Here is a 72,089-nt window from a genome sequence, read left to right as displayed (position 1 = left end):
TGTGGCAACCCTGGATAGAGCAAGCCTATTGGCACCATTTTTCTCTCTTTTTTTTTTTGAGAGAGAGTCTCACTCTGTCACCCAGGCTAGAGTGCAGTGGCACGATCTTAGGTTCAAATGATTCTCGTGCCTCAACCTGCTGAGTAGCTGGGATTACAGGCGTATGCCACCACGCCAGGCTAATTTTTGTATTTTTTGTAGAGACAGGGTTTTGCCATGTTGGCCAGGCTGGCGTCGAACTCCTGGCCTCAAGTGATTCACCCGTCTTGGCCTCCCAAAGTGTTGGGATTACAGGCGTAAGCCACCACGCCTGGCCTATTAGCAGCATTTTCCTAATAGCAGGTACTCACTTCACATCTCTGTGTCACATTTTGTTAATCTTCATAATATTTCAAATTTTTAAAAATTACTGTTATGGTAATCTGTGATCAGCAATCTTTGATATTACTATTATAATTATATTAGGGCATAGTCAACTGCAACCATATTAGACAATGAACTTAATTGATAAATATGTGTGTTCTGACTGTTACACCGACTGGTCATTCCTCCAGCTCTCTCTCTCTCCATGGGCCTCCCTATTCCCTGAGACAACAATATTGAAATTAGGCCAGTTAACAACCTTGAACAATATTGAAATTAGGCCAGTTACAATGGCCTCCACACGTTCAACTGAAAGGAAGGGTCGCACATCTCTCACTTTAAGTCAAAAAGTAGAAATTATTAAACTTAGTATGAAAGATAAGTCAAAAGCCAAGACTGACTGAAAGCTAGGCCTCTTGTGCCAAATAACCAAGTTGTGAATGCAAAGGAAAAGTTCTTGAAGAAAATTAAAAATGCTATTCTAGTGTACACACAAGTGATAAGAAAGAAAAACAGCCTTATTGCTGCTATGGAGAAAGTTTCAATGGTCTAGGTGGAAGATACGGAGAAAGTTTCAATGGTCTAGGTGGAAGATACGGAGAAAGTTTCAATGGTCTAGGTGGAAGATATGGAGAAAGTTTCAATAGTCTAGGTGGAAGATCAAACCAATCAGAACATTCCCTCAAACAAAGCCTAATCCAAAGCAAGGCACTAACTCTCTTCAATTCTATCACGTTTGAGAGAAGTGAAGAAGCTGCAGAAGAAAATGTTATAGGTGGCAGAAGTTGGTTCATAAGGTTAAAGAAATGAAGCCATTTCCATAACATACGATGTAAAATGAAGCAGCAAGTGCTGATGCAGAAGTTGCAGCAAGTTATCCAGAAGATCTAGCTTAGATTATTGATGAAAGTGCCTACATTACATATACACCACAGAATACAATGCAGCCATAAAAAGAACGAGACCATGTCCTTTGCAGGGACGCGGATGGAGATGGGAGGCCGTTATCCTTAGCAAACTAACACAGGGACAGAAAAGCCTCATCTTCTCACTTATAGGTGGGAGCTGAATGATGAGAACACATGGACACATAGAGGGGAACACACACTGGGGCCTATCAGAGGGTGGAAGGTGGGAAGAGGAAGAGAATCAGGAAAAATAACTAATGGGTAACAGCCTTATACCTGGGTGATGAAATAATCTGTACGACAAATCCCCTTGACACAAGTTTACCTATGTAACAAACCTGTACTTGTACCCCTGAACTTAAATAAAAGTTGTGGCTACATTAAACAAGAGATTTTTAATGTGGATGAAACAGCTTTCTGCTGGGAGAAGATGCCATCTAGTACTTTCATAGTTAGAGAGAAGTCAATGCCTAGTTTCAAAGCTTCAAATGACAGGCCCACTCTCTCATTAGGGGCTAATGCAATTAGGGACTTTAAGTTGAAGCTATGCTCATTGATCATTCTGCAAATCCTAGGGTCCTTGAGAATTATGATAAATCTACTCTGCTTGTGTTCTACAAATGGAATAACAAATCCTGGATGACAGCACATCTGTTTATAGAACAGTTAACTGAATATTTTAAGCCCACTGTTGAGACCTCATGCTCAGAAAAAAAGATTCCCTTTCACTGTTCACCCAAGAACCTGTTCACCCAGGAACTCTGACAGAGATGCACAAGGAGATTAATGTTGTTTTGTGCCAGCTAACATAACATCCATTCTGCAATCCGTGGATCAAGAAGTATTTTCAATTTACAAGTCTTATTTAAGAAACAAATTTCATAAGGCTATAGCTGTCATAGACAGTGATTCCTCTTGTAGATCTGGACAAAGTAAATTGAAAACCTTCTGGAAAGGATTCACTATTCTAGATGACATTAGCACATTTGTGATTCATGGAAGGAGGTCAAATATTAATATTAACAGGAGTTTAGAATAAGTTGACTCCAACCTTCATGAAAGACTTTGAGAAGTTCAAGACTTTAGCCGAGAAAGAAATTGCAGGCCGGGCGTGGTGGCTCACGCCTGTAATCCCAGCACTTTGGGAGGCTGAGGCGGGCGGATCACGAGGTAAGGAGATCGAGAGCATCCTGGCTAACACGGTGAAACTCTGTTTCTACTAAAAATAAAAAAAATAAAAATAAAATAAAAATAATTAGCCAGGTGTGGTGGCGGGCACCTGTAGTCCCAGTTACTCCCAGAGGCTGAGGCAGGAGAATGGCATAAACCCGGGAGGCAGAGCTTGCAGTGAGCCAAGATCGCGCCACTGCACTCTAGCCTGGGTGACAGAGAGAGACTCAGTCTCAAAAAACAAAAACAAAAACAAAAAAACAAAAAAGAAATTGCAGATATGGTGAAAATAACAAAAGAACTAGAATTAGAAGTGAAGCCTAAAGATATGACTGAACTGCTGCAATCTCGTGATTAAACTTGAATGCATATGGAGTTACTTTTTTTTTTTTTGAGGTGGAGTCTTGCTCTGTTGCCAGGCTGGAGTGCAGTGTGCCATCTTGGCTCACTGCAACCTCCATCTCCCGGGTTCAAGTGATTCCCCTGCCTCAGCCTCCCGAGTAGCTGGGACTGCAGGCATGTGCCACCACGAGTGGCTAATTTTTTCTATTTTACTAGAAACGGGGTTTCACCACATTGGCCAGGATGGTCTCGATATCTTGCCCTCGTGATTTGCCTGCCTCGGCCTCCCAAAGTGCTGGGATTACAGGCATGAGCCACTGCGCCCGACCCATATGGAGTTACTTTTAAAGGATAAACAAAGAACGTGGTTTCTTAAGAAGGAGACTACTCCATTTGTTTGTTTGTTTTTTGAGATGGAGTCTCAGTTTGTTGCCCATGCTGGAGTGCAGTGGTACGATCTTGGCTCACTGCAACCTCTGCTGCCCAGCTTCAAGCAATTCTCCTTCCTCAGTCTCCTGAGTAGCTGGGATTACAGGCACCTGCCACCGCACCTGGCTAATTTTTGTATTTTTAGTAGAGATGGGGTTTCACCATCTTGGCCAGGGTGGTCTTGAACTTCTGACCTCGTGATCCACCCACCTCGGTCTCCCAAAGTGCTGGGATTACAGGTGTGAGCCACTGCATCTGGCCGAGATGGAGACTACTCTTGATACAGACGTGAATATTGTTGAGTTGACAACAAAGGATTTAGAATATTCCATAAACGTATTTGATAAAGCAGTCACAGGGTTTGAGGAGTACTGACCAATTTTGAAAAAAGTTCTACTGTGGGTAAAATGCTATCAAACAGTATTGCATGCTACAGAGAAATCTCCCATGAAAGGAAAAATCAATCGGTGTGGCAGACTTCATTGTAGTCTTATTTTATGAAATTACCAGAGCCACCCTAACCTTCCACAACCACTACCCTTGATAAGTCAGCAGTCACCAACATCAAGGCAAGACCCTCCACTAACAAAGTGATTACAACTTGCTGAAGGCTCAGATGACTGTTAGCATTGTTTAGCAATGAAGTATTTTTAAATTAAGGCATGTACATTGTTTTTTAGACATAATGTAACTGCACACTTAATAGGCTACAGCAGAGTGTAAACGTAATTTTTACATGCACTGGAAAAGCAAAAAAATTGTGTGACTTGCTTTATCATGATAATTTGCTTTACTGGGGTCTGGAACTGAACCTGCAATATCTCTGAGATATGCCTGTACTTAGTTGTAGGACTCAACATTTAATATTTGCTTTATGCTTTCCAAAAACGTTTCAGGGATATAATATTGTTTGATCTTCACAAAAGTTATGTGAAGTAAGAGGAACAGGGACTAATACTCAAATTTTATAAATACTTTATAGTTCGGAGAAGTTGAACCCAAGTGAATCCAACTGAGTTAAGGCAGACCTAGACCCTGAGCTAGGATGATTCAACTGTTAGTTGAATATTTCCTTTCAAAATATTTACCCATCTAGGCCAGATGACTTAACCCAATCTTCAATTACCTCAATTCTGAAAAATGAGAACCACATTTTCTCCATCAGGCACAAGAATGTTGTGAAGCTAAAGTGTCTGTGCATGAAGCTCTGAGGATGTCTCTAGGATGAAAGGTGGTAAGTGAATTTAACTTATGATACGACAGCACACTGCTTTATGGCCTCATAGAAAGGATTTGGTGAGTTGGGAGTGAAGGCTGCATACAGTGGCCACGTGAACAGCGGGGTCAGCTAAATGAACATCTAGACTTAACTGGAACCAAGACGTGCTTATTTGTGCAAATTGTGACTCCTTGATTTTGGGGTGATTCCATTTATATTCTTATTTCATGGATAAGGAGCCAGACATAGAAGGGTTTTTTCCTTTTTATTTTATTTATTTATTTATTTTTTTGAGACAGAGTCTCACTCTGTCGCCCAGGCTGGAGTGCAGTGGTACAATCTCGGCTCACTGCAACCTCTGTCTCCTGGGTTCAAGTGATTCTCCTGCCTCAGCCTCCCGAGTTGCTGGGATTACAGGCACATGCCACCATGCCTGGCTAATTTTTTTGTATTTTCAGTACAGATGGGGTTTCACCATGTTGGTCAGACTGGTCTCGAACTTCTGACCTCAAATGATATGCCTGCCTTGGCCTCCCAAAGTGTTGGGATTACAGGCATGAGCCACCACGCCCAGACAACTGTTTAGTTGAATAGTGTCCAGCTGGAGAACTTTTTTTTTTTTTTTTTTTTTAAGATGGAGTCTCAGCCTGTCACACAGGCTAGAGTGCAGTGGTGTGATCTCTGCTCAATCCAACCTCTGCCTCCTGGGTTCAAGATATTCTCCTGCCTCAGCCTCCCAAATAGCTGGGATTACAGGTGTGTGCCACTATGATCAGCTGATTTTGTATTTTTAGTGGAGACCTGGTTTCACCATGTTGGCCAGGCTGGTCTTGAACTCCTGACTTCAGGTGATCCACCCACCTCGGCCTCCCAAAGTGCTGGGATTACAGGCGCCACCCACCGCACCTGGCCTGAAGACTTATTATTATCACATCAGCCTTTCTCTCATGGAATTTGGCCTCAAAAATTAACCAGACATTAAGTCAAAAGGAGAGTGAGAATATCGCCTTCTAGGCTTTCCTGTAAGATTTGCTGGTATTTAATGAGGCCTGATTCTGCCTGGCACTGTGCCAACACCCTTATTGCATGTGTTGCATGGTTAATCTATCATTCACCACATTTACTGGTGAGAAAACTGATGTTCAGAGATGTAAAGTAATATGGTCTAGCTCACATAGCTTCTATGTGGTGAAGCTGGGGTTCCAACTCAGGTCTAGTTCCATTAGAATCTTGCGTCTTTCCTATGTACTCATGTGTACCAAGACTCAGCTAGTACAGGAGTCGGGCAAGGTACTGAGACTACAAGGGGGAATGGGTGGTGAGTCTACTTTCTGGGTATAGTCAAATTCATTTTCATACCTAATCGTTCGTTCATCCAGTATGTATTAAGCAACTACTGTGTGCAGGCCCTTTTCTAGGTGCTGGAGAGACAACTAGGAACTACATAGAAATGGTCATTTAAGAAACCTAAGGGTTGCTAGGAAAAGCAGACAAGTGAATGATCAAAAACACAACGTGTCATACATGCTACTCTTGAGGTACTAAAAAAAATCCAACTGGATCACAGAAAAGGGAAGGACAATGTTTATGAGTGGGGAATGTTTAACTCATATCTGAAGTGGTTGACAAATGAAGGTAGAATGTTTAAATTCTAAAGACTTACCTCTCAGACATTTTACTATTTTTTTCTCTAAAATTTATCTGTTTCTTTCTTTATTGCACACATACACATGCACACACACATATGTACACATATATATGATATATCCTAATATAGCCAGAGACCGTGGGAACAGAAGCTTCATCATCAGTTGAGTTAATGTGTGAATGGGTCGCAAGAGCTCCAGCACCACCAACAGCGGGTGACCAGGTCATCTATACTGAGTAAGAAGGTTTCCTCTTCCATGGCCTACTCTTCATCAAGAAAAGACTCTAGCCAACCAAGCTGTGCTTAGGTTTCAGACAATAAAGCTCCTACAGCCCCAAGGAAAAAATAAAATGCAACCTTCATAGCATCTTGCTATAAAGTTTCTGATCATTTCTTCTTGGATTTCTTTCACAGATTCAGCTTTCCCTCCCCTTTATAGTTACTTATTTTTCTTCGGTGTCAGTCTTGGACGGCACACTCAACATGTGGGTCCCCTTTAGATGTGCACTCATTTTTAAGAAATCATATTTCAGAAACCAGTAGAAGCTTTAACATTATCCAGGCAGCTCATTTCCATACACTGAATTACATGTTAAGCAAATTAAAGGAAAATTCTTCTCTCAGACACATAATTCTCAAGTTTGGCCTTTGACAAAGTAAGATTATAATGTGTTTTCTCCAATAAAAGGTAAACATTGTTTTCATTTTTGGCAATAGCAGAAAAAATGATATTGAAGGTTACAACTGAATGTATAATTTTTCTTCCCAACGGATGTATTCTACAAATGAGCTAAATATTTTAAATGTCTCATAGGATTGATAAATGATGGCTAAGTTTATTTTGTGAATAATTTTATGGTCTACATTATGTTTTAGGAAAAACATAAATATCACTCTGGCATAACACTGTGGTATAAACACTATTTGTTTCTCAGAAACTAGATGAAATTTCATGTTTATGCTTTTCTCATTATTCATTCATAAGGTTTATATATTTTGAGGATCACTATATTTTGAAGAAAAGTTAAAAATTATTCACCCACTTACCTAAGAAATTACCTACCAGAGAGGATGAGTGCAAATATCTTTTTTTAAAGTAAATAAAGTTGACAATGTACTAAGCCACTCTGCAGTTTCAGATTCAGTTGTTCTTCTAAAGAGAATGTGATTCTGGCTATGCTGAGAGAGCCTGCAGCAAGTTATTGAAATCTAACTTTGACAGGTTAGCTCTGACATCTCTGGACTTTGTGGCTCTCCAACATATACTACCACACCTTGTTAAAATGTCAATGTAATTTACAGTGAACTTACAGAGACAACCAGTAGTAGCCTCAAGGCATATATAATTAAGCATTGCTGCAACAGAGAAAAATTATTTCTCTAATGCCAAATATCTGGAACAAAACTATCATGCCCATTGGGCAGATGCCTAAGCAAGTTATGTTATTGTTCATCCAAAGCCATATCCTTGTGCTGTAGAAAGTGATGATTTGGGCTTTATCTCCTATTGGATTAATCATTTGGCCATTTTCCTTTCCTAGACAGAAGCTTTTTATTTATTCCAAGATAGCCCCTATTTTGTAAAAAGGAAAATAACCCAGGTTAAACATGTAATAGTCTATTTCTCTGCTTACCTCAATATTTCTAACTATAAAGTAGGTATAGGGCACCCACTTTAAAATCATGCGATACATGGGAGGAAGAGGGGAGGACTCATGCTGGAAACAGCAGAAGGACGAGAATTCCCTGTTGGTTTTTAATATTTGCCTGTCCCAGGTGCTTATTGAAACCTTGTAAATCTTCATCTTCCAAACGACTGGATTCAGTTTTTGGCAAAATAATACATTTTGGGCATCTTAACAAGGAGAGCAGGGACATAGGGAGATGAGAAATACATCTCTCGGTTTGCTATGCTAAACTTCAAAGTTTTGTATCTTTTGGAGAAAATCAATCCTCTTGATCCTTTTACCTAGACCAGAGTTTCCCTAGGTAAGGTAGAAGTTTACTTGGCAGCTGAAAAATACAATTACCACTTATCCCATTTTTTAAGCTACACAAATGTTAAAATTATCTCTACTTGAAAACTTTGGTGAATTGTTTTGAGATCTTTGAAGCAAAGCTATTGTGTGATTAATGGCCTCATTTCTAACCAGTTTGGAATGGTGGAGTCCATGGTCTGTCAGGATGAGAGAAACCAAGATGCCGGTCACACTTCTTTTTCTAATGCCACTCTCCATCCTTTAGCTGAGAAAAAGATGATTACAGGGGCATTCAGGGGGTTAGCTACAGTGTTTTCCTGACACAAAAATGGTGTCTGCTTTTCCAAAGGCCTGGGTTACAAGTTATATTCTTTTCCTTAAAAAAATTAGCTGTGGAGCTTGGGGCTAACACATGCCCCTTTTCACTTGAGTTGGCAGGGAACCTTTAAAAGTTTTCTGGTGTGGCCAAGATCTGAGAATTACTTATTTATATTTACCATTTGTATATAATTATATTTAGAGTAGATTTGGCTACAGGATTCCTGTGTACCCATTAGAAAATGGCACTATTCTCACCAACTCTAGATATTTTACTGTGAGTATATTTTATTTCATCAAGTCATTTATTTTATGTCTTCAAATTGTAATTTTCCTCTCTTAAAAGATAACATTTTAATTTTATCTTCAAAATCAAAACTTTGTCTGCTCCCTGAATTTGGTTCTTTACAAGTTGAATAGCATCACAAACCAGCAGTTTTTCTGTTTTTTTTCTTCCACTTAAATGATTTACATGTTACAGAAAATATAGGATGGAGGTTTGTCTTCTGCCCTACTCTCCCAACCCCATGTGATAAAGGCACCAACACAAATGGAAATAAAACCTACTTGGACATTAAGAGTCTTAGCTTAATAGACTTCTCTGGGAATCATAAGAGAAGTTTCCTTCTAAAATAATGCTGTTTATTTACCAGTGGGACTAATGGTAAGCTGATATTCATTACATATTCATGAAACTTGACTTACAGTAAAAGCAAACCTTAAGGGGAAAAATCTTAGAACTGAGACTTCCAATATTATAGCTGGCATATAATTTTTTAAACAACTAATTAATTTCAAAAATTTTATTTTGACCTCTGAATTTGTTATACCCTTACTTTGCCTACTCTTAGAAAGTGAAAATTTCCAGATTGCTGAAGATTCTATAATATAATAATCTAATATCCATAATCTAACGGATGTGACAGAAGGATGGAAAAACTGCTATCAATGTCATTCCCTCTGGAGGCAAATGGCTGAAAGGTCTTTAGAAACAAATCATAAGTTTCCTTAGCTGGAGAAAGCAAAAAATATAAAATATAAACATGAAACATTTCCAGCTGGTTGATGTAAACTTAACATTGATGGGGAAGAGACAGCTGCAAACTAGAAACCAGTGAGGGGGAAAAAAATCAAAACAACCGGAGACAGGACAATAAATGAGGAAACTGACAGTTTCATCAGGGGTCAAAGGAAATAGGTAGAAGTGTCAAAGTGTGGTCTGGGATGCTCACATCTAATAGAGGGCCTGGCTGCTCTTGTCATTTCCTTGGGGCTGTAGTGATTGAATGGAGGCTGCTTCCAGTAGCAAGCTAATTCCTCACCAGGGCAAGCAGAAGGATGGTGCAGAAAGACAGAGACTGTCAGGGACTGTTTCAGTATTAGGGAGCTACTGCCATCTAATTGTTCACATTCCAGATCCAGCCTCCAGACTAAAAGTTGACCAAATTCTTTATGGAAATATATCAGTGTTCAGTTTCCTAAAGGACCTAACATGTTGGCTTTGCTAAACAACTTATGACCAAAATAATAGAGGGGAGGAAAGGAGAGCAGTCCAAAGCACAGTGCCTCATGAGCTTCACTCAGTAAACAGAGCAATTAACCCCAAATTAAGACTCTGTTTTTTGCAAATAAATTTTTATTTTTTTCTTATTAAGCCTCTGTTCACATTTCCATCTTTTTTTCTTTTTTTAAACTACGGTGTGAACTGACAGGAATGATGGGCAAGGGAACCAGAACAAAGAGGAGTCACCAATAGATAGGGCCCTCTATCTCTCTCCCCATATCTCTCGAAGATTTACTGCGATCCAGTTACTATGTTTCACTGACAGTCTGTCATTTGATTCTTACAACACACTAGGAAGTAAAACTGGGACTCAAAGAGCTTAAGAAACTTGGAACTTGCTGAAGGTTACAACACTGTTTAGTCATGGAGTGTGCTAGGTAAGTGGAAACACCAACTTTCTGGAAGTCTCCTTCCCAGGAAGATGACAGCAGGGGCTCATGTCCTCTCTGCTGGGACATAGGCAGGGGTCACTGCAGGTGTATCCACATCATTGTCACGTGTAACTTGTCTGTTATCAGTAGAAAGGCAATCTTTCTAGGCCTTTTCTAGACCTATAAGTAAGTAGGGCTATCCCTTTTCTGCTGTCATCTCACATCCTAGAAAATGTTATCCAATCACCAGTGCCTACTCTTTGTAGTGATGAAAAAGACACAAGTATAGAAAGTCATTTTATAGGTTATGCTTAGTTTCCTGTAAAAGGGTTTATTTGCATTCTCCTTTTGCCTCTCAGATGCTAAAGTTGGGGTCTTTAACTCTTAGAATAAGTTTGTGATCCTTAGAACACATCCTTTTCTTCTTGCCTCTTAGTTACAGATTATAAGGAGAAATAAGTGAGCACCTTTCTTTTATAGCTGGAGAGAAGGAAGCAGGGAAATGAAACAAGGACAAACATGTATTCTTTTCAGAAACCCCAGATATTTCCAACTTTCAAGTATGTTCAGGTCATGTGCATTCAGTTTGATACCACAATTGCTAACTATGAAAAGTAATTTTGAAGCTAATATGTTATAAATAAAGGAGGAGGCAAATGATTTCTTTTCCATAAGTTAAAAATCACACAGTATGCTAAGGCTGTATTATAGAATTATATTTAACATGGGAGGCAGAAGCAAATTGATAGATACATTTTTAGATGAAAGGGGGTAAAAATAATTTGAGTTTAACTAGAAAAAGTAAACTATCTTATCCTTAAATGACTAAGTCTATAGTCATTTTGCATATTAATGTAGTGATGGATTTTAAGATATGAAACTATAAGATGTTATGAAAATTTTTAAATAAATTAAAGAGCTTTTATATAAATACATCCCAATACAGATTAGCTTTGTTTTTTTTTTTTTGAGATGGAGTCTTGCTCTGTTGCCCAGGCTGGAGTGCACTGGTACAATCTCGGCTCACTGCAAGCTCCGCCTCCCAGGTTCCCACTATTCTTCTGCCTCAGCCTCCTGAGTACCTGGGACTACAGGCGTACCCCACCACGCACGGCTAATTTTTTGTATTTTTAGTAGAGATGGGGTTTCACTGTGTTAGCCAGGATGGTCTCGATCTCCTGACCTCGTGATCCGCCTGCTTCAGCCTCCCAAAGTGCTGGGATTACAGGCATGAGCCACCAGGCCTGGCACATATTAATATTCTTAAGTGCAAAGTTTTAAGTAACTTGGAAATGAACATGGTATGAGTTGATGGCAATGTTTTAAATAGAAATCCTCACTCAACCTAGGGCCGGGTGCAGTGGCTCACACCTGTAATCCCAGCACTTTGGGAGGCCCAGGCAGGTGGATCACCTGAGGTCAGGAGTTCAAGAACAGCCAGGCCCACATGGTGAAACTCCATCTCTACTAAAAGTGAAAAACAATAACAACAAAAAATCAGCCAGGTGTGGTGACGCACGCTTGTATTCCCAGCTACTTGGGAGGCTGAGACAGGAGAATTGCTTGAACCCAGGAGAGGGAGATTGCAACGAGCCGAGATTGCACCACTGCACTCCACTTTGGGCAACAGAGTAAGACCCCATCTCAAAACAAAACACAAAAGAAATGCTCAACCCAGAACTTCTAACTTGTGCAGTATATACCAGCCAAAAAGCAAAGCTAAGCTGTGTTATGTGCAGAAGCTTATACTTACGTGAGGAGGTATAATGTGATTCTTCTCTTTTTTTTTTTTTTTTTTTGAGATGGAGTCTCGCTTTGTCTCTCAGCCTGGAGTGCAGTAGGTGATCTGGGTTCACTGCAACCTCCGACTCCTGGATTCAAGCAATTCTCCTGCTTCAGCCTCCTGAGTAGCTGAGATTACAGGCACATGCCACTACGCCTGGCACATTTTTTGTATTTTTAGTAGAGACAGGGTTTCACCATGTTGGTCAGGCTGGTCTCAAACTCCTGACCTCAGGTGATCCGCCCACTTTGGCCTCCCAAAATGCTGGGATTACAGGCATGAGCCATGCCATCGCCCCAGGCCAATGTGATTCTTAATGAGCCAAGGTGTGGTATATGGCATAAGGACTTCCTGCCAGTCCTTTTCTGTGCCCTCCAGTTTATTTATGGACTTGTACCCAAAAGAATGCCCAAGCTTACTTGCAAATGAACTTTGTCTATATGAATAACAGAAGGAACACCTTCCAAGGCAACATTTCATATTTCTCAGTGGGAGGACAGTAGCATTTCTTCTGGGTACCACTGGGACATAGCAATTGGTTCCCTTCAGTTTATCTAGTGAGAGAGCCAGGCTGCACTATGGAGTTTATTCCAAAAAAGAGGAATTTCTTCTTCCTCAGTAAGCCACAAAGGACCCCAAAGGTATCTCTTCCCAGTTCTGACAATTTCCTCACTAATCCAGGCTCAGATTAAAGAATTTAGCAAGATGTAGAACAGTGGTTCTCAATAAAGAATAATTTCATTCCCCAAAGGCCATTTGACAATATGGAGACCATGTTGTCACAGCCGAGGAAGAGGTGCTACTAGTGTCTAGTGGATAGAGGCAAGAGATGCTGCCAACCCTCTTAAAATGCACAGGGCAGTGCCCCACCACAAAGAATTCTCAGACCCACAATATCAATAGCGTGGAGGTTGAGAAACCTTGATGCAGATCAAATGGAAGAAGAAATGAAAAGGCAACAGAACACTACATTACCTCCAATAACTCAGGGACCATCAGTTTAAGGTAAATTTCAATAGTCCAGAGATACACAATGGGCTCCTCCCAGGCATATTGGGCGACCCCCTGGAAGGTTGCTGTGATAATTCCTTTTAATGGCCTCATATTTTTTAGGAAAACGCCCCAACTAGGATGCAGTTTTTAAAACCCATTAGTATCATCATTGTAAATGTCTTCAGTACCACACCACAGAGGAATCATGGTGTGAGCATGTTTTAAAAAGCAGTCGCTGCTTTGTTTTATGAGTAACCACAACAACAAAATGATGTTTCATTTTTCTACCACATTTTTACAACTGTTTTTCTCTACTCTGAGGCTGAATATCTTCTTTAAAATGTTCAAAGCACAGAGTATAATTTATAGCTATAAAATATCTCTGCTGACTTTAAAGTTCAGCTTTTGAAGTTGCTTTGTTTTAAATGTTTTTTTATTTTTGCATTTCACACCAAATTAGACTTGAGTTGCCCACTGATTATCTTTAAGCTAATATAGCCTTGGTTTCATCACGCAAATAGGAAAAAAACAAAGTATTAATTATGTTTATACCCATATGGACATATGTCCAAATGATTTTTTGAGCTTTAATTTCTAAATGGTAAACATAGCATATGAACACATTTATTATTAAAAATTCAAAAGCACAGCTGGGCACGGTGGCTCACTCCTGTAATCCCAGCACTTTGGGAGGCCAAGGCGGGCAGATCATGAAGTCAAGAGATCGAGACCATTGTGGCCAACATGGTGAAATACTAAAAAAATACAAAAAATTAGCTGGGCGTGGTGGCATGTGCCTGTAGTCTCAGCTACTCGGGAGGCTGAGGCAGGAGAATCGCTTGAACCCGGGAGGCAGAGGTTGCAGTGAGTCTAGATCGCGCCACTGCACTCCAGCCTGGCAACAGAGTGAGACTCCATCCCCCAAAAAAAAAGAAAGAGAAAAAAAAATTCAAAAGCACACATACCTATAAGGCAGAGTATGGGTTTATACTTTTTCATTTTTCATTTTTAAAATAATTTTTGCATGGGAAACATACATGGTTCAAAATTCAAAATTTACCAAAGGGCTTATAGATAAAATGAAGTCTCTTCTCCATTCTCAGCAATTCAGTTCCCCCCCTCTGGAGGCAAATCCTCTTATCAGTTTGTGTATTTGTGGTATTTATTCTTCCCATAATAGTCCATGCAGTTATTGACATACACATGTTAATAATGCTAAACTACCATTGTTTATGTCCAAAATGCCAAGGACTTTATATATATTATTTCATTTAATCCTCACATCAGATTTGAAGATCAGAAAATATCTGAATTAAATATTTAAGAAAGACTCAAATTATTTAAGAATTATATGCAATTATAAAACATGAAATATATGAAATTTTATAGGTCAAAAGTAGTCAAATATTAGCAAGTCATAAGGTGGAACCTCGTATTAGGTTAGTGGGAGATTTTCTTTTTCTGCAGCAAGAGGGAATATATAGCTTGAGAACTTCCCTGCTATAAAACACCTTGAACTGCACAGCCGAGTTTGCAAGAAAGAAAGGGAAATTCCCAGGAGGCAAGCACAAATTGGGAAATGAAATCTGCCAGAAATCCTTGAAGAAGGTTAAAGTTAAACGTCCTTAACAGATCAAGAAATAAGGCCCTGGGCTCAAAGGGCCTGGGCAAGAAGTAGAATTGAAATCCTCATACAAAGTAGTGCCTTTGGATAACTATACCCTCAGTAAAGGGGAAGTCTAGAGTAAAAATCTCCCCTTCAGCATTAATAGGCAACACAGAAATTTGTCCTTCTTGGCCTCAGCTCCAGGCGTAGAGAGCAAAACGGGTTCCCTGAGAGTTCTTTACCCCAGGGGTAGTTTTTCCTAGAGTTTGAGATTCATATCTCTGCTTCCCACATAGAACGGGAAATTACAGCTATAAAAGTTGCACAAAAGACCAGTCAGAATGGCTATTACTTATTAAAAAGTCAAAAAATAACAGATGCTGGTGAGGATGCAGAGAAAAAGGACTGCTTATACACTGTTACAAATGAGCTCAGCCCCTGTGGAAAGCAGTTTGGAGATTTCTCAAAGAATTAGAAATAGAACTACCATTCAACCCAGAAATCCCATTACTAGGTGTATAACCAAAGGAATATAAATTATTCTACCAAAAAGACACATGGACTCCTATGCTCATTGCAGCGCTATTCCAATAGCAGACATGGAACCAACCTAGGTGCCCAGCAATGGTGGATTGGATAAAGAAAATGTGATACATATACACCATGGAATGCCATACAGCCATGAAAAAGAATGAGAACATATTCTTGGCAACAATGTGGATGCAGCTGGAGGCTGTTATCCTAAGTAAACTAACACAGAAACAGAAAACCAAATATTGCATGCTCTTACTTATAAATGGGAGCTAAATCTTGGGTTCACCAGACCTAAAGACAAGAACAGTAGACACTGGAGACTCCAAAAGGAGGGAGGGAGAGGGGCAAGGACTGAAAAAGTATCTATTTGGTACTATGTTCACTATCTGGGTGATAGGATCAATAGAAGCCCAAACCTCAGCACCATGCAATACACCCTTGTAAAAAACCCGCACATGTGCCCCCTGAATCTCAAACAAAAATCGAAAAATTTTAAAACACAGTTGTGTAAAAGGGGCTTGGGGATAAGAAAAAACTTGATTAATCTGTCAGAAGCAAACACAAAATCACCTTAGAGAGAAACCTCTTCAACCCAGTCCAGAAAATATTCGCTAGGATAAAACCTCACTTATCATGAAATGAATAAAAACATAAGAAAAGTGAAAAAGACACTATGAAAAAAACTAAGATTTACAAACAAACAGAACTTACTCAAAATAAATGATAATTGAAATAAAAAGTCTTAATGGGAAGGTCAAACAGCAAGTTATACATGACTGAACAGAAAATGACTGAAATGAAAGATGATTTTGAGGAAAGATAAAGATAGGGAAAATATAAAAGAGAGAGTAAGGTGCATGGAGTAGATAAAGAGAAGGTTCAATTTGCATTGAAAATAAACTGTAGGTGAAAAGAAGAGCCAATATGTAAAGAAATAATGGCTGAGAATGTCCAGAACAGATAAAAGACAAAAATCTTCATGCTTAGAAAACTTGAGTCCCAAGCAAGATAGAAACCTACATACCTCATAGAAAAACTGCTGCAGATGAAGGGCAAAGATCTGTAGAATAGCTAAAAAAAAAAAAAAAAGTAAAGAGAAAGTTTATAATTTATTGGAGATTACAAGTCCAGCAACCAGCAAAAACGGGTTTGTACTCACATCTCTCAGACTCGAAAGCTCATGTACCCTGCAGTTGCTCTATTCCGCTCCCTAGTGTACTTAATTTCTGACTTTTCATCTACTGCTGAGTTATTCTCAGCTTATATGAAATGCCCTTAGAAATAATTTTTTTCTGTCCTAAACCACTGCTTTTAGTTTTTATTCTCTGCTTTTTAAACTTTAAACGTGTTATTTATTTATTATTTTATTTTTTTCTTGAGACGGAGTCTCTCTGTCACCCAGGCTGTAGTACAATGGTGTGATCTTGGCTCACTGCAACTGCCTCCTCCCAGGTTTCTCAAGTGATTCTCTTGCCTCAGCCTCCCAAGTAGCTGAGACTGCAGGTACATGCCACCACACCAGGCTAGTTTTTGTATTTTTAGTAGAGATGGGGTTTCACCATGTTGGCCAGGCTGGTCTCAAACTCCTCACCTCAGGTGATCCACCTGCCTTGGAGGTGATCCACCTGCCTTGGTCTCCCAAAGTGCTAGGATTACAAGTGTGATCCTGCTGCACCTGGCCTAAACATGTTATTTATTCATTTAACAAATATTTATTGAGCAACTACTGCGTGCAAGGCTTTGCTCTAGGATAAAAAACAAAAACCTGTATAAAGCAAAATAAAGATTGGGGAATACCAGTTTTATTAGGTTGCACTGATACAGGCCTAAACTCATGAACCTGTTACAGGTAGTTAGTTAGACCCACTAGGAACATCAGGTGATGGTTCAGCAATAAGCACACTAACTCTCTAAAAGAGATAAATTGGCAGTTGGCACCAGGGAGAGGCCATTTTCTGATGATTCACACTTATTAACATCAAAATGTTAACTGAATGCAGACCCTAGGGAGAAGAAATGTCCTGGGCATGTACGTTAAGAGACAAAATGGCAAAGTATGATGTTCCGGGGATACTTTCCACCAGGAAAGGGACGAAAAACTCAGATGAGCATGTGTACAACTTCCTAAACACACCGTGTGTGCTCAGTTCCTAAGTGTAAGTAGGGCACTGCGCATGTGGGAGGCTCGCCTAAAGGAGAAATCATGGGAAAGAGCTGAGCCTATAAAGTCCCAGGTGTGTTTTGTTTTATTTTGTTTTGAGATGGAGTCTCACTCTGTCATACAGGCTGGAGTGCAGTGGCCCAATCTCGGCTCACTGCAACCTCTGCCTCCCAGGTTCAAGAGATTCTACTGCCTCAGCCTCCTGAGTAGCGGGGGTTACAGGTGCCCACCACCACACCCAGCTACTTTTTTTTTTTTTTTTTTTTGATTTTTAGTAGAAATGGGGTTTCACCATGTTGGCCAGGCTAGTCACGAACTCCTGACCTCAAAGTGCTGGGATTACAGGTGTGAGTCACCATGCCTGGCGTAGGATCAAGTTTAAACGTTCTCTTTTCTCTCTTGGACTGCAGCACCCACTTGGATCTCTTTCAAGTGAACTGTCCTTTTTTTTCTTTTCTAAAGGCTTTTAAAACAAACTTACACTCCTGCTCTGACACTTGCCCTCAGTCTCTTTTTCTGCTTTATGCCCCTCAGTCGAATTCTTTCTTCTGAGAAGGCAGGGACTGAAGTTGCTGCGAACCCATATGGATATGCCACTGGTAACATGGATTCCTGCCACTGCTAACAAACCTAGCCTGGTAAGTTTTTTTTTTTTTTTTTTTGTAGACATCCTCATTCTGTTTGCCAGGCTGGAGTGCTGAAACCAACCCAGTAGTCCCATAGACAGTGTTTTTTTGGATAAACATAGAAATTGACTCTCTTCTGGTCTTAAAGCTTGAAACTTTCATATGTTTTATCTGAGTTCCCTCAAGATTCTCAAAAAGTATCAAAGAACTGAAACTCACTGGGTAATGGCATCCAGACAATGAGATACCAGGCCTCCTATTCATCATGATTGCTTCCTTACCCCTCCCAAGTTCCTGATTTTTTCACACAGTTACATTTCTTCCCTGCTATATAAACCCCTGATTTTAGTAGGTTAGGGAGATGGATTCGAGACTTATCTTCCATCTCCTTGGCTGCAGCACCTGATTAAAGCTTTCTTCCTTGGCAATACTCATTGTCTCAGAAACTGGCTTTCTGTGCAGCAAGCGGCAGGACTTAGACTGAACCCCTAGTGTTTTGGTAACAGTGCCGTCATGGCTCACTTGTAGCCTCAACCTCCTGGGCTCAAGCATTCCTCCTGCCTCAGCCTCCTGAGTAGCTGGGACTACTAGTAGCATGTGCCACCACATCTGGCTAATTTTTGTACTTTTGCAGCGACTATGTGGCCGAGACTGGTCTCCAACTCCTGAACTCAAGTGATCCTCTCACCTCAGCCTCCCAAAGTGCTGGGATTACAGGCATGAGCCAGTGTGCCCTGCCAAAAAAGCCTTATTTTTGCTGGGGAGGTGGAAGATACCGAACTGGGCAAACTCTTGACTTTTAGTTTAGTGAGATGTGCTTTCATTACTTTGTTTATTTGGTGAAAACTGTTTCTCTTCTCTTCGTACATTTGTATCATATAACAGGAATCCCTAGTTTATTCTGCAAAGATACTTGATGTTCTATTCCTATCTCTGTGCCTTTCAATCATTTTGCTTTGGCACTATCAAAACAAAACCAAAAATAAACAAAAAAAGAAACAGGCTTAACCAAGATTTCAGAGGATAACCATCGAATTTGAGCTTTAGCCACATTCTATTTAGTTAAAAACAGTGATTCTACCTACCCTTGAAAATATATCCCATGTATATATTACCTTGCATTTGTATAGGTATATGTATCTTTAAACACTTTCATATGCATCATCTTAAAATTCATACATATGGACATGTTTCTCAGAAATAAATTTTAAAAATAATTTGATGAAAAACATACAATTTAGACTTTCAGGGAGTAATTAAAAAGACATATAATTTTGCAACACAAGGAAGCAGTACAAATTATTGGACAATAGGAAAAACATGAATCCATTAGTTTCTTTATAAAAGCCAAACTAAGTACCTAACATAAAGGTAAACTGTTGTTTTAAATTGCATTTTATAAAACATTTTATTTGTGTTGAAGGATAACAATCTACCAACTCCAATATGCTACTTTGGCATAAGTATTATTTTGAGAGCTAAAGGCACTTGAAAGACAGCAGCTGCAAGAGCGGCGCTCTGACCTTTCCTTCTCTTCCTGCTAGCAAGAAACAAAATTCCCGTCTTAAAGATGCCCTCTCGGCCGGGCGCGGTGGCTCATGCCTGTAATCCCAGCACTTTGGGAGGCCGAGGCGGGCGGATCACGAGGTCAGGAGATCGAGACCATCCTGGCTAACACCGTGAAACCCCATCTCTACTAAAAATACAAAAGATTAGCCCGGCGAGGTGGCGGGCGCCTGTAGTCCCAGCTACTCGGGAGGCTGAGGCAGGAGAATGGCGTGAACCCGGGAGGCAGAGCTTGCAGTGAGCGGAGATCGCGCCACTGCACTCCATCCTAGGAGACAGTGTCCGAGACTCCGTCTCAAAAAAAAAAAAAAAAAAAAAAGATGCCCTCTATATTCCAAGAGGAAACATTCTTGTCACCAGAGTGAGGCCAAGATAATTCTGTACAAACAAACCTTGTTAAAATAACTTTTTTTCCCTCAAGACAGAGTCTGCAGCCTCTGCCTCACAGGCTCATGCCATCCTCTCACCTCAGCCTCTCAAGTAGCTGAGACTATGGGCACGCACCACCATGCCTGGCTAATTTTTTGTATTTTTAGTAGAGATTGGGTTTCACCATGCTACCCAGGCTGGTCTCAAACTCCTGGGCTCAAGCAATCTGCCTGCCTCATCCTCCCAAAGTGCTGGGATTACAGGTGTGAGCCACTGTGCCCAACTTAAAATAGCTATCTTCTTTTGGTCTCTTCATACATTTTAGTTATGAAACTGGCCCAATTGCCTCATAGAACTGATGTCTATGGTTTCTTTTGAATTAACATAGAAATGGACCCTCCAATCTTAAAACCTGAGAAAGTTACATTTATCTTATCTGAGATCCTCTCTCAGGAAATCAACCATCAGGCCTTCCAGATGGTATTAAGGAATTGAAACTTACCAGATAACCGAATCTGCACAATAAGGCACCAGCCCCCTTACCCATCATTATTGCCTAACTGACCACCAGCTTCCTATTGAACAACTTCTCTTCCTTATCTCTCCCTAATTCCTATTTTCTCACACATGGTTACATTTTTTCCCTGCTATATAAATCCCTAATTTTAGTCCTGCCGAGGAGATGAATTGGAGACTGATCTTGTATCTCCTTGGGTGCAACACCCGAATAAATAGTTTTTCTCTGGCACTACTCATCACCTCAGTGATTAGGTTTCTGTGTGGTGAGTAACAGGGCCTAGACTGAACCTCTGGTGTTTCAATAACAGTTACTTTTCCACACTTGCTTCTCTTTGTTCTGCCCAGCACATAAGCACTTAGGTTTTGCCACTTCTTTGGGTCTTTATTTTTCTATTGGGCTCCCAGGTATATAATAAAAATCTGTAAGCTTTTTTCTTGTTAATCTATCTATGTTAATTTAATTTTCGGGGCTACCTGGAGACCAGAAGAGGGCAGAAGAAACATTTTGCCTCACCTACAATGTAAATAAAGGCATAAAATAACAGAAAAGAAACATCCTGTGCTTGCCAGCTAGCTTAAGAAATAGAACAGTACCAATATATTTGAAGACTCCTGTGTGCTTGGTCATGATGCTCTCTCTCTCCTTTCCAAAGACAGCCACTATCCTGAATTTTGTGATCATCTCTCCATTCCTTTTCTTTATATTTTAATCACATACATGTGTCTCTGAACAACATATTTAGACTTTCCTATTTTTGAGCTTGATATGAACTAAACTATACTTCTGTATTTTTTCTTAGTTTGCTTTTTGAGTTCAAAATTATTTTTCCTGAGATTCAATCATGCTGGTGCATACAGCTGTAGTTCATTCATCTTCACTACTGTATCATCTTTACTTGTATAATTATATTACAATTTTTAAAACCTATTCTTTCATAGACAATTGGGCTGTTTTCTAGTGTTTGTTCCTATCATAAACAATGCTACTATGAACATTCTCATACATGTTTCCTGATGCACATGTGCAAAGATCTCTCTAGGATATAGTCCCTGAAGTGGAACTGCTTGGACAAGGGTTATAGGCATGTTTACCTTCACTGGTAGATACATTTTTTCCCCAAGATGTTTGTGCCAATTTATTATTATTATTATTTTTGAGACGGAATCTCGCTCTGTTGGCCCAGGTTGGAGTGCAGTGGCATGATCTCGGCTCACTGCAAGCTCTACTTCCCAGGTTCACACCATTTTCCTACCTCAGCCTACTGAGTAGCTGGGACTACAGGTGCCTGCCACCACACCCGGCTAATTTTTTGTATTTTTAGTAGAGAAGGAGTTCCACCATGTTAGCCAGGATGGTCTCGATCTCCTGACCTCATGATCTGCCTGCCTTGGCCTCCCAAAGTGCTGGGATTATAGGCGCGAGCCACCGCGCCTGGCCTGTGCCAATTTAAACTCTTATTTGCTTTGAGAAATTCTATTGCTCCATCTCCTTCCCATTTGTCAGGGTTTAATTTTTGGTTTTGTAAGGCTTTAATTTTTTTTTCCAGTCTGGTGGCTGTGAATTGGTATATCATTGAAATTTATTTATTCACTCATACTAATGATATGGAGAATCATTGGCTATTTACTGGCTCTCCATGCTACTCATGAGGCATGACTATTCAGTACAAAAAATTTGATTATTTGTATTGTCCTACTGATACACAACATTTTTATATATTATGAAACTAGGTTTTTATGTTTTATTTTACAGGAGTCACAAAAATATTTTCCAAGTTTGTAGTTTAACACTCTTTATGGGGTCTTTTGGTAAATAGTTATTAATTACAATAAGATTAAATTTCTTAATATTTTATTACAGTTTACATTAATTTATGAGATCCCTAAGGAGACAGTCTTTCACTTATATTTTCTTCTAAAATTTTTAATGTTTTTCCTTTCACATTTGAAATAATGTATCAGAAATTGATTTTTGTGTAAAGTATGAACTAAAGGTCAATTTTCCATTTTTTTCCTTATAGATGAATAATTCAATTTATGGAATAATCCATTCTTTCCTACTAATTCTGAATTCTGTTGTGCCATTGTTCAAGTTTTTATATGTAAATAGGTAATTTTCTTGTTTCTCCATTTTGTTTCATTGCCCTATTTATCTCTGCACCAATTACACAATTTTATTACATTTTTTAGGGTTAGTATTCAGGAAACAACAGGTGCTGGAGAGGATGTGGAGAAATAGGAACACTTTTACACTGTTGGTGGGACTGTAAACTAGTTCAACCATTGTGGTAAAACAGTGTGGCGATTCCTCAAGGATGTAGTTTCTTTTAACCATGGGTAATTAAGGCATACGTTTAAATTCCAAATGTAGATTTGAAATATGTACATTTTTAAAGATACCTTTCTGGTAATTATTATCTAATTTAATTTTCAGGAAGTCCAATATTAAGATATGTGTGATACAGGTTTTTAAAATTAGGTGACATTTCTTTAAGTACAGTTCATAATGTATTCTTTAAAAACATTCCATGTGTGCTTGAAAAGAACGTGTACTCTCAAACAGGGAGTACAGCATTCTATACATGTACATTAGATTAAGGTTTTAAATTGTGCTGCTCAAATCCTCATCCTTTGTGATTTCTCCTTGTCTACACTTTAAGTCAGTTACTGAAATATGTCTGATATAATCTCTCGCCATGCTGGTGCATTCATTTTGTCCTCGTAATTTTGTCGAATTTTGCTCTCTGTATTTTAAACTATGTCATTGGGTATATATGATGTCAGATTATCTCTTCTTGGTGAATTAAAAACTTCACATACCTGGGATCCTGTTATTTTCATGCTACTTTTGTCTTAAAGTCTATTTCGTTTGATAGCATTTTGCCTATACCAACAATGCTTTGGTTGGTATTTGCCTAAAGCATAATTTCCCATCTTTTCATTCACTACCTTTAAATGTCTATTTTTTTCAGGTATGTTGGAGTGTACAACTAATTTCAATAATCTAATAAACAATAAAATAATTTTCAATTTTTGTTTTAGCTTTTTTGCAATTTAATGTATGGAATTTATTAAATTTAATTAATCGGATTGATACCTTAATAATGTAATATGTAATACATTTTGTAATATTTTAATAATAACATACAATAATTTAAAAATAAAATGTAATAAAGTTGTACCTGAAGACTGAGTTAGGAAAAAGCGCCAAAGGCAAACTCCTGGAACTTTAGAAAAAAAGAGTGGTGGCAAGTGTCAACAGAACAGATGCATAAAATGACACCAGGGAAATCTATACAACTATACCACTGTGGAAAATCAAATCATATAATTGAAGAAAACTGTTCTGTCATATGTCTTACATTTTAAAACTTGTCAGGAAAAGTTATTTATTTGTATATTTTAAAGATATAGTGGCTTTATGTACAGCCGTACTTTTTCAAAATACAATGAATATGACCAGTATCTTTGCAGATGAAGCCGTGACTAAGGTTGTACCTGAGGGAAAAATTGAAAATCAGAATGTCTGTTTTTTTCCAACATAGATGCATTTTCAACTGGAAATTTAATAAGCTTTCTGCTCCAAGTGACTTACCTCATGATATATCATGTATATTCCCTTATAATCATGATTTTTTTTTTTTAACTTTTCGGGTTTAGAGTAAATCTTCACTATTTCCTACCCAATGGCAAACACTTAAGGGAACTCATTGAAGTTTGGATAACTGATAAAGTATATAACAAACCCTGACTTTCCCGATACCCTAGCCCTACATAATGCTTTTTGGTGAAGGCCAAATGAAAAAAATTAAGGCAACAATATTTGTACTGTGACCATTCCAGGAAGATAGTTCCCTGGTTTTAAAAATTCAGAATGGGATATACACTTGAACAAACACATACACTACAATAGCCTTGCTGTAGTTTCATTATAGTTATCAAAACCCACAAATATGTTTTGCCTGGGTAACACAAAGTAGGAGAAATAACTTCTAAATCCTTCATATGCATAACTCTTACTTGGACAATGTTGCCAATTAATTATGAAGCAGTTTATTTTTTATTTGTAAATAGAATGTATAAGGAAAAGGAAGGAAAGTTTACTTTATACCCACAGGAAAATCGGGCCCAAAGACATATACAGCACAACCAGAAGAGGTAAGGCACAGTCGTCTAAAGGATAATAGGACAGGTTTTTGTAAGCTCACTATATCCAGGCCAAAACCTTCCTACAATGATTATATTATAAGAAAGTAGTGACCGGGAATGGTGGGCTGATCACAAGGTCAGGAGTTTGAGACCAGCCTGGCCAACATGGTGAAACCCTGTCTCTAGTAAAAACACAACAAAATTAGCCAGGCACAGTGGCATGTGCCTATAATCCCAGCTACTTGGGAGACTGAGGCAGGAGAATTGCTTGAACCTGGGAGGTGGAGGTTGCAGTGAGCCGAGATCATGCCACTGCATCCAACCTGGGTGACAGAGCGAGACTCCATCTCAAAAAAAAAAAAAAAAAAAAAAAAAAAAAAAAAAAAAAAAAAAAAAAAAGACTAGTGAACATTTTTGCTACATTAAAAGTGCTGTTTCCTAAACGAATGAACAAAACCCAAAATATGTCTTTATTTTTATTTATTTATTTATTTTTTGAGACAGAGTCTTGCTCTGTCGCCCAGGCTGGAGTGCAGTGGCGCAATCTCAGCTCACTGCAAGCTCCACCTCCTGAAAACCCAAAATATTTCTAAAACGCACATGTTCCCTGACACTTCGACTAACTCAAAATGACTTGGCAACAATTTGAGTTACTAGGAGAAATCTCAATGGCCTTAAACTCTGAGTTTCTAGGATATTTTATCAGCATAGCATGAAAAAATATATTAAATATACGCATTTAAGTAGTAATCTATTTTAACTCTGTATGTATAGTTTTAAAAAATAGCTATCCTAAAAATGGTTTTGTTTATTGTTCCACTTATCTAAAACTTTTTATCTTATGCTTTTTTGTTTACTATGAATCTCTAGGTTCACACGGAGGACATCTAAATGCTGTAATCTGTGGTCTTGAATTTACATGTTCCCAGTATTTACATTCTGATTATTTTCAAACCTTGCTCACATTATGTGAGTATCCACAGGAGGTTTTAGGAGAAACTCATCAACTGGGATTATATATGCACTGAAAAAGATGCCATTGAAGATCAAGTTTAACTTTTTTCTGAGGTATGCTTCTCATGACTTTGGTTGTGTGCCTACCCTAGGCATTAAACATTTAGCCACTGATTTGTGGACCATGACAGTTTGCTACAGATCAACCTGGCACACAAACAGAGGTTGGAGCATGATCCACTCTAAATAAAGGAGCTTTGCAGACCATTGGTTCAGGAGACCCCCTTATGGCTTGAATAAGGGGCTAAACACACCTTCTGACATTCATCAAATAATTATGGGCTCTTTTTGCCTCTTGTGGGAAACAAATAGGTTTAGAAATTGTGGCTTTCATCTACGTAGAAAGTCATAAAAAAATTGGCATCTTTCCCAGAATAAAATCTTTGCATTGATGCAAGAAATGGACATGTAATGCTGACAAAATTCCTGAGAGAGGTACCTCTGTCTTAGAATTACGTTGTCTTTCAGTGTGCAGCCAGAGACCTCCCCAGTGAACCCAGCTAAATGAGGTAATATGGTGGACTATTCCCAGGGCCGTGCCTCCCCACCAGAGGGAAGTGCTATGGTTCCTCTTTCTGACTCCCATTCCCAGCCTCTGAGCCCAGAGCTGTTCAGACATGTGAAAGAAAGAAAATCCCACAAAGAACTAAAAACAATGAGGAAACCTGAAAGTGTTTCAACATTATTTTGAAGTGAGAATGAAAGGCAGCAGAAAAATCCTCCCATCTTTGTCAGTTTCTACAACCTCACTGACTAGTTTCCAAAGACCAAAATTCCTTCTAGAGAAGGAAGTCAACCAGGGTTTGGTCAAAGCCTAAAGCAGGAATGTCTACTTTCCCCATTGGTGAACTTCTTGAAGTATCTAATTCACCTTTACATCTCTGCAGTGCCTAGTGCAGTATCTTGCTCAGCAAATACTTGGAGGCAGAGAGAGGAGGGTAAAATGCTCTTTCCTTTTCCTTCATCTGCACAGTGAAACCTTATTTGTGGTATTATCTTAAATCCAAACAGCAAGGCAGAAGGACTTGTCTACCTTACAGAAATGGTAGAAAGACCAACTCTCATTGAGAGTCATGGAGAAATGCAGAGAGGTATTTATTCATTTCCAGGTGACTAGCTTAAGTCCTTTGTTGATTTTTAAAACAACCAAATGCTTCTGAGATTTTGTAACTCAAACGAGTTTCAGAACCTTGCCAGTAAATTTCAAACAATGCAAACTTATTTGGCTATTTATCCTCAGAGAAAACAAGAATAAATATCATGCAGGAGCTTTTTGCTGCAAATTCTATTGTTAAGCAATAATTTGATAGCAACAAAGAATTTTCCTCTAACCTGACTCACATTACTGGAACACTGGTGGAATGTATTCATATGATCACCTTGAAGCAGTCAATAGATAATTTTAAAAATCGTATCATAATGAAGAGAAAAGGCCCCACTACTGCTTAAATGCTAACAATCACAAAGCTTCTAAGTGCAAGAGGATAATACTCTCCCTGCTCACTCACTCTAGACAGACAATCATGCCAACAGATTTCATCTAATTGTATCTTTGTATTTTATTTCCGATAGAACCAGAGGTTATAAGAACTAATATTTCTTCACTAATGCAGTATCTAAAAGATAGCTAAAATTTGGAAAATAGCTCAATAAATAGATGAAAAAGAAGAAAATCCATGGAGAAATATTAACTTTTGCTGGTGTTTGCTGTCACTAACATAGATGTATAATTATGTCACTTACTGGAACACAACCTTAGATGGCACACTTGTCAGAGAGGATATGCATTAAGTGGATAGTAGGAGAAGGCTACCAACATTCTTCCTAAGTTTAACTTGTTCTGAAATTTTAACCCTGTCACTGAACTTGTGTTTTGTAGTTTCTTGGATTTCCTCAATAGACATGTCAAATTCAGACTTACTTTTGTTGCTTCCCCTCAGTCATCCGTCTCTGAGTCTTGGTTGAGATGACAAAGTCAGCAACAGAGTGTCAGAATCTCCCTGTGTTCCCTGAATTCTGCACAGTCGCTCTCCCACTTGCCTCCTTCCACAGAAGGGGACATGTCCTAAGACTGGCTCCTGGCTCCTGTCCCAGTGCATAAGCCCCTGGGAAAAGCAGATGCTCACCTCAGGATCATGTTCTCCCTGTTGGGGACACCTAGGTTTCCATCTCAACCTATTACCTCAAAACTTGTCATCTCATTTCTAGAATTTTTTCATGCTGATTTGGATTCAGTCTGATTTCACCTTTCCCATGAAGCAGGCTGTCCACCAGTGATGCTCTCAAAAGTATCTACATTTCCAGAACATACTTTACATCCTAAAAGCACTTATACTTACTGCCCCACATTACAGAGACATACACACATACCTTAGCTTTAAACCTACTGAAGACAAGTCTTTGTTTTCTTAAAATTCCTGTATTCTTATTGACTAGCAGATCTCTTAAGTATACAACTTAAAACTGTTGGGTAAATACTTAGGGATCTTACTTTATGAAATAGACATGTTTAAAAGTAATGCAGATTTCATTTAAAATGCGCTGTGAACACTAGCTTTTTCATGAGATCCTATGTTGACTACCTTTCTTTTTTTTTTTTTCTTTGAGACGGAGTCTTGCTCTCTCGCTCAGACTGGAGTGCAATGGCACAATCTCTGCTCACTGCAACCTCCAATTCCCAGGTTCAAGTGATTCTCCTGCCTCAGCCTCCTGAGTAGTTGGGATTACAGGCATGCACCACCATGCCCGGCTAATTTTTTGTGTTTTTAGTAGAGATGGCGTTTCATCATGCTGGCTAGGCTGGTCTCGAACTCCTGACCTTGTGATCTGCCCCCCCAACCCTCTCAGCCTCCCAAAGTGCTGGGATTACAGGAGTGAGCCACCATGCCTGGTCCATTGACTACTTTTGAACAAAAATTATGCTGTAATGGTTTTCTTAATAAGTTCAGAGTTTTATTCAGAGGGTTTCAAGGTAAAATTACAAATAATTTGTAATCTCCTGGAAGCTAACTAAATGCTATAATAATGATTCATGCTATAGCAAAAATTGTGCCAAATGTTTTCTATATCTACAAAAGACTGTCAGTCGTCTGTTTAGCAACAGAAGCCACAATGTTTTACCAATCTATATGTATAACTAAGCCATGCAGTTGGTTCTATATCTTAGTTTTAAAGGTGATACTAATTGAAGAGTTCTGGATTTTTGCTTTGAATTTTACTAAAATTCCTTGGTTTATAATGACCCAAGCATCTTTGTAGAGTCTAGACTAAAACAGCGTTTTCAACCTTAACACTGTCAACATTTTGGACCAGATAATTGCTGCCGGGGGGCGGGTGGCGGGGCTGTCCGGTGCATTGTAGGGTGTTTAGCAACACGTCTAACCTCTACCTACTAGATGCCAGTAGAACCCACCAATCCTCTGAGTTGGGACAACCAAAAATGTGTTTAGACTCTGGCAAATGCTCCTGGGGAGAAAATTCTATTTTCTTGTGATCTCTGTACCAGCAGCATTACCATAACCTGTTGGTTTATAAAAAATGTAAACTTGAGCCCACTTCGATGTAGTGAATCAAAATCACTGAGAGTGGTATTTAGGAAGCTGTCATTTAACAAGCTCTTCAGGTGATTTTGACACATATTGAAGTTTGAGAGCTGCAGAGACCCAAGTCTATTCCAAGATTGGGGAGGGTGGGGATGGGGAATCTTTAAGAATCCCAACATCTAGGTCACACCCTAGACTAATAAATTATAACCACTGGGGGTGGGACACAGGCATCAATACATTTTGAAGCTTGAGCAATGGCTCCCTGAATTGCCTGGGGACTCTAAAAATACTTGCAACTGGGCCCACTTTCTATCAATTAAACTAGAACCCTTAAGGTGGGATCCAGACATCAAGATTTTTCCCTCCTAAGTACAATGTCACAAGAACATAATAAGCACCGAGTAAAACCTTTTTTTCAAAGCAAAAGCTTATGGAAACATTAAACAGTAAAAAATCTCTTCCAAGATAAATATTTATAGGCAAGTATTGAATTCTTATTCTAAGCCAGACAAACTTCTTGGTATCCAGAGTTGTGTTTCTAGCAAATAGAGCTTGCTCACAAATTCTGGAAGCTGTCAATGTGAAATAAGCTATTTTAATATTGCCAGTTACTCAGATAGCCATACACAGAAGGTATGAGATGAAAACATCCTTGCACTGCTGCTGCTTTTCATGGATTAGCTGGGGTGTGTGAGGAATCTGACTGTGGCTCTTCCTCTGGGAGACTTAGGAGTGCATTACGCCTACTCCCTATGCACCTGGTTAGTCCTCCCTGCCCTCTAACTCCCTCTGTCCTACCCCCAGCTGTTCCTATACCTTGTTTGTTGGAGCTTTCCCTATTTTTATGAACTTTTGGATGAAGAGAATATGTTGACATTTTGGCAGAGGGTCATGACATACGCAGAAATGTCTCTCCATGGTAAATATAGCTCAGTAGAGAAAAAAAGCAGCTTGTTCTATGAAGACATTTCTACAGAGCTTGGTGATTTTCTTGATTGCCTGTGCAATGAAGTTTTATACATCCAAACAAATGAAAATCAGAATCTATTTATAAAATATTCATAAAAATAAATACGTTGATGTATGTGTGTGGATCCTAAAAAATCAATCTAATTCAAACAAAAGGCTAGTTCTAAGAAGAAATCAAGAAGCATCTGTGTCACTTTGTGGTTCTATTTTGGCTTGTTATTATATTCAACAGATTCTGTGGTTGTTGAAGAGCTTTGAGTTTGTGTGTCAAAGAGACATGACACAGCCTAATAGAACTGCATATGAGAATCCTGATCCAGAAATTCCTGGTTATGTATCCTTGGAGAGTTAATCTCTCTAAGCCTTAGTAGCCTTACTGTTTTCCCAGTGAAATTGTTATGGGAAACTCCTCCAGCTGCTGCTGGCAATAAATCTCCCATGTTTGACACAGAAACAATAGCTGGTTCAAACAAGAAGCCATTACATTTCAAATTCTGGAGACTATTTTAAACATTAATTCAAGCAGGGGGACATTGGGGTGAGAGATCTTAAGGATCCCAAAGAATCATTAAAAGTTATTTTAAAAAATGACCCGTGGCTGGGCGTGGTGGCTCACGCCTGTAATCCCAGCACTTTGGGAGGCCGAGACGGGCGGATCACGAGGTCAGAAGATCGAGATCACCCTGGCTAACACGGTGAAACCCCGTCTCTACTAAAAATACCAAAAAAAAAAAAAAAAAAAAAAAAAAATTGGCCAGGCGTGGTGGTGGGCGCCTGCAGTCCCGGCTACTCTGGAGGCTGAGGCAGGAGAATGGCGGGAACCCGGGAGGCGGAGCTTGCAGTGAGCCGAAATCGCGCCACTGCACTCCAGCTTGGGCGACAGAGCGCCACTCTGTCTCAATAATAATAATAATAATAATGACCCGTGTTGAGACTTTTTTCTGAAAACATTTGTGTCATTGTGGTCTTGTATTTGGATAGAAATAAAATTGAGTGTAATTTGTCACCACCCTTTGATTCAGAAAAACCTCAACACCCTATTCACGAGGGACAGAATCCAAATACTGCCAACAGCAGCAAATGCTGGTGAACACATCCCAGTTCAGAGAGCTCTGGATCAGACGCCATGAGAGTCATTTACATGGTGTCATGGTGCTTTGCCAAGTGTATCTTTTGTTAATTAAATGTTTTAAAAACAATAGTCCAACTTGTAGAGTTTACGGACTATTTAATGGACTTGATGCTGTATAATGCCTCATATGTTTAGGTTTGCAGATGTCCCTTTTAATAAGTAGTTCAAAGCTTGAGTGAACTAAGGACATGAGGCCAACTAGAGAGACGAGGAGCCTTAATTATATGGCCTAAAGCAGTTGTTTTCAGCAAGTGTGTGGTCTTTAGACAAGCAGAACCAGTAGCCTCTGGGAATTCTGTTTAGAAATGCATATTCTTAGACTCCATGCCAAATCCATATATCAGAATCTCTTGGAGTGGGGCTCAGCCCTCTATGCTTTGATAAGCTCTTCAGATCATTCTGATGTCCACTCAAGTTTGAGAACCACTGCTGTAGTGCTGTGCTTCCTAAACCTGGGTGTCCATCAGAATCTCCTGAAGAGCTTGCTAAAAAAAAAAAAAAAAAAAAAAATCCAGATCAACAGATGATCTCATGCCACTCCTCCAGATTCTGATTCAGTTGGTTTGGGACCAAGAAATTTATCTTTTTAAAAGATGCCTCTAAGTGATTCTGTTGATTGTCTGAGTTTAGGAACCATTTTATAAACTACCAGATTTCAGTGGTTTACATTTTGGGGGAATGGAGGAAAGGAAGAAGAAAGAGAGGAAAAAAGGAGAGAGGAGGAGGAAAGGAAAAGTGGGGAAGGACAGAAAGAGAGGGAAGAAGAGGAGGAGAAATGGGAGGGAGTATGGAAGGGGAAAGGACAGAAGATGAGAGGATGAAATAGCTTTTCCTTCTTTAAGTCAAATACTTCACTGATACACCTATATTTAATAACTAGTTTCAGAATTAAACTTTATACAATAATTGCAAGCTTTCAACAAAGTCTAGGGTAAAAAATGGTTTCCTTTCTCCCAAATTCTTGACTATCTCTCACTGTTTAATTTAGCCCTATTTACCTACCAGACTTCACTAGAATATCATTGTCTAACACACTTGAAATATGTATCTTGGAGTCAGACCCTTTAAGGACTTGTCCTTAACTCTGGAATCTTAGAGTTGGAATTTAAAAATCCTGCCAATAGTTTGACCTCAATATTCTCCAATGCCAACTATTCTCATCTGAAATACTGAGAAGCTGTTCCTCTCTAGTGCTAATTGAAGGCAACGCCTGTCTAGCCCGTCCTCAGCTGAAATCATCTACCATCTTCTCTGACTCCCCTGTAATTGACCTCGTTGTGTGTCTAAGAAAGAAATTCTATCATGTAGAATGTCAGCAAATGACAGAACCAAAAGCTTTTGCAACACATTTTGAAATAGCGTAAGAAGAAAAACATTATTTTCCATGTTTAACAAAGTATTACCTTTCTAGTGGTAATTTTAGCCCTGACATTTTATTATGAAATAAAGATCCTTTTCTAACTCCCTAGACTAGGGGCGGGTAAACTGTGACCTGTTACCTGTTGTTGCACAACCACTGACCTAAGAAAGGTTTTTAAATTTTTAAATGGCTGAAAATGCCAACAAACAATGTATTTCATGATATGTGAAAATGATATGAAATTCAAATTTCAGTGTCTGTAAGTGAAAGGTTATTGGAATGCAGCCATATTCATTGTCTATGGCAGTTTTTGTGTTAGAAAGTACAAAAGCAGAAATATTCAAACGCAATGGAGATCATATGACCCACAAGTTTCAAAAATATTTTCTATGTGGACCTTTAGAGAAAAAATATGCCAACACCTGTTCCAGACTCTGAGCTGCTGAAGGGAATCGATCCACAGCTATTTATCTTAGCCCTAGTTATTTATCCCACCTTGAGTAAGTACCCAACTTTATGTTTTTCATTTTATGGATGCATCATTTGTTTTGCAGTTTTTATAATTCCACCTTGCTTCTGAAAGAGCTTATTCCTTATCTTATATCTTATTTTCTTATATTTTAAACAATATTTAGAATAGCAGCTTTAACAACAATATAAAATAGAGACTTCCAGGATTTGACCCACCTGGTACAAGGGAAAGGTAAGAATAAGGAAGCCAGGGACTGAAGCTTAATGAGGAGTGGACTTGACTCTTCTCTGGGGGCTATTTCTGCCCTAAAGCAAGGACAGTGCTTTTTCTAGCAGTGCCTTTTTTTTTTTTCTGTCATGAATAAAAATAGCCTTCTTTGTACAAAGCCAAAAAGGTTTTTAAAATTACACTTTCAACAGTTGTAACTCATTTTTCATTTTATTGTAAGTTCTTATTTTGTTCCTGCAAAGAATCCAACAGGAACATACTTATCAATCATCTCTTTCAAAGAGAGAGTATTGACATCTGAATTACATCTAAAATGGAGAGAGGATGAAGGGGAAAGTATGAATCAGTTTTAGAAAAACAACAGTAATTCTAAAGATCTAAAACTACTTAAGAAATAAGGTCATCAAGAAAAAATGAAAACCAGCAGCAACCATTTATCAAGATTGTGGCCAGCCCAAGTCTAAAACAAATGAACAAACAAGCAAACAAACATTGTTTCCTAAAAAAAAAAAAAAAAAAAAAAAAAAAAAATCAGCTGCCTGTGACCAAGATTTTCCTCTTTGTGTTTTTAAAATCATACAGAAAATGAACCAAGAAGTACAGAGTTCACTTTTTAGATTTCTAATAATGATGTGACCTTTGGTTTCAGATCAGCTCTAATAAACATCTATTTTTCATTTTCAACATTATTGGTACCTTCAAACAATTCTACAATAAAATAATTCACAAGTACATGTAAATGATAGTTCTTCTGCATGTAAAATTGCTAGGGGATATACTAATTTTATATGCAAAATTTCATTTTCTTTGCACTATTTTCTTCATAAATGCCCAGTAGCTTATGAAGGTAATAGAAATCCTCTTCTACTATCTCAAAGTACATGCCACAATCCCAAGAATTAGATGCCAGAGAAAATTTCTACTCAGGAATATTATTTAGATTTTTTTTAACAGTAAGCATTTCTTTGAATGTAGCCATTCAGTTGTTGATCTCATTTTTAGTGGCAGGGCAAATGACCATATGTCAAAACATGGTGGAAACTCGTGCTAAGATCTAGATTGAACAAGGAGCAGGTGAAATGTCTACAAACTGTGGATTTTAGAAATGATAAATGCTTCATGGCCTACATGCCAAAAAACTTTTAACTGGACATAAAGCAGCAAGAATAGTTAAAGGAAAACACTACGCTTGTCATTAAAAAAAAAAAAAAACTCAAATATTTAAATTTACTGAGTGGTTAATGTGCAAGGAACTGTGTTAATTACCTTACATGCTTTATCTCATTTAATTACCTATCTGATGTCTCCATTTTTCAAATTTTCAACACTTTTGATCCAAAGTTCCATCAAACAGCATCTCTTAGTGGATGCAAACTGGTTAAATAGGTAGGAAGAGCCAAAGGATGCAGCAGTGCCCTTGTCTAGTTCTTCATCCTAATAGTACCCAGTCACCTGTGGGGAACGCAATCTCCAGGACAAGCCCATTGTGCCTCTGATGTCTAAGTTTTCACAGCACGGCACTGCAGAAACAGGGGCAGTTATTTTGCTACATTTCACGCATTGTTCCCTTCTGAGGATTATGACATATGGTAATGAATTGGTCAACACTGTGGAGGAATAGGAATGTTCATTTATGGATTTTCTAGAAAAATTGAGAAGTCAGGAAACATAAATTACATTTTTTTAAACTTCCGTATTCCCTACCCCCAACCCTGGTCCGCAGAAGTTTTAACTTTAAAGCAATGACAAAAAGGTGAATTTTAAATTAGGACTTTAGCAATCACTCAAATAGAAAGAGTAAACTGGTTTCAGAGTTCAGTAGAATTGAGGAAACTTCGTATTTGTTTTGCTTATTTGAGGATGAGCTCCTGCGGGGAAAGGACCCTAACAATCCCTATATTTATCTATTGTTTACAAGAATAACTAAGCTCACTTTTGAGTATATCCCATGGCTACTGATATAAAGTAAAATCTTACAATAATTTGAAACCTTTTTAATAATGGAGGCATTGATAATCCTGAAGGGTTTTTAGACTACCTTTCCTCGTGTTTGCCTGTGTTGTTGGGAATTCACCCAGAGGTAAATCACTACAGTCAGAAACCATGGTGAATATCTGCAGACATCAGTTACCATGAGACATTCCTTGCTTAAAGCCTAAGAAGACATTTAAAATTCTTGATTTTTGACTATTTTTCATAAATTATAGTCTCAAACTGTCTAGTTTTGACTGTTGTCTTTTTATTTTAAAATATTTGATATGTGAGCAATTTTCCCACTACTAAAATGTCATATATTAATGACAGATATTTTAATGAAAGGGCTTGTAAATAAAATTTATGTCCAGTGTTCTCAAAAATTACTTGACTGTTGTTTGAAGTCAGCTTCAAACAACTGGTTGTTTGAACCAATACTGATTAGTCTATTTCTTTATAAAATAGAGCTAATCATTACAGAGTAAAAACTATAATGTACAGACCAGATATCTTTGGAACCAAACAAATCTATAATATCAAGGCAATAAAAAATCCCAAAACATAAAAACTAAAAATGTTCTTCAAACTATTTGTGCTTGTGAAATTTGCATTTTAAAATATTATTGGTATAACTCCCATTTAAAAGCATTTTGTGTTTTTATGCAGTCTCATTAATCATGGCATAGTGTACAGCTTTGAGGTATAATGAGTCTTCAAGAATGTGTGGATCTTGCTCTTTAGTTAATGTAGAGTTATGGGGCTTTCAAAATCTGTTCATATTGATTAATCCTTTTAGTCCACACCACTATACTATGGAGTAGGCAAGAAGTTACACCCTTCAGATAGAAACCCTCAGTAAGGGTAAAGGGTTTATCAAGGTTACAGGGTTATAGATGCTAGAGTTCTTACAAGAAGCCAAGTCTTATTCGCAATTCATTGTATTCCATAACACTTCTCTATTGTATAGTAAGAATATCATAGTCTCTTAAAAGTCGCTTCTAAAGCTAAAATTTTATGATTCTGCACTTCAGTTCCCTTCTATAATGGACATAACACTTACTATACTTACTTGACTCAGTATTGCATATGATAATTCGCACCAATGGCTTACTTAGGTAGTCAGTGTTCCAAGCGTGACGTGAGACCTAATAGCCTACAGTTTCCATGAGACCTGGAAAAGACTCAGGTGACTGGACCTGGTGGGAAATTTTCAGAACTAACTATTCAAGACACTGAGAAAAAGTAGAGCTCTGATCTCAAAGGTTAGAAAAGACTCATCATGTTAGCAGTGATAAGGACTTGCAATATGCCATAGGTGGGTAGAAAAGAATATTCTATGAGGGCTTTGTGTCAAGTTTTGGAGTTGGGATAGAAAGGAAAAATGTCATAACTAAAAACATCAGTCTGATGAAAATTGTAACATGTGATATGTTATAACCATATTTACAAATAGTCTAGACCAGTAGTTTGGATGCTAAAAAATTTTATCTTTCCCTGTGTCTTTTCATTTTTCTTTTTCTTTTTCTCTCTTTCCATTCTTTTTCTTCTTTATTCTCTTCTTGTTCCTCTCTCTTCATCATTGGATGAAGGAAAGCCCTTCCCCTAACTCATCTGAACAATTATTAAAGCAAAAGAAGAGTTGGAACTATACTATTTGGGGGGATGTGTCTTGAGACAGCTACAGAAATAGCAGCTACAGCCTTTCAAATCAGAGAGTTATAATAAGAGGGAGATTGTGCTCAGAATTGGGGGCACAATTTCAGATACCAGCCACCTTATACCAGTAAGGATTACTTTCAACTCAAAGTAACAGAAAACTTGACAAACTAAAGAGCTTATGCACATCAAGGGTTTGTTTATCTTAGTAAGAATCCAGAAATGGGCCATCCAGAGCTGAAGCTACCATCCAGTGTAAGTGCGTTAAAGAAGCCGGGGGCCTCTATCTGCTCCTTCATCTCTAGTGAATAAAGTATCTATTGCTGTCTAACAGCATCACCACACTCTAGGGGCCAAGGGAAAACTTTCCTTTGTCCCCTGAAGATTTGCTAAAAAATCAAGTGACAAAAGGCAGATGAATAGGAGAAACGGCGTACAAATTTATTAGCATGTACGGGGGGAATCATAGAGTAATGACCCCACCACACAATGGGGTACAGATGGTTATATACCTTACTTCTTCTTAGGGGAAAAGAAGATTGGAAAATGTGGATGATTTTAGGGGGGCTAGTAAATAATTTGTGGGGAATTCAATGGGCTTGAAGAACATATAGTGGCCTAGTACAAAGTCTTCTGGGCACACAGAGCAGACAATGGTTTGTGTCAAAATTGTCTCCAAGTGTACTGACAGACTTCAGTCCTTCTCCCTCTCCATATTAGTTCAGTGTATGAAAACTTGGGGAAGAGTCCAGAGGTAATTGTTTTCTTCTTTGATGGGTCCACACTAGGCAGACAGGGAAACTTCACACCATGGTTTGAGAGAGAGAGAATTGAAAGACGGGAAGACAGGAAGTTCAGAGAGACCCTGAAGCTTCTTCTTCAATTCAGCATATCAAAGCACCCTATTTTGGGATGTCAGTTTCTGATCACCAACAACACATTTAACAGCTCAAAACAACTCAAATGTGTGATCTCAGTTTCTGTGGGTTAGAGGACTCCGAATGTAGTTTACCGGGGTCCTCTGCAGGACTGCAGTCAAGATGTTGGCCAGGCTGGGTCTTCATCCAAAGCTTAATGGGAAAGAGCTGCTTCCAAGCTGCCATGGTTATTGAAGGTGTGCCTGCCATTCCTTGTGGAGCGTTGGACTGAAGTCCTCTGTTTTTTGCTGGCTCTTGGCTGGACACAACTCACAGTTTTCAGTTGGTTCTTGGACAGACACTGCCCTAAGTTGCCACGTGTACCTCCTCAACATGGCCGCTTACTTCCTCAAAGCTAGCAAGAGAGAGTCCCTCAGTGAAACAGATGTCACAGTCTTAATTACAAGAGTACTGTCTCACCATGTTTACTATTCTATTGGTTAGAAGTAAGTCACGGATCCTGCTAATACTCAAGGGGAGAATACATGAGGGCATGAAGACCAGGGAATCATGGATTCATCTTAGAGTCTGTCTGCTGCACCCAGCATGGGCACAAGATGGCTATTACACCTCCAGGCACCCCATGTCCCAGGCAGGAAGGAGAATGGGGATCAGTTAGTACCAGAAGACTTTCCTTACACATCATTGGTCAGAACTGTGTTGCACAGTCAGGCCAGCTCAAAGGTAGTCCAGAAATTCTAGTGTTTTGGATCCACATCTATAGCAGGGGCAGCCAAGAAGGGTTGGAAACAGAGCTGTTATGTTAGCTAACCCACACAGCCTGCCACTTATTCCAAAGGAAGACTATTATGGCTGGGCATGGTTTGGAAGAGAAATTGCAATCTTTGAACTGGAAGGAAAATATTTGTGTGACTGAGGTTTTAGTGATTTCACAAATAAGGATTACAAGACAAGAGATGACTTGACATGACCACAGTGTGATGTGATTTATTTTTTCTACCTCTCAGGCAGCTGTGGCCTGGAGAAATGAAGAGCTACATATATAAGTATGGGGGTTATAAAGCAATGAGGTAGGTCCGAAGCACATACTGAAACCAGTCTCTAATTTTCTATTCTATGTTGCAAACATGGTAGTAATGCAAATGGACCTGCACCTTTATTCTTCCTTTACTGCATTGGCCATACTTTTTACAAAGCTAGCAAAGAGGACTCTTGCCTTTTACTGATGCTCAAAGAACCTTAACATTTTTGTAGAAAATATGCCATAAAAATGGAAAAGTTAACTAATTTCCGAATTGGTTTCAATGTCATCATTTCCTTATATGAACTTTGCTCTCACATACATGCCCTTAGCCCTTTACTTTAAAATTAATTACATGCATTATATGCCCTTAAGCTTTGGACAGGCCAGCTCTCAATTCAAAATGGACCACATTGCGGCCGGGCGCAGTGGCTCATGCCTGCAATCCCAGCACTTTGGGAGGCTGAGGCGGACGGATCATGAGGTCAGGAGATCAAGACCATCCTGGCTAACATGGTGAAACTCCATCTCTACTAAAAATACAAAAAATTAGCCAGGCGTGGTGGCAGGTGCCTGTAGTCCCAGTTACTCAGGAGGCTGAGGCAGGAGAATGGTGTGAACCCGGGAGGCGGAGCTTGCAGTGAGTCGAGATCGTGCCACTACACTCCACCCTGGGCAACAGAGCGAGACTCCATCTCAAAAAAAAAAAAAAAAAAAAAAAAAGGGCCACAAAAGTCAGCTCTCTCATCTTATTTTATGCCACAAAGAAATCAACTGAGCTGGAACCTTTCATGAATGTGGTAGTACTGCCTCAAGACACAGTTTTCTGGGAATGAAATACTTTATAATCTTGAAAGAAAATCAAATTATCTTCCAGTTGTGCTCTCCTTAGATGTGAAAGTTGTTGCACAAAAACTAGGCTCAACCTTGCCTGTAATAATTTTTCTCTTCACTGCACAATTTATTATTTCTTGATGGAATCAAGTCAAACTCTAGCCACATCAAAGTTCTTTATCAAAAAATAGGATGTTCTGTCAGTTTGAGAGGTGAGTGGCAACACAGAAGACTTTAGTTACTCAGTTCTCTGGTTCTTATTAATTTTCCAAAAAGAGCATAACAGAATTTCAAATGAAGTTCTCTAGCTGTTCACTCTATTGATATATTTTTAGTTTATTTTTATTTGTGCTACTAAACTGGAATATAGTTATATATTCTGTCTTTATTAACTAGTACCTTTCTTCCAAAAGTTCAGCACTGAATAAAACCTATACGTTAATACTCGGGGCAACATGCAGACACTACTATCCTGAAACACTAGATCTGTGAAACCTGCTAACTTCTTTCTCCCAAGTAGAAACAATGGAACACTCTGAAGTAAAGAGGAAGACTGCCCAAAGTGAAAAGAAGAAATGAGGCTGTAAAACAGCAAGAGGCAGCTGGGCGCAGTGGCTCACGCCTGTAATCCCTGCACTTAACTGAGGCAAGTGGATCACAAGGTCAGGAGATCGAGACCATCCTGGCTAACACAGTGAAACCCCGTCTCTACTAAAAATACAAAAAAATTAGCCGGGCATAGTGGTGCGTGCCTGTAGTCCCAACTACTCAGGAGGCTGAGGCAGAAGAATGGCGTGAACCAGGGAGGTGGAGCTTGCAGTGAGCCGAGATCGTGCCACTGCACTCCAGCCTGGGCGACAGAGTAAGACTCCATCTCAAAAAAACAAACACACAAAAAAACAAAACAAAACAAATCAAATAACAGCAAGAGGCACACCTGATTAGAGATTCTTTAGGGGGCAGGAGAATGGAAGGTTTTGGAGTTGGAGGCACAGATGCATTTATTCAGTTGGAGTTCATGTTATATGTAAGAGAGATTTGATGCAGATTACAATTCCATACCTTGATGGCTTTTCTAAACTCCTAATTTTTGAAATAAGGAAGTCAAAAGGATTCAGGGTAATTCAAGGTGTGTTCTGATGTTACCTAATATCATAATTCTGTTGGACCCTGGAGGACCTTGATTTTCTAGCTCCAATAGAGACTCTCTGTTTGAAAAGCAGTAAGAATCACCTCTCAGGTAGTGACTTCTCAGCAAGTTTAGGAAACATTTTAGACAGCGGTAGCCCTTCTTGTGCTACTGTTTGAGTAAATCTGATGGAACCAGTCATCTCTGGGCACCTCTTCTAGTGACCAGCATTTTTATAGGCTTCTTCCTATTTTAATGTGTTTTATTTTATTTTATTATTATTATTTTTTGAGATAGAGTCTCGCTCTGTCACCCAGGCTGGAGTGCAGAAGCCCGATCTTGGCTCACGGCAAACTTCACCTCCCCAGTTCAAGCGATTCTCCTGCCTCAGGCTCCCAAGTAGGTGGGACTACAGGCATGCGCCACCACACCTGGCTAATTTTGTATTTTTGGTAGAGACGGGGTTTCACCGTGTTGGCCAGGCTGGTCTCGATCTCCTGACCTCATGATCCGCCCACCTTGGCCTCCCAAAGTGCTGGAATTACAGGCGTGAGCCACTGCGCCCGGCCCTTAATGTGTTTCATGTGAGCAAGGACCCATTATTATTTCCGCTCCAAGAAACTGCCACAAAATTAGCAGCTTAAAACAACATTAACTTGTTATCTACCAATGCTGTAGGTCATACATCTGACATGGATCTCCAATCAAGTGTCGGCAGAACTGCATTTTTCTGGTGACTCTAGAGGTGAATGCACTCTCTTGCCTCTTCCAGCATCTGGATTCCTTGGTTTGTGGCCCCTTCTTCCATTTTCAAAGCCAGCAATGGTGGGTAGAGTACTTTTCACAGGGCATCACTCTGATCTCCTTCCATCTGTCTTTTACTTTAATGGAACCTTGTGATTACCCCTCCTGGATAATCCAGGATAACATTTTTATTTTAAGATCAGCTGGCTAGCAGCACTAATTCCATCTGCAACTTAAATTCCCCTTTGCCATGTAATGCAACATATTCACAGATTCTGAGAATTAGATGGTAACGTCTTTGGGGGTCATTATTCTGCCTGATACAGTTCCTAAGTAGTGTTTAAAAACAAGTAAGCCAGGTGCAGTGGCTCATGCCTGCAATCCCAGCACTTTGGGAGCCGAGATGGGTGGATCACGAGGTCAGGAGATTAAGACCAGCCTGGTTAACATGGTGAAACCCTGTCTCTACCAAAAATACAAAAAATTAGCCAGGCGTGGTGGTGCGCACCTGTAGTTCCAGCTACTCGGGAGGGTCAGGCAGGAGAATTGCTTGAACCTCAGAGGCAGAGGTTGCACTGAGCTGATAGCGTGCCACTGCACTCCAGCCTGGGCGACAGAATGAGACTCCATCTCCAAAAAAAAAAAAGTAAAGGTAGTTTTGATCAGCCAGTCACACCAAAGAGCAAATGTTTTATGAATGAATTTAGTTTTATCAACCAGCCTTGCCTCACACTTAGGGGTCACGATATAGTTTTGTGGTGGATCAGCTGTCTTTCCCTCTTCTCACCCTTTTCAAATAAATAGAGGAGAGAGCTCCCTCCGTATTTATATCTTCCTACATTCAGTCGCTAAGAATCCCTGTAAGTCCATGTGACAGAGACTGTGAGCTGTTAATCAAAGTCTGTCCTTTCTTGGTCCTCAGATAGACTACTTTTCCCAGTCTCTCTTTAAGTTAGGTGTGGCCATAAACTGGGTTTAAGCCGATGGAAGTGTATGATTCTTTCAGGCCTGGCTCATAAAATCCTCTTGTATGTGGTCTTCCATATTCTTCCCCCTTAGGAAAGAGGAAGGAGGAATCCTGATTGTGTTGGAAATGACTGTGGTGACCTTAACATCTAATGGTTTGACTACCGAAAGCTCCTCAATGGCAAATTGTAACAGAGGTGCCTCTGACCTAGAACCCCTACCTAGGACTGGTATATAAGAAACAAAGGAAGTTCTTGATCTAAAAGCTGAAGAATGTATGGAATCTCTTGGTTACAACAGCTCAGCCTGTATTCATTAATTGTTTGTTCCCATACTCTTGTTTTGCTGCACTCTCTCCTTTCTTCTTTACAGTGTACTTCTCCAGCCACATACTCCCTGTGCTATATTCTTGCAGCTGCTGCTGCTGTTGCTATCTCCCATGCTGTTTTTATTGACTGCTCAGAGTTCTGGACCACCCACTAGCCTATATGATGTTTTTGTGAGTATTAGGAAAGGCATCTTTTTAGGGTGGTCAAAATAAAAGGCACCTTTTGGGGCAGATGTACTCCATGAGTGTACAGCTTGACAAATGGACCAACTTTTTGGTAAATCAAAAGGTTCCCCTTTCTCTAGGTAGATGCATGCAGGTACCAGGGCAAGGCTTGGTGAGCTACTTGCAGGCTTGGATTTGGGCTCCCATGTGCCCCCTCATCTGGGCACTTTGGGTATGGCACACACTGCACAACTCCCCGTGGAGGCTCTGCTGGAACCCATCATGGTGCACTTGCCCTCTGCCGACGCCACTTTCACTCTTAGTACCAGTGGACCCACATTAGGGTTGTGTAAGCCAGGCCCCTGTACCTTTGATGACTAAAGACATTTATTCCATCGGAATCATCTTTTTCACTCTTCTATGGAAGAAACAGTTGAAAGAAAAATATGGGATTCTGACTGTATGAACATCCCCTCTGGAATTAGAACTTTAATATGTGCTGTCTCCAGGTGTTAAAGGATGTCTAAATGGAAATATTCAGAATTGGGGAGGCATATGGAGTGGGGACCCAGAGTTCATCTGACTTGGAACATTTCCCTTACCTTTGTTTTCCAGGAAGATACACTGTTAGCACCTTCATCTGTCAAACATCCTTATCTAGTAAACATGGCACCTAGCAAATGCACACCAGTTTGGAGTTTACTGGTATTTCTGAATTGTGGTGCACTGTGTTGCCTTCTTCAAGCTCCCCTCAAACACAGGGAATTCCCGTATGAATTTTCCAAATCAGACATATTTTTACAGGGAGGAACATGGGAAGACTACATTTTCCAAGCTGTCTTGCAGTTAGGTATGGCCATGTGACTGAGTTCTGACCAGTAGAATGTGGATTTAGAGTAATGTATGACACTCCCAAGCCAAGATAAAGAAAGCTTATCTTTAAAGAAATCTCCTTTCAAGATAAAGAAATCTTATTTTTATAATATAAATAACTATTTCCTGCATAAAGAACGTGTTTGTTTATATCAGAAAGAAGTTTCTCTCATTGTCTCAGAGAAGAGGAGAGGTAGATATCTGGCTTCTATTTAAGCTACCATTTTCATAATTAGGAGTTCCTCTCCTGTAGTACAAAATCCCTCCTTTTTATCCATAAAGTCTGTTTTTCCTCATTATATAAATTCCAAAAAGGGAAATGGATTAGTTCAGTTATTGCTATAAGCAATAATAAGTCTGATCTTTGATCCAGAAACTTCATGTTTACTTTCAGGAAAAAAGAAATAAGTATAGATATTTAAAACCACTCCTTGAGATTCCTTTATATTCTCTTCCGGCTTCTGGCTGGATGCAGAGTGCTCAGTAGAGGACTCTGAAGTCTTAGGGAAAAGCAGGGCCACTAGATAGAAGAAACTTGTGTCTCCCAATATCTGTGAAGAGAAGATACTTCTGTTGGTCCATGTTGGACTGCCATGTAAGCAAGAAGTTTTCCTTTAATATTTAAGCCATTGGGATTTGTTTTGTTAAAACAGCTGACCTAACTTATTTCAAATACAACATGAATCTCAATTCTCATAACTTGACATCAGAAGCACAGTGTTAGAAGAACTTATGTAAATCTCACAAATCAATGAATGTAATACTTTTTATCATTAGGGTTATTTCCAGATACTATATTAAAAATTGAAATTATTTTTACAATATATTATTCAAAATACTTAGCATAATGTCTGTAAATACTAGAAGACATGTTATGTAATAATGATGCTCTTATCTTTCAGGACATTGATATGATAGATCTATTCATATTTTATTTAAATTTAAATATGTAAATGTCCCTTTTTAAGGAGAGGTTTGGTGTGTTATATTGTAATGACATTCAGCCTCACTGCAAAATGTAGCTAATTTAGATCATTTCAGAGAAAATGACAACTGTTCTACAAAGAGCATAAATGAGATGATTTATACTTTTTACTGACTAAAGTTAATCATTGATGTTAATAATACTTTACACTTACATAACACTGTGCTTCAGTGTTTTTAATGCCTATTATCACAAATGTTCAAAACATCTCTGTAAGCCAGGCAGGAGACAGCATTTAGTGGACATGTGCGTGTGCATGTGTGTGTGTGTGTGTGTGTGTGTGTGTGTGTGTGTGTGTGAGAGAGGGAGAGACAGGAAGGAGAGAGGGAGAGGGAGAGAGAGAGAGACAGAGATTGAGATTGAGACTGAGTGTACATGCTTCCTTGGCTATCCTACAGGTGTAAACAGATAAGAGGCAAGTCTCTTTAGAGCAGATGTTTCCCCACAAGCTCTGTAGAAACTGTGATGTAGGCATGGAAATGAAACAAAGGTATTAGGATATAGATTATTCATACTGGCTTGGCTGAAGTGAGGGTCCAGGAGTAAGTGCACGTGTCTGGGGGCAACAGAGTCTAGGGTGTGGCCACAAGTGTCCCATGGGCATGGCACCAGAGTCTGTATTCAGAGTACATTAGTCTTGTTGGGTGATCTTGGCTATGCCTTGCTTCTCTTGGTTCCTACTGTTTTTCAGCACTTCTCAAGTATCTTCATTGATTCTTTGAGGTACCCAAAATTCTAAAGAATGTTTTTTTTTTTTTTTTTTCTTAAGTTGTCCTGAGCTGGTTTTTATTTTTGGCAACCAAAACCTCAACTGCCACAAAGTGTTCAAAATTATTATTTTTGATTTAAAAATTTTGTTGAAATGAAAAACTGGTGCCAGAAGAGAAGGGGAAATCTCCAGAATGAAAAGTCTGCTCAGGAAGCTTGAGAGCCACTTGCCTTGGCGGGTATGGGCCCTAGCAGCTGATGCTTTGCTTCCCTGCTGGGACTCCTGGTGTAAAGCTCTGTGACTCATTAAAGCACAAAGTGTGTCATTCCCAGTCACCCTTTAAACCTCAGTTGACCTCTCACTTTTTCTGGGAAGTCTCCAAAGGTTCTCTTCCTTCTACACAATTTGTGCTCCCATAGCATGCCCTGCATACGCTTCACTGTGCTCAGTACACTGCCCAACTGTGGCCACATTCTCCACTAAACCGGGAACACCTTTGAGAGGGAGCTTGTGCAATGTATCACTATGTCCCCAGGCCTGATACAGTAATTAGAACATAATAGGGACTCAACAAATGTCTACTCAATGAATTTCTCCAAAATGAATGCCTTTAATATATTCCCAGGAATGCATTACAAATTTTTGAACTTCTATTTGCTCACATTCCTAAACTGGAAAGCCATTTAATACATGCTGTGGCATTGTTTCCTGCTGTTTTTCTCAGCCTGGACTGGCACTAAATTCTTTTACATGCATGGCCTCTCTGAATGTTAGTTACGTCATAAGCACAGAGACTGAATTTGGGATTTTAGAGACATAAAGGAACTTGGGGATTATTTATCACAAACTCAAAATCGTTACAAGAAAACTGAATTTGGCAATTTTGATTCACAGGTTTGGGGGGCCCATAGCTGGTTAGAAGTCACATCTGTGATGAGAAATCTTGTCTCCTGGTTTCCAGCCCACCGCCCTTGCCCCTAAACTATTTTGCTCTTTCCCAGTAAAATTGTATGTATAGTTCCTAGAATATTTTACTTGTCCCAAAAAAGGGAAGGGTGGTGACTAATAACTTGTCCAAGGTCGCACAGCCAGTGAGTGGGAGGTGGGATGTGAAACTAGGAACATCTGATTGCCACACCTGTGCTTGTTCCTACTCAGTCATCTGCTCCTACACAGCATACAGGCATTATGCCAGACAGTCTATATTTGTTACGTTATTTAATTTTTAAATAACCCAATAGAACTAGGTATTATTATCTCTATATATTATAGGAATAATGAATCTGTAGCTCTGCGGGGGATGTTGCTCAAGGATACAAGCTGAGATGCAAATTTGGCCTGTGTGACTCAAAAGCTGTCATGCAATTAGATGATCACAAAAACGGACTGCTTCCTAACACAGCAGAATGTTGTAGAAGTGACTTGTTCTCCATCTGAGCTTTTCCGCCCTTCACTTACCAAGCCCAGCACTTGCCTGATCCAGTCCTTTTCTTACAATATGCTCCTTTTTCTACCCTTTCTATCTGTTTCTTTTCCAAACTGGCTCAGAGCTCACCTCCTTCTGGAAACCTCCCCAGATTACCACTCAGGCTTTCACCATATTCTTATGCATTTGCTCAAATGTTAGAAGGAGGATTTAGATGTTATGGGCTGTCTCCTCAAACAGTCTTTGCAAAGCATCTCAGAAAAATAGTTATTATTGCTTAACATTATCTAGCTTAAGGGCATTTATTCTAAAAAATCTCACAACTACCAGTAACAAATTTAAAAATTACAAATTAGAAGTAATTTGGGGATCACATTCTACTCTTTGTACAGATGAGGAAACTCAGATCTGGAGAGGTTAAGATGATGTATAGAGTTATACCCAAATTTAATAAGTGGTTGAATGGATTTAGGTTTGTTTTCTCCTATATTCAGTGGGAAATGGGGAGAAAACTCAGTCGTGGTCCGTTCTGCAATATTTCTTCACAGGAATGGGGTTAGGTACAATCTCCTTTTAGCTTTTTCTTGTTTAGGACAAATAGTTTTTGCCTATCTCTTTTTGTCTTGTCTCTCCTCACCTCCACTCTTTTCACTCTTCCCATTCTTAGTCATGCCTTATTCCCTAAAGAATTTTAAGCAGCTGCCATATAGTCACTGTTTTTCTAGGTTTCCCTTTCACAGGGTTTAGCTCTGTGTCTCCAGCCAAATCTCACCTTGAATTTTAATAATCCCCACGTGTCAGGAGAGGGATCTGGTGGGAGGTAACTGAATTATGGGAGTGAGTTTTTCCAGTGCTGTTTTCATGATGGTGAATAAGTCTCCCAAGATCTGATGGTTTGATAAAGGGGAGTTCCCCTGCACATGCTCTCTCTTGCCTGCTGCCATGTAAGATGTGACTTTGCTCCTCATTCCCTTTCAACCATGACTGTGAAGCTTCCTCAGCTATGTGAAACTGTGAGTCAATTAAACCTCTTTCCTTTATAAATTACCCAGTCTTGGGTGTGCCTTTATTAGCAGCATGATAACAGACTAATACACCCTTATAAACACGTATTTCGGCCGGGCGCGGTGGCTCAAGCCTGTAATCCCAGCACTTTGGGAGGCCGAGACGGGCGGATCACGAGGTCAGGAGATCGAGACCATCCTGGCTAACACGGTGAAACCCCGTCTCTACTAAAAAATACAAAAAAAACTAGCCGGGTGAGATGGCGGGCGCCTGTAGTCCCAGCTACTCGGGAGGCTGAGGCAGGAGAATGGCGTAAACCCGGGAGGCGGAGCTTGCAGTGAGCTGAGATCCGGCCACTGCACTCCAGCCTGGGCGACAGAGCAAGACTCCGTCTCAAAAAAAAAACAAACAAACAAACAAAAAAAACACGTATTTCTCAGAAGCTATCTTTTGACCCACTGAAATTTGAAACAAAAGCCTTAGTGGTAAAACTACAGCCACCTGCCCTGAGTGCTCTCTAGAATATAACTATCCCTCAAAAAGTCATGACTATAATAGTAGCCTGGTTAAAGCCTCATTTTCTTTTACATATTCCACTATTCATGTAGTTTCATATTCTCCTTTAAATTGACTCAGTTTCCTTTCTAGGGGGATTTATGGAGGTTTCAGGGAGGTCTACACCAAGCTTCCTGTAGTATTGTTCTGGGCATGGACACAAAAACTTCAAAAGCTCTTTGTAGTACCAACAACAAAAATCAGTCACATGAGCCACCCTTTTATGGTTTTTAAAAATCACAACTGTGACTTCTTAATCCCTTTCCATCTTCTTAAAAATATGGAGGTGGCAGGTTACCTATAAAAGTTTTTGGCTAGGTGTGGTGGCTTACGCCCGTAACCCCAGCACTTTGGGAGGCCGAGGAAGGTGAATCACCTGAGGCCAGGAGTTCAAGACCAGTCTAGCCAACATAGTGAAACCCCATCCCTACTAAAAATACAAAAAGTTAGCTGGGCATGGTGGTGGGCATCTGTAATACCAGTTACTAGGGAGGTTGAGGCAGGAGAATCACTTGAACCTGGGAGGTAGAGGTTGCAGTGAGCCAAGATGTGTCATTGCACTCCAGCCTGGTGACAGAACGAGACTCCTTTTCAAAAGAAAACAAAAATTCCCGCATAAACGGGGTGCTCAGAAAGTTCTCCCAATGTTAGCACCTCAGGGGATCTACAATTAAAGACACAAATCATTTAGTCTACATATGAAGCTGATGTTACATGTTGACTTTAAAGATATAGAAAATGAAGTTTGCTGAAGTAACTTGTCCAAGGTCACACAGTCAGTGGGAGGTGGGATTTGAAACTAGGAACATCTGATTGCCACACCTGTGCTTGTTCCTACTCAGTCATCTGCCTCTGTGGTTGAACACATGGCACTTCTCATGTGTGGTGGATCATTGGATGGGAGCAGCACTGGATCACAGATGACACACCCATGCTAGGTTGCTATCTTTTTTCTTTTCTCCCCAAACTAAAATGATACCAGGAAAGTACTAGTATTAGACTTATACAATATAGACACTTTTCTGGGTTCTGGTAAAAGTAAGGAGCCCCACATTAAAAGCTATTTAATTTAGGGCTCTTTAGTTTGGGGGTGGTGTATTTGTGTGGAGGAGTCCTTTATCTGTCATGACAAGGATGTCTTGGATTTCATATTGTTTTCTTGTTGAAAGTTTGTAAGGTCCTGAAATAGTATAAAATGAGATGGTGCAGTGGAAGGCGAAGCACTGATTGTTCTAGGTAAGTTTTACTGAACTTTTATATCATTCTACTATTTTTGCCAGGATAGAATGGATTCCAGAAAATATTCTTTGTATTTCCTCCTATGACAGTTTCTTATAAAAGGAAAATAACATGTATATTTTATATGTTATTTATGTATGCCTGTATACACATATGCATACGTGTATATATTATACATGCATGTATGTATACGTGTATATATTATACATGCATGTATGTATACGTGTATATATTATACATGCATGTATGTATACGTGTATATATTATATATGCATGTATGTATACGTGTATATATTATATATGCATGTATGTATACGTGTATATATTATACATACGCATGTATGTCTATATGCATATATATGGGGAATAAAAACCAGAAATACAGAAAAAATTAATTTGTAAAATCATATATACATAATTATATATAAATTATATATACACACACATATATATGGAGAAAAACTATTCTCATTTTCTACTTTTTTACTCACTTTGAATCCCAAGAGGAGTTGCCTCTGGATATAGTATTACTGGAAATAAGGTCACCTGATGACTTAGTCCTCCTGATAGAAAAATGGCTATTCCTTTTGCCCAAGCCATTTCTATTAAACATGCAAATGGTAAAGAGAAAAAACATTTGATAGAGCTTCTATAATAGCTCAAACAAGCAGTTTATGAGCAGAGCAGTGACAAGTGACAAACAGCACAAGATCTCTACATGGGCAAATTAGCAGAAGACATTTCTATGCACACTGGGCCAACATTAAGTAATTGAACAAATACGATTGAAACAGATTTCATCTGTCTTAAAGAGAAATAGAGATTATTGTCAGAGTCCAGATAATTGGGTTTATATGGGTAGAGAGATCTCTTCATTAATTCCAAAACTGTGTAGCTAAAATTAAATTAAAAATAAAAATCTCATGAGGGTAGTCTATATAGAATCATGGCTAAGAATATACAGAAAATGCAATAAAAAATAAATTACTAAAGCAAGTAAAGGTTTTCTTTCAATCTTACCCAATCCTTATATTAAATTGTCTGAGCTTTAGGATTTAAAATTATTTGCAACTAATGCTGTTATTTTTCAGTATACTTCTAACTCATCTCGCCACAGACTCATGTATTATTCAGTGTGTACATGCTTTGAGTCAAAGCATGCTCATTGTGAGGAATATAAATACCAGTTAGGTTTCTGAGAAAATAAAACAAGGAAAAGTTGATAAAGTTAAAAACAAAATTGCTTCTTTAAATTCTGTTGGTGAACTGCCAATGATTTTTGAATCCTATATAAGATGACTTTATTTCTGTTTAAATACACAAGAATTTAACATTGATAGAAAGTGCTTGTGTTTTAAAAGTGTGCTTTATTTTTCAACTTTGTAAGGCTTCTGGACAAACAGCAGAGGCAATTATAGTCTTGTGAAAACACAGTCCAGTGAATCTTGACTCAAGGTAATAGTAGGTTCCTAGTCGCCCCCTTTCAGAATGGCAGCAGGAGTCTACTAAATCACGCCTCATAGCTATCAGCCCCCCACCCTCCTTGATCCCCCCACATATGGAGCCAGGCAGGAGAAAACGCTCCTCAATGGGAGGCTTGCCAGTAGCACAGGCGACAACCCCATTCTGGGCTTTGTCAGGGTCCCAGGAAGCCTTTTCTGTATAAACCGCAACGATCAGAACAGGCAGATTTTCTCACCTGTCACTTTCCATTCTCTTGAAGATTTAATATGAAAGTTTCCTCTATAAAGAAGAATCAGTGACACGATAATCACAGTAGTAAGATAGCAATATAGCTGAAATATTGGGGAAAATGTTCTGGCAAAGTGTAACACAAAGCCAGTATGTCTCAATATTATGAATCTGTATAATCCTGTAATTTAAGTTTTTGTTTTCTACTACCATGGAAATATCCTCAAGAGTGCAAATAAGAAACTAAAGATACAGAAGTGACTATGACACAGTCCCTGCCTTGAAGAAGATCAAGAAGCCTATGCAGAGAGGAGGGCACAATTGCCACTGATGTAAATATCATAATCAGAGTGTTTAAAGTTCTTGTTTTTAAAATTGATAGTTCTTGATTTAAAATTTAATCACTTGAATGCAGTAGATGAAAGAAGTAGTCTGGGCGTGGTGGCTTACACCTGTAATTTCAGCACTTTGGGAGGCCGAGGGCGGATTATGAGGTCAGGAGTTCGAGACCAACCTGGTCAATATGGTAAAACCCCATCTCTACTAAAAAATACAAAAATTAGCCACATATGGTAGCACGCGCCTGTTGTCCCAGCTACTCGGGAGGCTGAGTCAGGAGAATCGCCTGAATCCGGGAGGCGGAGGTTGCAGTGAGCCGAGATTATGCCACTGCACGCCAGCCTGGGCGATAGAACGAGAGTCTGTCTCAAAAAAAAAAAAAAAAAAAAAAAAAAAAAGGCAATTAACACTGTTACTGTTGATATTTTCAACTTAGGAAACTAGTTTCTCTTTCATTAAGGTTAATGATTTAGAAATTATCCCTGCCATCATAAAAATAAATATATACTAAGTGAAGTGAAATAAAGAGAAAAAACTTAAGGTCATTTAATGGTAGCATCAAAAAATATTCACGACAAAGAAAGGTAACAGTAACCCCTTAGATTCAGTCCTAGAGGCTGTTGGGTTTTGCTATAGTCTTCTTTCAGGGGTGCACCGATTGCATCAATAATACTCAGAACCTTATAAGTGATCAAAGGAAGTAAAATATTTTGTTCCTGTTTGGATTGTGCTGCTTTCTTAGCCATAAAAAATTGAATGAGAATCTATGTGTACAAATGGACTTTAAATGCCATATTCCTTTCTAATTTCATGCATTAATTTGGGCTTTTTTTTTTTTTTTTTTTGAGACAGAGTCTCACTCTGCTGCCCAGGCTGGAGTGCAGTGGCGCCATCTCGGCTCACTTCAAGCTCTGCCTTCCGGGTTCATGCCATTCTCCTGCCTCAGCCTTCCCAATAGCTGGGACTACAGGTACCTGCTAACACGCCCGGCTAATTTTTTGTAATTATACTAGAGACAGGGTTTCACCTGTTAGCCAGGATGGTCCTGATCTCCTGACCTTGTGATCTGCCTACTTCAGCTTCCCAAAGTGCTGGCATTACAGGCGTGAGCCACTACGCCCAGCCAATTTGTGCTATTTTCTTTTTTGAAAAATCTTATTATTTTATTACTATTACATAAGGCCCTGAATTTTCTCACATTCAGGGATATATCCTATTTCCAAACGGGCTGCACATGTATACTGTAACCTGTATTTTGGTGTATCTGCAATTTTAAACGAATTGCAACTAAAGTGAAGGTTGACTTGCCATTTTATTATCTTTTCGAGGTAATCACATGTAGATTACACAAAAGCAGAATGTTTCTTTAAGTTTCAGATTTTAAGTCACTTAGTTTATTATTTTTCACTTTGGGAAGTGAGTTTGGAGTTGTAATGCCATAATCAGATATATGGTTTAACATACAAACACAGGATTTTTAGGACGATACACAACACATAAAATGGGATCAACTGATATTCTCCTTATCAACCACTGACCAGCAAAAAGAAGAATACAGTTAACAAAGGTCTGGAAATAAGTAGGAGAAAGGGCAAGGCATTGGTCAATTGTCTGCAAGACCACAAACCCACATAGCCACCCTAATCATTTCTCAAGGTCCACTCCACAGCCAGATATTTGTGTCTCTTTAAATACTAAGTTAACAAGTAATCACCTAACCACGGAAGTATAGAGTAGAGGTTGACTACTGGTTGACAGGAAATATTGTCTTTTTAAGGCTTTGTCTTAAACTGTCAGAGGAGGAAGCAAATTGAGAAGAGGGAAAAGGTCAGATCAATCCTTTTCAAAGAAATCCCTTTTCTGTGGGAAAAGGGGACTGATCTGACCTTTTTCCCTCCCTCCTGGAACCAGAATTTAGGGATTATTGCTATTCCTTGAGTACTAACAGGTTCCTGGATGGGGTAGAAGATATTCTCGTCTGTCATGAGTGGCCCTAACCATATAGTCCTAGATATCCTACATTTTTCCTAATAACAGTGGGAATAATTTTATTTTCTTAATTGTTAAAATCAAAGAGCTATAGATGCCTCAAGCTTTAATTTCAGAACAATGTTTTCTTATGAATTTGAAAATTATTTGCTAATTTTCAAATTAGTAGTTGATCATTCTCTATAATCAAAGAACACTAACAATGAGGTAGGAACCAGTTTGAGCCCCAAAGTATTTTTAGTCTTCAAACATTCTTTGTTAGTTGGATGCTGCCAATTTCGATTTTCTATTTTTCCAACAGCAGCCACCTACAGATTTCACATCTGTTTCTCTAGAATGCCCATAAAAAAGTTGCTACTTCCTCTAACTTAAATGAGATTTTAATGAACGTTTCAGGGACAAATCACATGCCTCATAAGACTGCTGCTTCTCCCAGGTAAGCTGACAACACAACTTTTAATGAGCATAATCAGAAATGAGATGCCGATCCTACCTTCAGAAAGGCAGATCACCGTGAGAAGACGATTATTATCCAGCCATTTTCCTAAGGAACTGACAAGGAGGCCACGTGCACCAGCAGAGACCTTGAAGAGAGGCTGCTAATTGCCGCCCACTATTCACCCAAGGACGTATGACTAACAGACTCAAATGACAATCAACGAGACAGTTCGACAGGAGGAAGTTTCCAAAGACAGCTTGCCCACCAACTAAGACTGACGGGCGAATAAAGACATTCACTCTGAGCAGAAGCAAAACAAGCATATTCAGATTACTTAAAGGAATTTTTTTTTAATGTAAAGTTTGGAGATTAAAAATACTTTGCATCTTAGTTGAATATGGTAGCACCAGCATTTGCCTATGTCTGGAAATTGAAGCCTTGAATTAAAGAAAAATTTTTTAAATTAGGATTCTATAAAATGAACACACAAACTGAATGATACATTAAATAGTTCCAAGTTTATTTTATAAAATATTAAGATACTTTTTGTTTTTGAGATAGTCTCACTCTGTCACCCAGGCTGGAGTGCAGTGGCACAATCTCTGCTCGTTGCAACCTCCGCCTCCGGGGTTCAAGTGATCTTGTGCCTCAGCCTCCTGAGTAGTTGGGATTACAGGTGCACACTACCACACCCAGCTAATTCTTGTATTTTTAGTAGAGATGGGGTTTCGCCATGTCGCCCAGTTGCCCAGGCAGGTCTCAAACTCCTGGCATCAAGTGATCTGCCTGCCTTGGCCTCCCAAAGTGCTGGGATTACAGGCATGAGCCACTGTGCCTGGCCTAATATTAAGATTGTTTTATTGACTCTTGACTACTTCCCTTTTCTACCCCCACCATGCATATGCACTTGCCTAAATTTGTTGTAATTATTCCTGTATGTCTAGCAGTTTCTAGAAGATCCTTTCAAAACTTTAACTCACTGGGTGACCTTGATCAAGGTCACTTGCTTCCTTAACTGTAATGGCAATAATTGGAAGAGACTACCTGGAGGTTGCATCTATAATCATTCAGTGATCCCTAGTGAGGAAGGGTTTGGTGTGTGTTGGCTCCTGCTCCTCCTTCTAGGACCTTAAGACCATAGAAGAGGCAGGAGGAGCTGAAAAACAAACTGTGTTGAGAGAGAAAGACATCGGGCCGTTGCTCACCATACTCCGCATTCAAGTAATGGACGGCAAAGTGTCTGACCTTGCAGTGCCCTCTTTCACCATTACCACCAGAAGTGCAACCCCACTGGAATCAGGCTTATCTTACCTTCCTACAAAAGCTGTGATCAAGGATTTTTAATATTGCACTTTAGACTTGGAATCCAGGCCACAAAGAAGTAAAGTAGCTTTAAAGTGCTCCATTAGGATACATTCAAATGTGATCTTGGCAAGCATGATTAAGAAGACGAAAATGTTTTCTCATCTTGATAAAACTTAACCGTAAAATGTGGAAGCAAAAGCCATAATCAATTTCAGACAGGTGGTAAATCATATTCTTTAAGGGGATTTAAAAAAAAATAACATAAGTTTATCATTTAAATCCACGAGCAATATATGTTCATTGAAAAAGTATTAGGAAACACAGAGAATAAAAATTAAAACAAATAGCAAAGTTGCTAAGAGCTGTTTTGGATTATAAAACACTTGGGCTGGAAAAATCAGCATCAATGCCTTATTGCTGCATGCTCTTGATCAAGTCACTTCGTATTTCTAAATATCACTTTCCTTACCTGTAAAGAGACTATAAAATCTATATTACAGAATTGTTGTGAGAACTCAATTTAATAACATAGTTAACGTAATTACACAATTACTGAAAAATAGCCAGTGCTCCATAGAAGGTTATTGTTTCTGTTATTATATTTTGTTATTAGTCACTGTAATCTCACTGATAACTTTGGCTCAACCATGTTTGGCAAGATCGTTATGAAGTTATTTCAAAGCCCTTAAGGTTCTAGTATCTATGAAGCATTTGTACCCATGGGTTATTTTCCATTATTCTAACCATTGAAATAACAAGTGAGATTGATTGTTTCCAGTCCCTTGGAAGACAGAATTAAATGCTGCACTATTTGGAAGGAGTAAGCACTACCTCAGGGGACAAGTTACTGGTCCTGCCAGCTGGTACGTTGATATCATGGCTGGATATATAATCCATCTGACAGGATATAAGAATGTCTATTATATCATAATCTTGCTTGTTTTAAAACTGCTTTCATATACAACATCTCATTTGATCTAATAAAACCCCTTTTTCCAAACTCTTCCAAAATTTCTATACCATGTGCCAAAAAAGCTTCTAGCCCTGCAGGATGGTCAAGCCTCTTGATGACCTAATTTTAACTTTATTTTCCCTTCACACTCCCTAGTTTCCTGATGGATTTATCTTCCTTTGGGTTATCCAAACGTTGTAGGCTTTCCCATATTCCTTACTTTGCTGATATTCTTTCCATTTCTTAGAATACATTTTCTCAACCCTCTACCTTGCTGACAAAGCCAGTCCAGGTTCAACTCCAATGCTTCTCTTTTATAATATTTTGCCTGCCTTCCGTACTCAATTCACTAACCAGTCTGATCTCTTTTAGGATCTTTATTATGTCCTACTTCTTTTATAGTATTTTTTTCTTTGTCTCAGTTCTTTTACAAACTATAGGGTCCTTGTGGGCAGGAACTCCCTTTGGGAATGTCTGTATCTCTCAAAGAGTATTGCTTAGAGAAGGAAAACTTTTTTTTTCAAGACAGAGTATTGCTCTGTTGCCAGGCTGGAGTGCAGTGGCATGATCTCGGCTCACTGCAACCTCCGCCTCCCGGGTTCAAGCTATTCTCCTGCCTCAGCCTCCTAAGTAGCTGGGATTAAAGGTGCATGCCAACATGCCCAGTTAATTTTTTGTATTTTAGTAGAGATGGGTTTTCACCATGTTATCCAGGATGGTCTCAATCTCCTGACCCTGTGATCTGCCTGCCTCGGCCTCTCAAAGTGCTGGGATTACAGATGTGAGCCACCATGCCCGGCAGAAAGAAAACTCTTAAACATGCTTACCAAATTAATTTTATTTGATACTTGTGGCAAATTTGTTACTTGATCAGGAAGGCATTACTAACCTTTAGCAGATGAAGAAACTAAGGCTTGAAGCGGGTGAAAGAAATGTGTCCTAAACTCCATTATCTGATAAGGCAGACCAAACATGATGCTTAGATTCCTATTCTAGAAGTCTTTCTACTCCACACCACCACCCCTATTATAGCTCTGTACTCTAATAGAACAGATGGAGGTACCAAATAAGTGTAAGTACTTATCCCTAAGCTATCTAGTAATTACTTAAGAACAAAGGACTATGACATACAAAGTAGTGCTTGGGAAGGGGCTGGTCTCATCCTAGCCCAGCAAATCACAACTAAGAATTAAAACAGAATTGGACAAAGCCAGTGTCACTTCAGTATGTCTACATGCCACAGAGTTGTTCTTTATAGCAATTTTAAATACTATTTATTTAGGTCTTTATTTATTTTTGCCATATCTCCTCAAACAGAAAGCCACTTGAGGGCAAGGGCTACATTTTATACCTATTTACATCCAAAAATTTGAAATAGGTAGACCTCATGTATCTTGCGCATCTCCTTTGTGTAGTTATGTATATGTATAGGGAAGAACAATATTTTACAACAAAGTAACTTCGATGAAAGCAAATTTAGGGTAGCATATTGGGACAGGGGGTAAAAACCTGATTGGCTATAAGAAGATAGGGACAATGCATTGAAATAATCAGCAAAAAATGCTAAACCTGCCTCACAAGTGGAAGAATGCATTTTAATGTCCTAATGAAAATCTTGTTTACTCACTTTTTTGGTATAAATGAGTTCTGTCTAGAAAAGAAGGAAAATAAAATAAAATATGATACCCCTGTCCTCTCCCCAGGATTCCTCACCACTTCCTCATTTCATAAATACCTGACCAGTGGAATTGTACAGTGCTCTGTGCTTAGAAGAGCCTAGTGTTTGGTTTAATGCTGAATTCTTAATTTTTGAACAAAGGACTCACATTTTCATTTGGTACTGGGTCATGAAAACGATGTAGCCAGTTTCGCTTACCACCCTTCAAGCCTGTAGATGTCTTGCAATCAAGTTTCTTCCAAACCAATAGGGGTGTGGGGAGTGTCTTGCTCTCTCTCTCAGCCCAACTACAGGAAATACTTTTCTGAAGAGATTTTAAGAGAAAAGGACTGTGAAATCATACAGAGGTCAACAGTCTCCCTAGAAGTTGATGTCTGGAAAGTCCAGAAAGAATTATATGAGTACGACTACTGGAAACTGCAAATCCAGACTTCCTGTAGCATTCTAAAAAGCATTCATGAGAGTACAGTAAAAGATTAGCACTTTAGCATTGTAGGAATCTTCTCATGATAGTCTCATTGACCAGAATCTTATTAGAGTGATGTGTCTGGCTTTAGCTCTTTATCTTGAAAACTGAGATCTCTTAAAAGAAAGGGACAGAAATTAAAAGAGTAGGAAATGGAATCCATTTAAAATGTTAAAGACCTCGGATTAAATTGTCAAGATAAGTCTAAAGTTCATAGCTTCCATCAAGTGTATAAAGAACTAGTATTTGAGCAATTATTTTTCTAACATTGCAAAGGAGATTCTTCTTGAGTGGGATGGGCCTAATATTGTGGGAACTTTGAGTGCACTGTATGGCAAGAAGAAAGTCTGTCTTAAACACAGGAGAGGCAAAGCCATCAGAAAGAAAGCCCAATATGAGTTTATTAATTGAAAAGGTATGATGGACAGTATGCCATGATTGAGAAATAGATATAGGTCAAGCTGCCCATTTAGAATATACATTTAAAAATATTATTATTGGCTGGGCGCCGTGGCTCATGCCTGTAATCCCAGCACTTTGGGAGACCGAGGCGGGTGGATCACAAAGTCAGGAGATCGAGACCATCCTGGCTAACACGGTGAAACTCCGTCTCTACTAAAAATACAAAAAAAATTAGCTGGGCGTGGTGGCGGGCGCCTGAGGCAGGAGAATGGTGTGAACCTGGGAGGCAGAGCTTGCAGTGAGCCGAGACGGCGCCACTGCACTCCAGCCTGGGTGAAACAGCGAGACTCTGTTTCAAAAAAAAAAAAAAAAAAAAAAAATATATATATATATATATATATATATATAAAAAACATAATTGGTTGTTGAGAAGAAAACCAATAGGATCAGTGAGGTTAATCAAGGGAGAAGAGAATGACTAACATGAGAAGAAGGAAGGCAAAGAGAAGCAAAGGGAATTAGTTAGTAACATTCAATTGATTACCTGAAAATATACTGAAATCTCCTGAGATAGGAATGGAATGTTAACAAAACTGAAAATTCTGAAAGCCTTTCTCTTTCTCCTATGTATGCCTCTCTGCTTCACAACCACCCTTCATTTTCCTGTGTACCTTTGTCCAAAGACTCCCTCCACATTCTATCATGAAAGTTAGTGGGTGAGGCTGGTGGTAGCAGCAATTTGTGGTTTCATAGGCAAATCCAAGGTAACAAAGACACATCTTCTTTTGAGATACACCTCCAAGGACAACAGACAGACTTAATTACTTTTTTGGTATCTACTTGAGTAAACTGAAGAGACTTAGATAACCATCTTAGAAATGTATTTTTTTTTCCCCTAGAAAATTTAAGTATTTTCATTTGGAAGAGGGAGGGAGATGAGACAGGGAGTAAGGAAGGGCAAAAAGGAGGGAAAGATGGAGGTAAGGAAAAAAGGAAAGAGAGAGACAGAGAAGGAATGGGTCAGAGGGGAAAGAGAGGGAGGAGGGGGAGAGAGGGAAAAAAAACAGAAAAAAAGAGAGAGATTCCATAATACATTAAAAAGTTAATTCTACAAGTCAATTTATAACTAGATAAGCATTGTTTTTAAGAGGAAATGAACAGCCATTATCAATTTGCGTCTCTTTGATTTCCTTCTCTGAACTATATTAACTCCCCTCCTCCATCACAAAAAAGCAGTAATTTAGCATGCCAATAAGCGTACAGAATCAAAACATTCTTTTGAACATTATGCTTATTGATTATCTGGTGATAAATAAGATACAAAGGGAATGGCCTATGACAGAAATAAGAGATGTGAAATGGATAATGATGAAATGAAAGCCTAAAACTGAAAGAATGCTTAAAATGGAAAAGGTAAGATGCAGAGTGAATCAAAAAATAAAAGACAGGAAATAGCATAATAATGTAATTATGAAAGGAAATAAAGAGGATTAATTGAGATGAGGTACTAGAGAATAAATAAGAGAATTATTCTTATACTTGTATTATATGCTTAGCGAAGATAGCTTTCTTTGCTGGATGTACAAATATAAAACAGAAGTTTTAAAAGCAAAGGAAACCTCATGAATCTTGAAATCAGATCAATAATTTACTAAATTTGATTTGATACAACAACTGAATAAGTCATGCCAATTCTTGGCTCTGTGTTCCAAGCTTAGTAGGAGTAAAAAACTGCTGGTAATGCAGTTCTCAACTCTCAACAGGCAGTTTCCATCTATTTGACATCATTTGAATCCAAGCTAAAAGTAGAAATGGCAAAAGTAGTTGAAAGTCAAAGTACACAGCTTTATTCTCTGCTGCTGTAATATAGTTTGGAAATGTATCCATGAAGGCACTAAAGCCGAATAATAAGCTCATATTGAAAACACAGATTTTTAAAAATACAACCGTCAACTGTTTATCTATATGAAGTGGTTTTCACAGGCTTTTCCCCTGAAAAATGTCACTGTACTTGTTAAACAAGTATTTAAAGAGATTTACTATGAATTATTCCATGAAATGTCCTATGTTTCAGACAGGTTCCTTTCTTTGGTGGGGGTTGGGGGGGTGGGGTATACAAACCTACCTTGACTGATTATATTAACCACAAACTATAACAACAAAACAAAACTTTTGATGTTTGCAGATTTGGGATGGTCGCTGAGCTCACAAGTATTTCTCTAGTAGCCACGTGCAGGCAACCCCTCCCTTCTTTCTGAGAATTGTATTCCCTTCCTGCCAGATTTAGACACATGTCCCAGATGGGAACTGTCCTTTCCTCATGATTGCATTTCCCCAGCGATGAGGTAGGAACCGGACTCTACCTAGTTCGATGAGGTTAATCCTAGGACTCTCCAATAATCACATCTCCACACACCATCCCTGATATTCACTGACCTTCAGTGACTGTTTTAGATAAGAGTCTAAGAGACAAGTTAGCCAATTAAATGTCTTTCCCAGGTTTTTAACCCTTTGTTAGAGGAAGATAATCTCTCTTCTCCGGTCTAAATACCATGACGTTGTGAACCTGGAGATGCTAGAAGCTGCGTTTATACTGTTGCGGAAATGTTATTCAGAGATAATGAAGCAAATGTGAAAGAGAAAGAATGCTCAAAAAGTTACATGTGGGATTACCATACGATCCAGCAATTCTAATCTTAGGCATATACCCAAAACAATGGAAAGCAGGGACTCAGACAGATACTTGTACACCAAGGTTCATAGCAGTACTATTCACAATAACCAAAAGGTAGAAACAATCCAAATGTCCTTCAACAGATGAATGTATAAAGAAAATGTGGGTCAACCAGGTTCCCTCCCCACAGCAACATGGCCGCTTCTCTTCCTCAGCATGGTGACTGGCTTCCCCTCAGGACCTGTTGCCACAGGCGGACCTCCTGTGCACTGGCAACCTGAGACCATCATGCAGTTTATGCTGCTTTTTATTAAAAGTTGTCAGGGAAAGCCTCAACTGCAAAAATGGTATATCCAGCTATCGGACAAAGAGAAGGAAGATATTACAAGAGAACTTGTTCACTTTAGCACAGAAACCTAAAATGTGAAGATATCTGAAGATTGTTTACAAAAGATATGCCAGTTTGTATATTTGCTGTGCTACTGCGAATCAGGGCAATGAACTAAGTACCCTGGAAACGATTCATCATGACATGGAATTATTTGACAAGTATTTTGGCAGTGTATGTGAACTTAATATCATCTTTAATTTTGAAGAGGTTTATTTTATTTTGGATGAGTTCTTTTGGGAGGGGAAGTTAGGAAACCTCCAAGAAAAATGTCCTTAAGGCAATTCCACAGGCTTATCTACCACAGGAGGAAGCTTAAACCCCACACAGAGTTCTCAAAGAAACTGGACTGACATAACTCTCCTCCTTGTTGATGACTTCCTGTGGCATTTCACACACTGTAGATGGCCCCTGTCTTCATGTCCATGTTAGCTAATGGTGTAAGATGATGTCTTGTCAGCATTACTGTTTTTCTAAGCTACTTCATTCAAGCCTATACGATTTTCTTTTTTTTCTTTTTTTTTTCTTTTTTTTTTTGGAGACAGAGTCTCACTCTGCTGCCTAGGTTGGAGTGCAGTGGAGTGATCTCGGCTTACTGCAAACTCGCCTCCCAGGTTCACGCCATTCTCCTGCCTCGGCCTCCCGAGTAGCTGGGACTACAGGTGCCTGCCACCACGCCCAGCTAATTTTTTGTGTTTTTAGTAGAGAGGGGTTTTCACCATGTTAGCCGGGATGGTCTTGATCTCCTGACCTCGTGATCTGCCCACCTTGGCCTCCCAAAGTGCTGGGATTACAGGCTTGAGCCATTGCACCCAGCCATATACAATTTTTTAAGAAGGAACTTTGGTTAATCAAGTGATAAGTTAAAGGACTTAAATGTGAATGGGGCAAAAAAGATGACTTTTCTGGATATTTTAAAGTTTATAGGTCAGTTTCTCTTAATCTGATTATATACACATATGAAAATGACATATCTGTATACATGTAAAATGAAACAATTGGGCAATATACATTTATTAATTACTATATTTGACAAAGAAATTCTTAAATTATAATGTGAAACCTCATTTTATAAAACCAAAGACTAGTGAACATTTCAGTATACATAAGAGTAAAGGGAATTGACATGTCACATATTGAATGAATGGAAACTTAGTCTTGTTGAAACTTTAGAAAGCAGATTTATGCCAAAGACTCCTGTTGAAAACTACATACCTTAAAAAAGGGGTGGGGGGAGAATACGGATTATTTTAAATGACTAAATTGGAATAATACTGTTTACACTAAAAATTATTTCTTAAGCATTCTGAACCTGGAATGAGAAACAGGATTGTTTCATAATAGCAAGCATGTAATTTTTAAGGTAAAGGCACATTTGACTCCTAAGATGAATTTTTGTGGACACAATCACTTAGTTGGATGGTTTTTGATGCCCCAAAATAAAGTGGAAATATTAATTTGCCAGGGATTCTTCATAACAGTATCTTACAGTAAACATGTTGCTCTCTTCACAAAGTGTTGTGTATAAAGACATTGCATGAAGTATGAATGTTCCTTCTGCAGTGCTTGTGAAAACCAAATTTATTTTGCTTCCCTATGCCTTCCCTCCATGGAGAAGTGCTACAAACTTTACAGTGTCTTCTTTTCTTTCCATGGCATTGCCTAATTAACAGAAGTCTTACAAACATTTAAAAAGAGGCTGGGCACGGTGACTCACACCTGTAATCCCAGCACTTTGGGAGGCCAAGGCAGTCAGATCACCTGAGGTCAGGAATTCAAGACCAGCCTGGCCAACATGGTGAAACCTCATCTCTACTAAAACTACAAAAAGTAGCCAGGTGTGGTGGCAGATGCCTGTAATCCTGGCACTCGGGAGGCTGACTCAGGAGAATTGCGCGAACCCGGGAGGCAGAGGTTGCAGTGAGCCAAGATTGTGCCACTGCACTCCAGCCTGGGGCACAAGAGCCAGACTTCATCTCAAAGAAAAAAAAATTAAAATAAACTTTGCTTTCTTTTTTTTTTTTTGGAGATGGAGTTTTGTTCTTGTTGCCCAGGCTGGAGTGCAATGGCATGATCTCGGCTCACTGCAACCTCCTTGTCTCAGTTTCAAGCAATTATCCTGCCTCAATCCCAAGTAGCTAGGATTACTAGGATTACAGGAGCCCACCACTACACCTGGCTATTTTTTTTTTTTTTTTGTATTTTTAGTAAAGATGGTGTTTCACCATGTTGGCCAGGCTGGTCGCAAACTCCTGACCTCACCTTTCATATAAAAAAGTGAGAGTTGAATGAGGTAAAGGGGCATTAGTTAGTCCTAAATTTTTTAAAGCTCTATAATTGTCCAGCATCACTTTTCTAAGTACTTGTAAGTATGTAAACATGTCTTCATGGTTTATACTTTCACTTGTATATTCTGGGATGGATTAAGCCTTGTGACTATGACCAATATTCAGGCCATGTGAGCACTGTCTCTTTGCATCGCCAATTAGTTGTAATAAACATTGAATGTACATACACACACACACAAAATGTGGAACATACCTACAATGGAACAGCATTCATCCATAAAAAGTAAAACTTTGATACATACTGTTGCAGGAATCAGGAGGGCCAGAGAGACCACTGGATGAAATAGGAGGATTTGTTGAGTGCACTCAGAGCCAGTGGATTAACATCCGAAGACTGGGCCCAGAGCAAAGACAGCACTTGACTTTTATACACACTTCTAAAAGGAGGTGGGCTAGCTTGAAACAAGCTTACGGTGGCACAAAAGCAAGGATACAGAAGCAGAACAAAAGCAGTTAATCATACTAAGACAGGTTCATAACTCAGGCTTACATATAACTCTTGCTATATGGCCCAGATGGCTGTTATCCAGGCTTGCTCTTGTGCCTTGCATGGGTTTATCTCATAACCTTCACTACGGTGCCTAGGTGGCTGCAATCCAGGCCTGCTTAGGCGTCTCATGATCTTCACTGTGCTGCTTAGATGAAAAACAGAATCATAAGAGAAAGGAAAATTTGTTTCTCTTCTCCCTATGTTGAAGGAGTGCTGAGAGAGTCTCCGGAGCACTTTCCTTTGAGCCCTAGCTTCTTAGATAGTGTCATCAAAATTTTTCCTTGATCTGGGCTGTGCCTGTTACTGCCTTTTGGAGTGAGTCAGCCTAACAAAGGAGAACTTATTTTTCTCATTTTAATTTTATTTTCTTCTTTCTCTAATTTCTGCCTCAATACTACAACATAAATGAAGCTTGTAAACACTATGCTAGGTAGAATAAGCCAGACACAAAAGAACAAGTATTTTACGATTTCATTTATATGATGTACCTCGAATACACAATTTATAGAGACAGAAAGTAGAATAGTGGTTACCAGGGGCTGGAAGCAGGGAGGAATACAGAATTATTGTTAACGAGTACAGGGTTTCTGTTTAAGATGATAAAAAAGGTCTGTAAATGCTTAGTTGTGAAGGTTGCATAATATTGTGAACATAATACCACTGAATTGTATACTTAAAAATGGTTAAAATGGTACATTTTCTTATGTAAATTTTAACACACTCTCACCACACACACACACACACACACACACACACACACAGAGACAGAGGAAGAGAGAGAGAATGAATCAATGAAAGGCTGAAAAACAAAAATCTGACAGAGTCTAATCCCAGTTCAGTTGTCTTTAGCTCAGTTCCTCCTCTGCCTTTTCTGTGGTTCAGAATTTGCCAGATGTTTTCTACTTAGGCTAATTTATGTTAGATTTCTATCACTTGACATCTACAATTCTAAGGCTGCCCTAAAGAAAATCTTCACCTGGCCGAATGTGGTGGCTCACACCCGTAATCCCAGCATTTTGGGAGACTGAGGTGGGTGGATCACCTGAAGTCAGGAGTTCAAGACCAGTCTGGCCAACATGGTGAAACCTCGTCTTTAAAAATATATAAAAGTTAGCCAGGCATGATGGCAGGTGCTTATAATCCCAGCTACTCAGGAGGCTGAGACGGGAGAATCACGTGAACCCAGGAGGAAGGGGTTGCAGTGAGTCGAGATAGTGCCATTGTACTCCAGCCTGGATGACAGAGCAAGACTCTGTCTCAAAAAAAAAAAAAAAAAAAAAAAAAAAAAAAAAAAAAAAGAAATAAAATCTTCACCTAAATTATATAGACCCAACCCCAAAGACAAACCTGTGTGTGCGTGTGTATGTCTGCGTGTGTTTCAGACTGAGGGTTTTCTCTTTTCAGAACTCATTTCTGTACTTGCAGATTAATTTGAAGGCAGAGATAATGCCACTTTCATTAATATATTGCCCTAAGCCCTAGTACAATGCTCTCATGATCCACACAAAGTGAGTCCTCAGTACAGTATTAGGACTAATTGGTTATAAATTCCTAACCCCACATACTTACATGAGTTTCTAGATAAATTTCTTTTAATAATGAGGTTCTATATCTCCCAGCATTTGCCTTGATTTTGGTAAAAATACTTACTTAAAATAGTGTTCCATATTTTTGGCTTCAAATCTTCCAAGGCCCATCTTTGGTCTTTTTACTATTCTCAGAATTATTAATATGAGATTCAATCTAATTTAAACCCACTAAATCACTGAATAAAAGACCAACATTTTCTTCATCCATCACTCCCATCTATTGTGCCACATCATTCAAAGGGTTCTAAATATTAGCAGAAGCTGGAATCACTCATAATTTTAGTTGTATTGTTATGTCCTTAAAATTAGCACTTTCATCTCTCATGTAAGAGTGTACAATTTAAGGTACTTAATATAGGTGAGGACTTGACAGGAAAAAAACGTTACTCAAAAACATGTTACTTTTCCTGCCCTGAGATGAAGACCATCCGTTTTCAAACCTGCCAACCTTTCAAGTTGTTCAACATTTAAAAGCTAAGTAAAGGCTTTAAAATTATATCTAATAGATGCCCTGGAATTCTATTTTTTTAACAATCTTGTAGTGTTTATTTGGTTGATGCACATGCTTGCATAGCTTCTCCAGTTTCACAAATTAACCAAGATGGTTTATTAGGGACTCTGCTGCAAGTGGTACTGCTTTGGAAACAGATTAGATTTCAGTGCTTATAGAGTGCTCACTCTGAACACATCTGTCAAGTCTCTTGAGGGCAGCTGTTTTTGTTGTACCAATCCCTAATATGATTACATAGAAAAGAAAAAGACTTGGACACCAAACCAGAATTACATCAAAGTTCTCACTCACAGTAGGAAAACCATCACAAAACACTAGTTTTCTAGGAAAAAAAATAATCAATACATTGCACTGTTGTCCAAGCAAGATGGTATTGGTATATTGCCTAAGTCCATGTAAATTTTTTAAATTCTTTCAAAATTTTAAGGATGAACAATATCAAGCATATGCAAAACTAAAGGGAATAGAATAATGAATTCCTTTATATTCCTTAGCTAACAATTATCGACATTTTTTTCTGGTATTCTCTATTGAAGGCTTTTGAAGGGGATTATCTTAAGATTGAATGTTGCTACTACCTTTAACCCAAATGAGTGTATTTGTTCTTTCGATTAAAACAAAATTTTTAGTTTCTGTCAAAATTGATTAGACTCTAATGTACAGCTTTGAAACACCTAATACACAAAACATACCAAAATACCCATCATTCTTCTGATAAAGATCTATATAATTTCTCTAACTCAATATACATCATCAATAATCTTTTCTTTTTTTTTTTTTTTTTGGAGACGGAGTGTTTCTCTGTCGCCCGGGCTGCAGTGCAGTGGTGCGATCTCAGCTCACTGCAAGTTCCGCCTCCCAGGTTCATGCCATTCTCCTGCCTCAGCCTCCCGAGTAGCTGGGACTGCAGGCGCCCGCTACCACGCCCAGCTAATTTTTTGTATTTTTAGTAGAGATGGGGTTTCACCATGTTAGCCAGGATGGTCTCGATCTCCTGACCTTGTGATCTGCCCGCCTCAGCCTCCCAGAGTGCTGGGATTACAGGCGTGAGCCACTGCACCCGGCCAATAATGTTTTCTTAAATAATATATTTTTCTAATTCTAAACCATGCTTCTAAAATTAGGCTTGGTTCACTTGGATCGGGTGACTTTTAAAAAAATATTATTTCATATTTTGATTTGAAGTAATTGGCTCACTTCCACCTAAGAAACTAGTAAACTGTGATAGCTCTTTTCAGTTTTATCACAACACAGATGAAGTGGGCTCAGACAAAACATAAAACTGAAAAACTGGACCTTGTCTATCAGGTCAGTGGGTCCACGTTGATTGATTTAAAAGTGGCTATTTCAATTTACAGATTTAATGCTATTCCTATGAAAAAACCAATGACATTTTTCACAGAATTAGAAAACACTATTCTAATATTCATATGGAACCCAAAAAGCCATAGCCAAGGCAATCTTAAGCAAAATGAACAAAGCTGGCAGGCATCATGCTGTCAAACTTCACACTATACTACAGTGCTACAGTAACTAAAATATCATGGTACTGGTACAAAAACAGACACATGGACCAATGGAACAGAACAGAGAGCCCAGAAATAATGCCAGACACCTACAACCATCTGATCTTCGACAAATCTGACAAAAACAAGTAATGGGGAAAGGACTCCCTATTCAATAAATGGTGCTGGGATAACTGGCCAGTAATACACAGAAGACTGAAACAGGACCCCTTCCTTACACCATATACAAAAATCAACTCAAGATGGATTCAAGACATAAATGTAAAACACAAAACTATAGGTCGGGTGCGATGGCTCATGCCTATAATCCCAGCACTTTGGGAGGCCAAGGCAGGTGGATCACAAGGTCTGGAGATCAAGACCATCCTGGCTAACACAGTGAAACCCTGTCTCTACTAAAAACACAGAAAATTAGCTGGGTGTGGTGGCAAGGGCCTGTAATTCTAGCTACTCGGGAGGCTGAGGCAGGAGAATTGCTTGAACCCGGGAGGCAGAGTTTGCAGTCAGCCAAGATTGCACCACTGCACTCCAGCCTGGGTGACAGAGCAAGACTGTCTCAAAAACAACAACAACAAAAACCAAAACAACAACAACAAAACCACAAAATTATAAAAACTCCTGAAGAAAACCTAGGAACTAGCATTCTGGATATAGGCCTCAGCAAAGATTTTATGATGAAGACTCCAAAAGCAATTGCAACAAAACCAAAAATTGACAAGTGGGACCTAATTAAACTAAAGACCTTCTGCACAGCAAAAGAAACTATCAACAGAGGGAACAGACAACCTACAGAATGGGAGAAAATATTTGTAAACTATGAATTCAACAAAGGTCTAACATCCAGAAACTATAACAAAATCAAACAAATTAACAAGCAAAAAACAAACAACCCCATTTAAAAATGGGCAAAGGACATGAAAAGACATTTCTCAAACAAAGACATACATTTGGTCAACAAGCATATAAGAAAAAGCTCGACATCATTAATCATGAGAGAAATGCAAATCACAGTAACAATGAGATGCCATCTCACATCAATCAGAATAGCTATTATTAAAATGTCAAAAAATTACAGATGCTGGCAAGGTTGTAGAGGAAGGGAATGCTTATAGATTGCTGTGGGAATATAAATTAGTTCAACCACTGTGGAAAGCAGTTTGAAGACTTCTCCAAGAAGTTAAAACATAACTACCATTCAACCCAGCATCCCATTACTGGGTATATATCCAAGGGAATAGAAATTGCTCTTCCATAAAAACACATGCCTGGGTATGTTCATTGCAGCACTATTCACAATATTGAACACATGGAATCAACCTAGATGCCCCATCAACAGTAGGCTGGATAATGAAACCGTGTCACATATATACCATGGAATACTATGCAGCCATAAAAAAGAATGAGATCATGTTCTTTGCAGCAACATAAATACAGCTGGAGGTCATTATCCTAAGCAAATTAACACAGGAACAGAAAACCAAATACCACATGTATAAATGGGAACTAAACCTTGGGTACACATGGACACAAAAAAAGGAACAATAAATACCAGGGCCTGCTTGAGGGTATAGGGTGGGAGGATGGAGAGAATCAGAAAAGCACTGGATACTATGCTCATTACCTGGGTGATGAAATAATCTGTACATCAAATTATTACATCAGAATAAGGCTTTCAACATTCATCTACGTAGTAGCATGTTTCAGTACTTTTTTTTCATTGTCAAATAACATATTGTGTATAAGTATACCACATTTTTTATTTAGCTACTTACCAACTGATGGACATTTAGTTGTTTCCTTTTTTGCTTACTATAAATAATGCTGTAATGAATATTCATGCATTGGTTTTTATGCTTCTAATTTTGGGGGGATAGATACCCAAGTATGGAATTGCTAGGTCATATGATAACTATATTTAAGATTCTGAACCAGCCTGGGCAACACAGCGAGACTCCATCTCTGCAAAAAACTGAAAAATCAGCCAGGCATGCTGGCATGTGCCTCTGGTCCCAGCTACCCAGGAGACTGAAGAAGGAGGAATGGTTGAGCCCAGGAGTTCCAGGTTGCAGTGAGCTATGATTGCACCACTGCACTCCAGCCTGGGTGACAGGGTGAGACCTTGTATCAAAAAAAAAAAAAAAAAAAAAAAAAAAAAAAAAAAAAAGAAGAAGAAGAAGAAGAAAAAAAAAGATTTTGAGGAACTGACAAATTGTTTTCGAAGACAGCTACACTATTTCCATCCCCAACAGCAGTAAATAGAGATTCTAATTTCTACACATCATAAAAAAGTGGCTGCTTAACAACACAAATGTCCATGGACAGATGAATAGATAAAATGTGGATTATACATACAATGGGATATTATTTGGCCTTAAAGAGACAGAAGCTCTGATACATGCTACAATGTGGAAGAACCAGGAAAACATGATATTAAGTGAAACAAGTCAGACACTAGAGAAAAAATAGTTTATAAGTCCACTTATATAAGGAACCTAGAGAAGGGAAACTTATAGAAATAGAAAGGAGAGTACAGGTTACCAGGGGCTGAGGGGAGTGGGGAAAGGGGAGTTATTGTTTAATAGAAATAGAGTTTTTGTTTGGGATGATAAAGTTTTGGAGATGGATGGTGGTGAGGTTGTACAACAACATAAATATATTTAATGTCACTGAACTATACTTAAAAAATGGTAAAAAGGTAAATTTTATGTTGGGTATATTATACAATAAAAAAGTTGATGCTTTAATAACAAACCAAATTTTGACTTTAAAATGTGCAAACTTTAGACTTGGCATTTCTATTCTTAAGAATTTAGCTTAAGGAAATAATCAAGGATGCTAAAGAAAACAAGGGTATTCCCTCAAGTGACAGAATGGTGATATTGAATGTCCAATGACTGAGGATTCATTACATACATTATAGTATATATATTTGATCAACTATTATACAGCCATTAAAATTGTAATTTCAAGTAATATAGTAAGACATTCAGCATAGTTAAGGGAAAATGTAGGGGAGAAAAAGAACACATGTAATGAGTTGCCCCTAAATTTATCCCTTATAGTTCTCATAAGAGATTTAAAAAAAATTATTTCAAGTACATATGTGTACACATGCTATTGAAATGCAGGTTCAGTTGCTCACTGCTTGCACAGCCCAATTAACAAGAACAAGGTCTAAAGTGACTTTTTATTCCAAAGCTAGCTTGGGGAAGAAGTACAGGTTTCCTACATTAAGGAGACCACTTTGCTTTTGGAGCAGAAAGTGGGGTGCTTTTAAAGCAGGAGTAGAAGTGAGCAGGTCGGGGTTCTGTACAGTTGCTTCAGTGCCCTATCTACTGGGCAGTTTAGGTGGCATCTTCTTGGACAGAAATAGGTTGTAAAGATGGCCAAAACCTCTAGTGGGCATACCTTGGGTTGGAAATCAACTGTTACCTGTCAGGGCAACCTCCTGGTGGGTTAAAGTTCCATTCTGGAGGT

The 72,089-nt window shown here is 38.9% G+C and overlaps 1 pseudogene; it reads left to right on the top strand.

Annotated features, from left to right (window-relative positions):
• The first annotated feature begins 62,048 nt into the window (after window positions 1–62,048).
• On the top strand, window positions 62,049–62,574 carry LOC103226508 (AP-1 complex subunit sigma-2 pseudogene; annotated as a pseudogene).
• The last annotated feature ends 9,515 nt before the right edge of the window (window positions 62,575–72,089 follow it).

This window comes from Chlorocebus sabaeus, chromosome 21 (genome assembly GCF_047675955.1).
Source record: "Chlorocebus sabaeus isolate Y175 chromosome 21, mChlSab1.0.hap1, whole genome shotgun sequence".
NCBI lineage: Eukaryota > Metazoa > Chordata > Mammalia > Primates > Cercopithecidae > Chlorocebus > Chlorocebus sabaeus.
Note: the sequence above shows the minus strand (reverse complement) of the source record. Positions and strands in the feature narration are given on the sequence as shown.